This window comes from Gavia stellata, chromosome 2 (genome assembly GCF_030936135.1).
Source record: "Gavia stellata isolate bGavSte3 chromosome 2, bGavSte3.hap2, whole genome shotgun sequence".
NCBI lineage: Eukaryota > Metazoa > Chordata > Aves > Gaviiformes > Gaviidae > Gavia > Gavia stellata.
The window spans coordinates 24,902,887-24,964,444 of record NC_082595.1 but is presented as its reverse complement, the minus strand read 5'-3'; the positions used below and the strand labels follow the sequence as shown (position 1 = coordinate 24,964,444).

General features: G+C 41.7%; 1 protein-coding gene across 1 annotated transcript; it reads left to right on the top strand.

Moving 5' to 3' along the window:
• Window positions 1-9,607: 9,607 nt before the first annotated feature.
• Window positions 9,608-47,703, top strand: EFCAB2 (EF-hand calcium binding domain 2). Its single transcript, XM_059835635.1, has 5 exons — window positions 9,608-9,665; window positions 40,630-40,702; window positions 45,494-45,573; window positions 47,434-47,476; window positions 47,577-47,703. Exons 1-5 carry the CDS (start codon window positions 9,613-9,615, stop codon window positions 47,676-47,678), a joined length of 351 nt encoding a protein of 116 aa, XP_059691618.1. The 5' UTR covers window positions 9,608-9,612; the 3' UTR covers window positions 47,679-47,703.
• Window positions 47,704-61,558: the final 13,855 nt, after the last annotated feature.

Below are 61,558 nucleotides of genomic sequence, written 5' to 3'. Positions count from 1 at the left end.
GAACATCTTTTCAAAAGGCTCAGTACTTGGATATGCCATCTGCCCTAGGTCCCACATTCTTCCCACATGCCTCCCTTCTTGCTACGTGCTCTACATTTTCTTATTCTACATTTTCTTATTTCTACAAATTAACTTTAGCTTTACTTCTTTAATACTAAATTTTAGTTCTCTCTTCAATCGTGTATCTTCAATGTGTCTTGAATGCTCCACACTACACCTAAGAGACAAACTAGTTGCAAAGGGGATAGGGAGTGAGGTACAAATACTATCTTAAAGATATTCTATGCTATCTTAAAGATATCCTAAAATATACAACACTAACACTCAGCCCACATGCAATAGGCATATGATACAATATCACTTTTCAGGTAAGGCATTCTGAGTTTTTGGAGGTTTGTTCTTAATCCTGTAAATAACTACAGATGGAAAATCACTTACATGTGTTAGTGTTTGAAAAATGGGGGTTAGAAGACTTATCCAGGGTCACAGCTGAGGTCTGGTAACAGAGAAACAACACTTCAATAATTTCACTGGCAGATTCTCTCTAGTTTAGCTACAGTGGTTTAAGATCTTACTGTCCCAGCAGCTGCACTGCTTGAGAAGTGACAAAATGGGATGTGTGATCACTCCGTGGCTCACGGCTTTGTTTATCAATTTAAAGTATTAAATACGCTGTGCTGTGTGGAACAGCCAGGGTGAGGTGAAAGGAGGTGGAAGGAGACGTACCGGGGGACCCATACCCATTGTTATCTGATTCTTCTTTTACAGAGGGGTAGATGCCAGCTGGCAATGGAAGGTAAGGTCACCAGGAGACAACAGTATGGCCTCAAATCACTGCAACAAGGTTTGGTCTTCAGGCTTCCAGACCTTGTGGTTGAGTTAAAAACTACCCTCCCTCTTAGACTTTGTATTTGGTTGAGTTAATCTAAACTGACAGTAACTATAGCTCTCAAGGTGGAGATGATGTATACAGCAATGCCAATAAATACTGCTGTATCATGAAAGTATATATAAAACAGATAAAAGATGTGTTCTGTTTTAATTGTATACTTCAATAAGCAATTACAAGAAAATAACTATGACACTGTAAGCGATACTAGTTTTCAGTTTATTTACATAGGTATCCAATTCCTGATGGTAAATCATGGTGCCAATGACATAGAACTGGGAAGAGGTTACCTATCTAGGGTTTACTGATCCTCACTTTCAGATCGATTATTAAACTTGTATTTCCACTTTGTAGTTCAGTTAGCAGCTTAAAACTTGTGCATATATTAGGTAGTACATTTTCATTGTCCTGCATAATCCTAGCCATGATTTCCTTAAGTGAGTAGGCAATTGATCACAGCTTTCCTAACGCTGCAAATCTTTACATGTTGGAGTAGTCTTACACACTGATCTGCGTATGATCAGTGTGTCTGGTCAGCAACTGTGGCTTAAGCAGTTGTTGCTCCCTACGTTATGCTGTGCAAGTATTTATGTGGCTATTCAGCAAATGAGGACTCATCTCACGGAGAAATAACCCATTAGTACTTTGTTGCCTATTTGTTTTTCCTGGGTTATTTTTCAGGTTGTTTGTCATTTCTCTGGTGTGGTTCATTGCACAGCTTCATAAATGCTTAAGTGATACAGCTCTGAATGTCCAACCCTAAGACAATTTAAATGGCTTTATCAGGATATTTAAGTGCCTCTTCCTGTTAAGTCTCCTTTATCTGCATCTATCTACAGTATCTATTAGAATCAGTTTAGCACATTGCAGTTTTCCCTACTCCTTAGGGCTCTGCATGTGATAACTGCTTGTCCTTCTGTCCTACAAGGCTAATGTCCTTGTCATGTCTTCCCTTGCAAACACTCACCTCTACCTTGCAGGTACCAACTAGCCATTTCACCCCAATAGTCCAAATTAACATAATAAAGGCAAACTTGTTTGAAAGTGATGGCCACTGTACCCTGTTGAAGGGATGCAACTTCTATTTCAGAGCTGAAAAAGGGATCGTATGTCCAAAACCAGTCTTTTTTTTTTTTTTTTTCACCAGCTAGTCTAATAAATGATGATGCTTCTCTTTTCAAGCCTTGCTTTTGGTTCCTTGGTGGGCCTCCACGTGAACAGAGCATGACTGAAGGTAGTTCAGGACGGCAGGCGTCTGAGTTGGGAGTAGGCAAGCCAGTGATGGACCAAAAGCCCCTTCCACCCACTGATGGAGGGTTGTGCCGAAAGTCTCAGGCTGGTGCTTGGTGGCAGTTCTGTGTTTTCTTAGCCCCAGTCAGTTGTTCTTACGCTGTCCCTTCTGCTGCACTAGCCCAGCTCACAACCTGGCAACCACAACAACAAAAAAAAGAATATTTTTTAGCTGAATCAGTTTCCTACTCAGATCCTTTCACGGCTGTGCCCTGGGGCATGGCAGAGAAGGTGATAGAAAAGCAGGTGATGCCTCTGCTTGCCCTCCTGGCACAGTGCCACTGAAAACTCTTGACCAATCCAAAGTATTTGTTACCTCTCTCAGCTTGAGTTACTGTGTCTAAATGGCTCAGTAGACAAATGCTTCCTATTTCTAGATTTATGACATATCTAAATAGTTACACTGGCAAAATTTACAAGAGGAGGAGCAGTTTTGATGGCTTATTTTTCCTGTTCCCTAGAATGAAGAATACAGCAAAATGTCAACTCTTCCTGGTAAAATTGGCTGAACTTCAGCTTTTGAAAGTGTAACAGTCTATTGTGGTATGAATATTTTACATTCATAGCCAACATGCAAAGTCTCTGAGTACAGATTAGGTTTTTATTAATACAGTTATCTTTCTTCCGGCCACAGTGCATCAAAGTCCCCTATCCCTCAAGAGAGAATAAAATCTTTTCTTATTCTAAGGGTAGAGAAAATACTCCTTGGATGCGTCTTAATTCTGTTCCTTTTTTTTCCCCTCTTATGCAACCAAGTATATTTTTATTTCAAAGTGACTTTCATTTTACAATAGTATGTCTATACAGGAAAGTTTACAAAACGTTTTCTGTACAGTATCTCTAGATCAGAGTTAACGTTATTTAAATATGGAAATGAATTTAATCTCTGCAAAGTTAAAGCCTATTTTTAAGTAATAAGAAAATGTCACAAACCTGGAAAAACAAGCTAGCCATGCAATTAGCCCTTTGAATAAAAAAACCCTGAGATGAAGGAGCACTGAAATGATGCTTATACTATAACACTAGTCTTAATCCTGTGCCATTTGTGTTAGTGGAGATGAATAAATTGTGAATCAAATTAAGATCAGTCCCACAGACTTTAACCTTATTGCCACTGAAATTCTGAAGTTAACATGAGCAGGTAGTGGGGTCAGACTTGTAAAGTGAAATCCTGAACACATTAAGTTAATGGGACTTGTTATAGAATATGATTTTCTCTCTTACTGTCCTACTGTAGATTTAAAAGGATAATGCTACATAAATTCTCCAAACATTATCTTCACAAGCAGATGGTCTAGAATTTTTTCTTAATAAATGAAAACTTGCATTTTGAAGAAAACAGAAAAATATTAAGTGCTTAAATTGATGGGTTTTCTTATACCCAGGTCCATTTTGATTTTGATTATTACTAACTTAGTGCAGCAATATCTCCGTGCCCAAATAATATTGATAGATGATCTAAAAGAATGTAGTTCTGCTACTCATACACCAGGAGGCTTTTCCGGAGTATTAAAAAGTATTACATCACGCCTCATGTAAACTGATTAAGTGCCATATATGATCATTCAGATGTGTAGCCCTAGTTCCTCCTCTCATCCCAAAGCTAACTACTCCTGTGTTGTGGCTGATGGCTTTGTAAAATGTACTTTGGGCCAATTTACACACGCTATGGCCTTTATACCCTTAAATTGCATGTTATCATACAACAATGAAATAAGAGCTTTTTTAAAAGGCTCGATTCACAATATTGGTAGCATAAACATAATTCCAGTGTTCAATACTCCCATTCAATTGTGATTGTCCAAATGTCAGTCTGAAACCTATGATTTTGTGTTTTTCTCACATACCTATTTTTACACAGCTTCTGGATAACTACATTATTAGAGGGCCTCCCTTAAATATTAAACAATGACCGAAGAGTCTTTCACTTTTTTAAGAACACCAGAACGAGCCTTCTGAGTCATATCAAAGTTCCGTCTCTTTGACCATCCTTTCTCCTAGTGAAGCCAAAAGCAGGAGCTCAGTGGAGAACTAGGCAAATGAGTATCTTGAATACTCTCTCTCTCAGCCTCCTGCAAATGGTTTGTGATTCAAGGAGTTCCTGAGCTAGGGGCGTTAAAGAGTATTTCCATGTATTCAGTACCACTCATGGGTTTTTCTTCTTTCTTCCTAAGTATGTAAATTCAGTGATTTGATAGTATGTTATTCGGGGATTTTTTGGCACGGTATTCAAACATGTGCAAAGAACTTTCTGAAAAGAAACAGAGAAGGGAAGAATGGAGTTTGCATTCATGTTGCCAACAGTTCCACTGATGATGTCTTGCTGCTCCAAGTCCTTCATTCCTGAATTTCAGGCTGCTGGCTGACACCTTCTAGACTCCAGAGGAACACAGCTGTCTTGCATATGGAAACCAAGGTCTTCATTCGAGGAAGCAAGCTTTCTTTACCAGTACAGAGCCCTTGAACTTGGCTCAGTGTTCAGTGGCGAGCCCCTGCTGCCTGTGGAGCATGGGGAGAAGTACACATGGCAACCCGTGTTGCTAGGCAGATGGATGATTGTGTTTTGTTCCTGCCACTGTGTTCTCAGGGATCCTGGCTTCACTTCTAGATATAATTAATGGTAATAAAGTCTGAAGGTTAAAATATGTGGATCTCTAGGGCCATTTCTGTGCCTGGGTGGGATGGGGAACAGCATCCTGGCACTTACATATAAAAGCGGGAGCTTTTTTCTGCTGCAGCTCTTTAGGCATAGTCCCAGAGGCTAAGCACTGCCAGTAGCTCCTTGACATTGAGGAATATTGCTGAGGGAAAAAAAATGCTTCCTTTTTCCTAGTAACTCATTTTTAATGCATGTTCAGTCACTTTTTCTCAAGTGCAGCTTTGTTGAAGCTGAACAGGAGCAGCTAAAGATCCATAGGATCAGAGCTCTATATGAGCAGCAAGAGGTATTTGCCAGGACAACTCCAATGCCAGCCTGTGGACCGAGAAGGATTTGAGATGCTGCTGTTATAAGCAGCCTTCGAAACTATTCTTTTTCCCTTCCTTCCCTCCTGAGCTTTATTTACAGACTCAGCCAGCCACTGAGCTTTCTCCCTCTAAAAGAACATCTGACCTTTCCTGCCTTCCTCCCTATTTCTCCCCCAGTTCTAATTGCATGGTCCAACTTCCTGGCTGTGCTGATTCACATGCTTGTCAGACCCTTTACCGAATTTCTTAACATGGCAGAAAACTATTCACTTTTTGATGGATTGTTTTTCTACTAGTTCAGTGACTCATATCTGCTCTCAATGAATGGCGGAGCCAGCACAAGGTAGAAGGAGGATGTGCAGCCAGCAGTAGAGAAGGAAGGACAAGACTTGAAGAAAGAGCTGGATCCTGCCCTTTTAGTGTTGGTGAACTTCCCATGTCTCGTGGAATCACACCCTCTGACATTTTATTTAAAAGATCAGATTTTGAGCTTTTAGATTTGTTACCTGTATGAAAAATAAAGGAACTCCTTTGCTGATTTATGTGCTTTTTGCTGTTCTGTAGGTCAGAGCAGGAAGACTTTTATTTTTCAAAAGAAAACAAAATTATGACAGATAAGGTTAATATGAAAATACCAGCAGTCTGGAAGAGGTCAATGGTAGAGCCAATAATGGTGGACATGCCTATTTGTCTGTTTCTACCCACTCTTAGGCTTCTTTTTATCTGGTCCAAGCATAGGATCAAAGTCTGCAGTAACAAGGAGAACAAGGCAGAAGAGAAGCTGTCTCCCCCCCCCCACATCAAGGAACGAGGTAGCTGCTCTCAGTGTAATTTACCCAAAATCTGAAGGGAAAGATACAGCATAGGCAGGGAACGATGGAGTCTTTTTCTCATTTTTATCTGGTTGCTGTGTATCATTTGGGTGAACAGATAATGTTTAGATAATACTCCGTTTTGAAGAAGCTGTTTCTGAGTCACTCAAATCAACTGCTGATCTGAGAGGAAGAGTGGAATGGAGATGCCAAATGCACTTGGGTCATTTGTGTTATATTTGTGAAAAGGAGTACTGCGACATGGAAACACCTCCTGAGTGGCAGGGCTGTACCCATTTAGTTACAGAGGAGTTATAGGTAGGCTCCTGTCACAGAATCGTAGCTATTCATTTACTTCCTCTGTGAAAGGCAAATGAGTATGCTTCGTTGTGCCTTCAGTTATATGGTCCCCAAGGACCCACAGAGGGAGTTCCATAGCGAAGGTCTTCAGCAAGCGTTTGGAGCAAAGACGTATCCAAACACTGCAACCCTGAAGTCATGGGGGACACTGCTTTGGTGGATGTTATTATACCTCCTTGAACTGCTTTATCTTTTACATCACTTCTCCCATTTTGGAGCTGTTTTTTATTGCTGAACAAAATTTCTGAACATATGCATGGAAAATATACAAAATGTGTGATAGGACCCTGATAGCTGAGAGGAATGTATGTGATGAAATTAGGTGCAGAGGCAAGGGTACCTTACGTCTATTAGACTTCAGTGGATTCAGGCTTTATATCAACAATGATGGTTTCTTCCATATTTTCCCTGAGATATTTTCTGACATTTTTTAAATGAAAAATTACAAGTTTAAAAGGGTATGTTCTCTTCAGAGGAGCTCTTTAAAGATCTTGCATGCAGCAGCTGATATTTCAAGCTGTTGAATTAGTAGTTCTGGGTTTCCTTTTGTACTTGCCTGTGCCAAAATGCGATTAGTTGTTTCAGCCCACTCACACCCTTGGTTTGAGATGTCTGTGCATTAAGTTAGAAGGGAAACAGTCATGTGGTTCAGGTCCAATATTTGATCTGCATTATAATTGTTAATATTTTTTTCCTACATAGATTTTTCAAGGTATGTTGCCAGGAAATTTTAAAGCAGCGAGTTCTCGTTTTGAAGTGCTTTCTCATTCCGTATTTTGTTCTGCTGCTGGAGACAGGCAAGACACTAAAGCCCTGTGTGTCAGGAATTGGGGGAAGAAGGGGAAACAGGTGCTGATGCTTGGCTGCAAGCTTTCTAAAGCAAAAGGAAACTCCAGGCTGGAGCAGATGACGCGAATGAAGCAATTTGATTTACAGTAATTGTCCTGAGTGGAATCTCAACAACATGGGCACGACAGTGCAAAATACTGTTTGCTGAAATTAGTATTAGCTGTAAGTCACAAAAGATTCTGCAGCTAGGCTAAAGGTATCAAACTTAACAAGTACAAACATCAGGATTTGGCCAATCTTTTATATACTCAGAACAACGCTCTCCCCAAGGAGCTACTGTAGCAGCTCACGAGGGCCAGAGTCAGCTGCTACAATGGGATGTAGACATTGTGGCATACACAACATGTCATAGCTGTTCCCCTTTCTTGATTGGCTTTTGCATACTGCTTTCGTTACCATCCCTCTTGGAGGAAACAAAGACAAGTGTGTGTCAAATAGGAAAGGCTGGTGAGAAAAGCCAAGCACAAGCCCTGGTGAAATAGCTGGGAAGATGTTAGAGGTAGTGGCCTGAGTGGAGTTACTGTTTTACCATGTCACATTTGCAGTGACTCACTTCAATTCAAAGTCTACTGTAAAAACACAAGAATCTCAATAAATTCGCACAATAGGCAATATTTGTATCTATTTGAAAGCTGAATGTCGTTCATATTTTGGGTATGGATTTGGCATGAAAACCTGAATGACTAGAACAGGATTTTTTAGAGCTTTTATTAGGGAAATGTGGTAAACACTTTGAATTAGCATAGCTTTTGTAGAAAAGCTCTAAATGTCCTATGACGATTTCCAGGTGACCTGGAAAATGATGTAAGAAATCTAATGCTGGGCACAATATTCAAGAACATGAAATTCCACATTTGGGGTAGGGGAGGGAAGAGATAAGAAAGCTCTGTCCTTGCCAAAACAACGTATTTCGTACTTTTCTTCAGTTTCAAACATGTGACTGATTCACCACTACAGATCTACCACCAGGAAAGACAAAGGTTTTTTGTGTGGAGGGGTTGAGGGAATAAGAAATGGGTCCCCCTGTAAGACTGAAAGATAAGGGCCTTTCCTTCTGCTGCTGCTGCATCCTCTAACTTTGGCTGCCATGCTGTTCTCACCAAAACTTCTGTTTTCAATTTGAGAGGAGACAAATCTGGGCTGCTCTTGTAGTCAAACACATAATTTGAAATATTTAGTTACTGTAATAAACTGTTCAGGTCTGTAGATAATCTTTCAGAGGGATCAGCTTTGTTAGCGAGCATAATCAGCTGTTTTCCCAACAGAGTAATGGTGTGTTCTCTTGGGCTTCTATTATACCCTCTTTACTCTGAGTCACGTTCAATAAAAATGCAGAAATAAGTGGCTGAAAGACAAATAGTAAATGTTATAAAAGTTATAAAAAAAGTAAGCAATTTTTTTTTAAAGCAAAGAAGCCCCATTTACCTTCAATGTGTTTTTTGAAATTTCAGGCTTCCATGAATACTGAGCACATCATAACTGTTTGTTTGAGAGGTGTAGATGAGTGTGTGAGGAGGAGTCATCCACAGAGGCTTTGCAAAAATTTAACATCTGACAAACAAGCACCTGCTGTGTCGAGGACAAGATTTTAGTTCTAGGAATTTCATAAATATTTATTTTCTATGAATATAGGGTTGCATCTTGCTGAAGTATTAATATTTATATTTTCTCTACTTTCACAGTTGTTTTAGAGTCAGAAGAACCAGGCATCGCAAGTGTGTCTGCTAAAACACACAGCTAAATTTAAACTGCACAGTTTTATTTAATATCGCTAAGACAGAATATTTTAGCTGTTTCGGAGCGATGGTATTTAGAATAAAATGTTCTTTCACTTTCTAAAGCTCAGATACACGGAATTCTCTGCAATTGCTGGGAAGACTCTATTTTTAAGAGAAATGGAGTAGTGTGAAGTGGCAGGTTTAAGGGGCCCACTCGGAGCCTGGCTGCAAAGACAGCGGTGCACAGGCCGTGCAGCACCGGCCCCACCTCACAGGCTCCATGTGGGTTTCAGTCATGTTTTTCCTCTCTTTAGCACAAGTGGGAAAAACATCCTAAACCCCTGTGTGGCGTGGCGCTGGGCCCCGGGACCTGGGGACCAGGCCGGGGCTGGGCCTCTGCACTGAGATCCAAATTTTGGGCTTCATCGACGTTTAGGGGCGACTGTGGCCGTGGCTGCCCGCCCGGTGCAGTACTCGAGGCCGACACGCAGAGCCTCCACCAGACGACTTCCACCGTCGTTCACTTGCTTTGTACGTTAGCAGGCCGCGAAGGCCGCAAGTGAATTGCTTTCCAGGACGGAGGGAAGGAGGCTGCGTCTGTCAGCCCGGCTCGGCCCGCCGGGCAGACCGCTGGCAGCCGGCCTCGCCGCGCCCGGTCGCGGGGAGCGGCGGCGGCTGCGAGGAGCGGCGGCGGCTGAAGGAGAGGGCCGGCCGGGCCCGCGTCGCCATGGCGACGGCGGGGGGCTGCTGTCATGGCGGACAAGGAGGGGCGCGGCGAGGGTAAGGCCGGGCCGGGGCCGGGGTCTACAGCCCCACGGCGTGTATGGGAGGTGTGGCGGGGTGGACGGGCCGCTGCCGGGCGCCGGCCGAGCGGGGCCCGCCCCGCCGCGGCTTCCGGGGTCAGTCCTTCCCGGGGCTGGTGCCAGGATGGCACACGGGCACGCACTGGGAGACGCGGACATACATTCATGTTTGTGCGTGTGTGCGTGCGCATGTATGCATATACGTGTATATGTATGAATGCATGCACACTTACATGCTTACACACACAGATAAACACACTCCCTGCCCCCGCTTCCCATTCCAGGTGGCCACACCGCTGCCTCCACCTCAGGGCGAAGGGCTTTTCCCCAGCACTCCCTGTCACGGGGGATGCCACCAGCCGCCCGCTGCGGTGCCGCCCGCCGTCAATGCCACCCGCGGGCGATGGCCACGGGCGCCGGCAGCCTTACGGTTGCGTTACTGCCGCGCAAGGTGCACCGGAGTGGATGGCAGCGAGGCCGACCGCCTCACCTCGGCGGGGGGCGGCTTCCCGGGCAGCCGGGACAGCTGAGGCAGCTGAGGGAGCCGGTGGGTCATCGCCCCTTGCAGTCATTTCTGCGTGCATCGGGCTCGCTCTGCCAGGAAAAAGTAATCTGTGCTGCTGATAGCACCATGGCTTATTTTTAGAGGCAAGCGTGTTCTACTTTAGGGAGCGTTGCCAGAAATTACATTTTACAGGCTAAAGGTAATTCTTCCTGCAAGGATATTCAAGTATCGTTTCAAGGAAAACGTGCTTTCTGTAAAACTCATCATATTGTGACTTCTAAAATCCATCCTTTTCATAAGGAAACTTGTGTGTGTTGTAACAGTTTGCAAATTCTGAACACTGTATTTGAAATAATCTAAATAATGGATTATTTTGTATTATTTAGGAAAAAAACCAGTATATTGCATAGGAAAGTCCTGTATAAATAGTTGCCGTGGATGGTGCTGAATGAGTAATTTGATTTTGGTAGAAGTATTTCTAGCATGCACTTTGCAGCATAGATATCTTGCAGAAATTAAGAAATAAGACTGTTGTAGCTTCAGTGAGGACTGTTCTAAAAGTAGTATTTCTTTTGTATTGTTTTTAATTTTTTTTTTAGTCTTGTGAAAGCATATTTTTTGCATCTTTCCAGTGTTGCAAATAAAGCTGAGGCACAGTGCTGGCAGAGGTGGATAGAGATGATAGGATAACAGCCTAGAAGGCTGCCGAACCATCTGAGAAGAGAGAATCTGGTGTTCTGGCAGGATAACAGTAATACTGGGAAGTACTGGCTCCATATATTTTGGGCACCCATATGTATGATACTGAGATTTTGCACCATTTTGTCAATCCACAGGCAGAACCTCTTGGAGAAGGAAGGTCATGGGTTTTTGATTGCTTGATTAATGGCTTTTAATGCTGGTTTTGTAGTTTAAAAAGTGAGAATACTTTGCAAGTTTAATTACTGTGTTACTGAAGACAGACTCTCTTGTTGTGGGTTTTTTTTTAACACTTAGTGTTTTTTTTCATCCTGTAAAACACTATTCCCAATAGAGTAGCAGATGTCATCTTCTAGAGGAAAATTGTGCTGTCGTCCTAAATGACCTTGACCCATAAACTCCAAACCTGACCCTACCAGACTTCTGGATGGATCATGGAAAGTGACATACTGGGCTTTGGTTTCCTATTTGTAGAATGAGGAAAATAACCTGTATCACACAGACAAGGCATCTGACTTACCTTCCATCATTCATGAGAATCATAATCTGTTGTTAAGCAGACCAGTTGCTTATTGCCTTATAAATGTCTCTCATTATTATAAACGTGGTTGAGGTAAGCTAACAGTCAGTGTCTAATTAAACTGCAGAAGCAATCCCATAAGAATAAGTCACTTACACCCATTTCAGAATTGCTCTTAGACTCCTTGCAGATAGCAGTTAGAGGGTTAATTAGGATTCCCTGATTCCAGACTCATGCATTGATCATGCTTTCTTCTGACAAGCATCCCACATCTATGCAAACTACAACTTTTACTTTATTATGCTTCAAACAGAACAATAACATTAGTTGTATTGTCAAATAATTAGTCCTTAGGGTATTCCTCTCGGTTCTTTGCAGAACTGCAGTTCCACCAGCTTTCATGGTAAAGGTTTCCCTTAGGTCCTATTATTTTCAGGTTTTGTCTTCTTCAAAGTTAAAATGCCTGCTTAAATGTTTTACAGATGTAGATGATGTACACAAGGAAAAATGGTGAAAGGCCAAATCCTGCAACCTCTTGTATATCATGTTACTCACATGAGTATTACCCTCTAACTTATGCAATTCTTGTGAATAAAATTGTGTATGTGCATACGTGTTAATAGGATCATGCCCATATTATCTGTAGCTGCATGTTTTATGTATGAATTTATATCCTTACATTTGTGCTTTCAACATTGTTTAATGTTTTTTCTTCATACCCATCTGATTATGCTAGACTGTTTGCTTCATCTTCTCTTCTGTATATTTGTCTGTATCTTCCCTCCTATCATTCTGTTTCTTTCCCTTTTTCTGCTACTTAATTCAGTCTGTCTGTTCTTCCATTTGCTCTCAGGTACTTTCTTTGTAATTTGACATAACATGTCAGATTTTCTAAGTTTTGATATCTCTGATCTCAATACTGATGTTACTAGAAACTGAAAGCAAAATGTCAGACCGGTAGTGCCTGAAGTAGAACTAGACAGAAGACAAGACATATTTTTCTCCAGCTGGGATTTAAAAAATCACATGAAAGTACATAACGGAGAGAACGCTTAGTGTTCCTATATCATTATGGTAATGTTATGTAATTGATCAGTATTAGAGTTTTTCTAAGACTGTATTCTTTGTGCCAGTTAAAGCGTATTTAAAATGCAATTAATAAGTCATGAATTTTAATCCAAAAGGAAGTATATTAAATAGTCTGAGCTCAGGTTTCACCCACTTATGCCCATATGAAGCCGAATAACTAGTTCTGGATAACAGATGTCTTCCAGAAAGATACCTGATTCTGATGTGAAGACCTACAGAGATGGGGAATAACTATTCTGCGATGATGGTTTTCTCTGATAAATAATTAGTAGTTGTTCTGGGTAGTTTGAGTTACAGCTGCAATATGTAATCAGGCCTCACAGATCCTCTTCCTCACTTATGAAACAGTCATGTGGAGGTTGTTAGTAGAGATGGGGAAGAGTTTTCACCCCAATTTTAGTGCCTTATGTAAATACAGTAACAGTGTGTTCAATCATACATATATATCTTCTCTTTAACTGCCCTGGTGTGCTGTCTGGCATGCTGGTGAAATCAGAGATTTACTGGAGTTTACATTTGGTAAGAACTAGCTACATACCCCATGCAACTACTACCTTCTTGCAAAGAAGCAGAGTTGCCCCTGCTTCACCTGCCCTGCCGAATCCTCTCATGTCTGGAGGTGGGATCTAATTGAATATATGGATATTGAAAATGTGCTACCACTGTTCATTCTGTTTTAATAAAGTTCCAAGTCCAAGCTTAGAGAGACTAGTAGCTGCCACAAGCACTTGTAGGCAGTTGTAACCATTAATTCTGCTCGGAGCACACTTACTTAACATGAGAGTTTCAAACCTGACACAGAAAAGCGCTTAAGCTGTGTACGGCTTTAGGGAATCCTGCTGAATGGAATAATATGATGCATGCGACACTTAAGCATATGAGCACACTTAAAGATCTTGCTATATTGAGGATTTTAAAATGTATTTTTGAGGGTTTCACAAATAAGCGCCAGCATTTGAAAAGTACAAAATCTATGGATTAAACACTCACAATAAACCTGCAGGCTAAGTAGTCCATCAAACAAATTATCTCTTAATTTAAAAAGTGTCAGTGTTTCATTTATGGAAAAAAATACAAAATTAGTATGAGTTGTTAAAAATAAGTAGCTTTCACAGGGCTCAAGCAAGCAATATTTCAGCTCTAGAAGAAAATCTGAATATATGAGATCACTTAGGAAATCAGTGTGCAGTTTTATCACAGTGGAATTTACAGATGAACACTATGAATATTTTTATATTCTCTTGTTGACAGTGCTGTGAGAAATGACATGAAGAGAAAAGTTTATAGCTTTTATTAGACTGTAATGCAGTTTAACATGCACCTTGACATCAATCTGAGTTATGTTTTAATATTTGTACTTATTTGAGAGTGAAACAAAAAATAAATTATGTCCATCTCCCATGGACAAACACAGGCTGTAGATCCGATCCTCTTGGCTATACTCCTGCAGTAAAAGTGGATCTCAAATGGATGTAGAATAGGTAATTGCAGATTGACAGGTTTCTTGTTTCCATGGTGCATAAAATGGCAGAAGTTTTTCAGTTTGGCTCTACTTCTAGCTGACTTATTGAATAAAAAATTGGCTGGTGTGTAGAAAGGCTTTAAACTTTTTTGTCTTTTAGACAATGCCAACCAGCAGATATTCAGCACTGACAGGGAGCTCGAGAACTCCCACAAATTATCTTTCCAACAATAGTTAACATGTTATTAAGAATTTCCATGTCTACATACTAATTATTCTGAGATCTGAGGGGTTGGGGTTTTTTTTGCAATTTAGGAGTACCTTTATTTTGTGCGAACAGATACCGCTTTATGGCTATTGGCAATAAAATGTGGCGGGCTAAAGGTTGTGGAGGGGAAATGGTCTTTCGGGTAACAGAGGTCTGACATGAACCTGTTGTCAAATGTGCTCAACGTTTAGCCCCCAGGTGGGAGGTGGCTGTGCAGACAGGGGTGCTGGTCACACCACTGCTCAGCCCTGGCCAAATCCTGCCATGGGATTTGGCTGCTGTTGCTGCTGTTGCTGCCATGGGGGTCTGGTTGGGCTAGAGGGCAGAAGCTGAAAATAGCTTCTACACATCCTGCAAGGTATCCTGAGGGAAGAAGTGGCTGCAGCAGCGATGTCCCAGTCCAGCCTGTCCAGTGGTGTGCCTCATACCTGGCGCAGTAGCAACATTGGGAAGGGCATAGGACAGTCAGAGATGGGGCTGGGGATGCTGCAGAAGGTGGCCAGAGAAGCCGGGAGCTCCCTCCACGGAGCTTGCAGGTACCCAGTGCGGGGCTAAAAGCTATTGGCATGGTAAGGGGCAGGAGGTCCCAAAACCTTTCTCTGGTCCAAATGGCTTTTGAGGTTGGATTATGTGCTACCTGACAGATCTTAGGAGATATTTTTATAAATGGTCTTTACCTGTAAATGTCCATCTTTAAGAAAATATAGACTCCCAGCTTTTTGGAAATGTTACATCCTTACTGTTCAATGTTACACAGGTGCGGGTAGTATGTGAAAGCCCCATGAACGTAAGATTGGAAGGGATTTCCTTGAGTCCAGCCTGGGGCTGTATACAACCATAACTTTCAAAAGCTTACCAAGCTCCATCTTAAAAATGGTAAGGATTATTGTGTCGCTGGTGTAAGGTCACAGGAGGTTCTGGACCATTACTGCTGCTGGTCAGGTTGAAAATTAGACATGAATTCTGAAATTTATCCGTGAACAGCTTGTATCCTTTTTTTCCCTGTTTGCCAACTTTCTCCTTTAGCTTAGCCTGCCTCAGATGGTAACAGAAATAAGTCTTATTCCCCATTGATGATAAACGTAAATGTCTTAAATTTGTCAGCTGAAATGCTGTTCAAATTCAGAATATTACTCTTAGGCAAACAAAAAGAAAATTGGAGGTTCGTATTCATTCACAATATGAAAAGAAAGTGGTTTAGCACTGTAAGTGATACTTTCAAGACAGCTCCTTAAAAAACAAGCAGCTGCAGCAAACCCCTGTAATCCCTTGGCATTTTGTTTCACTGCAAGTGTCTTCCTTTTCTTGGTCAAAACCCTCACTCCAGAGTAGTGCAGATGATAGAATTGCAGCCAGTCTAGAAACTGTATTTTTTTCAACCCCTTTGAGACCCTGTCAGGCAAATTGAAGAGCTTGTGATATGTTACATAAAACTGACTGTTCATGGCTTGGATGGGTGCATTCTTCGCTGGGTAAAAAACTGGCTGGATGGCTGGGCCCAAAGGGTTGTGGTGAATGGAATTAAGTCCAGTTGGTGGCCCCTCACTACAAGAAGGACATTGAGGTGCTGGAGCGTGTCCAGAGAAGGGCAACAAAGCTGGTGAGGGGTCTGGAACACAAGTCTTATGAGGAGCGGCTGAGGGAACTGGGGTTGTTCAGTCTGGAGAAGAGGAGGCTGAGGAGAGACCTTATCGCTCTCTACAACTACCTGAAAGGGGGTTGCAGAGAGGTGGGTGTTGGTCTCTTCTCCCAAGTGATGAGTGACAGGACAAGAGGAAATGGCCTCAAGTTGCGCCAGGGGAGGTTTACACTGGATATTAAGAAAAATTTCTTCACTGGAAGGGTTGTCAGACACTGGAAGAGGCTGCCCAGGGAGGTGGTTGAGTCATCATCCCTGGAGGTATTTAAAAGACTTGTGAATGAGGCACTTAGGGCCATGGTTTAGTGGTGGACTTGACAATGTTAGGTTTACGGTTGGACTTGATGATCTTGAAGGTCTTATCCAACCTAAATGATTCTATGATTCTATGATTCTATAACAACAGCATGTATTAAAAAAACATACTTAAAAACCTTCATTCTCCCATTATATTGTAAACAATTACAGTTCTTTCAAAAGAAGAAAGTTTACAAACGGCTGTATTCTAGCAGTGCTGCTGTGGCGCTGTAGTTAAACTTTATAATGGCTTATGTTTAAAATAAATTCATTCTCAGAGCACTAATAATCCACTTAATTCTGGTCCCTGCTTCCTGACCACTTGAACAATCAGTGTGCAGAGGCAGTTTAGTAGGCATGTTCAATTTATGAGATGTTTGGTGCTGTCACGCATGCAACCAGATGTAGATGCACGCTGTTGGTGAGAAGTTGCAGAGTGCCCTGTTGGGGCCATCCCAGCCATTGGCAGAGTGAGCTGCTGTTGTGGGGCAGACAGCAGCATGTGCATTACTGCATTTTGGTGGAGCTTGGTGTGGTGCATAGGTGTTTTAGGCTGTGGGTGTCAGAGATGTCCTTTGTGGCTCTGCCATCTGTTTCTGGGGCCAGCACTGTGGAGAGTCCAGGAAAAACGGAGACAAATGCCTTCTGTGACCACACAGAATAGCAGCATGGGTTGTGTTCTGCCAGTGTCGCAGCCTGTGTAAGCTCTTCCTTTTCAGCAGCAGCTGGAGGTATAGCAAGACTCTCAGCATCACCAGGAGAGCTATACATCCTCGCAGGGCAGTTTGCTGGTGATGATGAAACAGAATGTAAGTATGGGCTAGACATAACTCTTTCATTATATCCCAGCTGTGGCTGAGATTAAAGATATGGAACAAAGTGCAACAGTGGAGATTACTGTTTTTGCCAGCTCCGAGATGCAATAGGAGTGCTGACTGATACAACTGCCAGAGTTGGGATTTCAGGGATGTGCAAGACATCCCTAATGGAGATTTATGCTGAGCTTATCTCTGCCTTATGAAAAGGGAGACTGCATGCAGCCGGTATTGACTTTAAAAAAAGTTTCACAATTATTTTTTGCAGGCTAACAAATGTCAAGTGCTGGCATTTCTTTCACTTCATGGTAGGAAGGATAACATCATGACTTTCCTCAAGAGAAGTATAAGATAGTAATTGTATATTACCTGTGCATCACAGGCATACAGGAGGCAATCCAGATCTATGCATAGATGGGAATTCCTTGCCATCTTTGGATGACTGGAGGCATATCTCCACATCCTCTGCTCAGAAGAGAAAATCTTTATATCAAAAGGAAAGGATTTCCCCCCATAGTACTGCAAGTTAGTGTGACAAAGCATGTTGTTTCACTGCCCTCAGTGTCGGTTGCATGCAATGGCAATCCGTGTACACCAGCTAGCAGAAGGAGAGCTTTGCTGTCAGAGCTGGACCTGTGGAAATGATTAGGGTGAGTGATATTACTCAGAGCTTGCTGCTTTGGCTCCTGAAACTCCAGGCTTCGTGAAGTCAGACTCAGCCACCACTTGAGTTGCTGCAAAATGATGATGTGCTTGTCTGACTGAAGTCTAGGTCATAATTGAGACCTGTTAGGTCCAATTTGGATACATGTTTCTTCCTGAGAGTCCTTATTACATGCTGCTTCCAAAGTAATAATCTGCAACAGTTGTGAGGCCTGTGGAACTAAAGCAGCATGGCTATGGCCAGCTGCTTGGGAAGACAGTCAGGGCCAAATCCTGAGAGCTGTAGTTGAGCATTTCATGCTGTGTCCTAATTGTTGCTCTAAAAATGTTACAGCTACGCCTGACATAAAATGTTTGACAGCTTATCAAATGAAAATGCGTGTCATTATGATCCAGGACTCAACAGCTTTTTCTGTCCTATAAGGTCACTGTAACTGTCCCATCCTGGAGTCTTGAGGCCCATCTCATCCAACCCTGCCCTCGAAGAAGTGCAAAAAGGCAAAACAGGTCTGAGGAAAAAAAAAAGTTTCAACACATGACCAAATATTAGGAAAGAAAAAAAAAAAAAGAACCTGGCTTTTCTGCAAGGACTCTGCAACAACAAATGCATGAAGTGTGGGCAAACAGACCTGTGTGAAAGCTGGGAAGAGAGAAACCGCTGTGGTCAGGGTAGGTGCTGTTGTATTTTGAAAGATGCTCAGGAGGACTGCCAAGCATTCCTGCTGTAAGTAATGATGACTACAGATTCTTTCAAGCTCTGAGACATTATCCCTACTTTTTATCTGAAGTTTGGGCATACACAGGGCATACCCTGCATGCATTCCTTCTGGTTCCCAGCACTATGTAATCTCCAGAGGATATAGGGAATAAGCTGTGTGTTCACAGCATGACCCTGCACTATTTAATACTGGGGTGACAGTGGGTAAGGATAGAAGGAGTAAGGCGCTTAAGAAGGTCAGGTCAGAGCGTTAGCTCTCACTATTGACTGTTTCAGAGCTCAGAGAGACATTGTACTCAGGTGATAAAAATCTGTAAGCTGTAGCTATAGGGAAAGGTGCAAGACAGAGCTGTGACCTCGCACAGCAAGGTGCTTGTCACTGGGCTCTAACTGCAGTATCCCCACCAGCCAGGGGGACAGTGAGAGATGGCGGGAGGAGCTCAGGGCTGTGGCTAGGTGGACCTGCACACAGTCCTTAGAGCAGCAGGAGAAGAACAGTAAGTTGGAGCTGGAGGAGGGCTGGGTGCCAAGTATTTGCTTGTGCACTTCCCTTCCACTCACAGGTAGTAATCCTCGTGCACAGTATCATCCTGGCTGGTCAAAACAGAGAGCTGAAAACCTGCCTGTGATGCTGTGTATGTGGGAATCCAACTTGCATTGCCATTTCCTGATGGAAGGGCTTCTGCCTACTACTACCAGCGAGGCAGGGGATGATCGCCTCCACTGGACCATTTTCCTTGAAGATGTAAAAGGAATGCTGTAGCATGGTTTACAAATTAATCACCAGAACATGTCAGAATGTCTTGCAATTTTAACCTGAATTAGGCCAACTTAGGGTTTTCTTTTCTGACTTTTTTTTTCTAGGCGTGCTGCTAGGTCCTGAACAATTCATCAGCAGGAGAATGTAGTACCGTATCCAAGTCCTGGCCCCAGCCTCCACACCTGCATTTCCAAGGGCTGGAGTAGCCCACAAAAGCACACAGGGCCAAACATACATAATGCTTTGGGATGCATCCAAGTAGAAAAAGGTCTGCTTGAGGTTAGCAAAATTATTCCAATGATATCTGAATGCAGGGAAGCAGCAACCTGTGCAACTAAAAAACTATGTCTGTTTTGTTCTGAGCTGCTATGGGCCACTGCCTGGGCTTGCAACGGCTCAGGAATCCCTGCCAGAGTCTGTCTTGTCTTAATTGCTTTGACCTGGAACATGATGCATGCTACATCCCAGATGCATGGTCATACCAACCGGCTGGCCACTGCACCTCCATTTCTCCTCTTTGGCGGATGCAGACCAAATCACAAATCCATTTTGTGCAGTGAAAGTGGGAAGGACTCCTTCCATACCATCCCACCAACAAAAATTGAAAAATTGATCACTCATCAAATCTCAGCTAGTGCAGAGGTTTGAAAAAATGGAATTCTAGCGGAGTATGGCTAGATAGTATTCCTTGATCATTTCCCAGGTTTGTAGGCTTCTCTGCTGATGCTTATGAAGATTGGTGCTTCAGTATATGTAGATAGATATGTAGATATAGCGTATCTGCACAGATTGTGTACAGTAAAAACATCAGGGCATATTTTGTTGAGCCTTTCCTGAGATGCATGACATGGATTGATATGTACCTGTGTTGCATCACTCAGACTAACTGCCTGCAAGGGAATGGAGTTTTCCCTAGCAAACCATACGATTGTAGCATCATTCCCCCATGTGTCCCAGGATTGTGTAGACTTAGCTTGCCCTCACCAACAGGCTGCTCAGGAACTCTTTGACCAGCAAGGAGGAAGGATTTTCTTGCCTGTAGGGGCAGGGGAGAGACTAATCGCCCCCTTCCTTTTCCTGAAAAGTAAGTCTTATTACCTGGAGCTGGATCTAGACTGCCAAGGACACAGACACATTTGGCACCTGAAGATATGCAAAGATTATGATGATGAAAGCGCAAAGCTAGGAAAGGAGGTTCATCAGAGCAGAGGGGTGCTATCCCGGAGGGAACAGTGCTCCAGGGCAAAGCGAGCAGAGTTAGCCAGTGGTGTCAGCCACCTCTGCCTGTGTGCATTTCTGTGTAAGGAGCTCAGCCAGGCAGACTCATATTCCTTACCATGTCCTCAGCATGTGCTGCTGCTTTTTTGCCAGTGGCACCAAACTTGCAGTCTGTCTTCCATATGCCTTCCCACCAGCAAATCCACCACGTGTCCAGCCCTGAAGAATACTTAGTGGAGTTTTACAGATTGTAAGAAGCACTGTACAACATTAGCAGGATTCTTGCTAATTCAGTCACTCCTAACATTCAACATTCCCTGCCCTTCTTCCCTTCACTTGCAAGTTTTGCTTCATTATAAATAGTTTCAGTAAGTTTAGAGTAAGTTTGCTTTGCATTTTATATGCAGGAAGTCCTTATGCCTTTTATTTCTTTGACAAACAAATTGCAGTCCTCCTTTCTGGGGATCTCCAGAAAGAATTGGGTGGAACCAGAGAAATTAATGTCTCTTTTCCAGAAGCCTGGGTACCAGGAGGTTGTCAGGGTCATGGACAATTTTGTGTTACAGCAAGCATCTGTCAAGTAATTTGCAGAGGTAGCGAGGGTATCCCTTGTAATTTGCCCTTCTCCGTTCCCATAGGCAAATGCATTATCTGCAGCAAGCCCAGACAGTGGTTGTAGTTCCACTGGGCCTTCATGCTGACATACTTTGCCGTCTGCATCCCCTGGCTGTAAGAAATACAGTGCAAACTCTGGCCAGAGCGAGCAAACAGGATCCTGGTAAGGATGTGGGAGTCCGGTTTAATACAGCAGCTGTTCAGGCTGTTATATATGACATGTGTTATATATTATGAATCAGGGCAGATAGGTATGAGTTACCAAGTACTGAGGATACAGAGTGATCTCTGTGGACTGGTGTGGGGGCTGTTTGCCCAGCACAGACCAGGCAAAATAATGACATCTTGCAAGAGCAACCAGAAGTGACAGCATTAAAATGGATTTGATGACCTACAGGGATGTGTACCACGAGGGAAAGAAATATTTTTTCCATTGGTGAAAAACCATATTTGATCCAGAAGGGAGGGCAGTAGACAAGATTGACCATGACTTCAACACCTCTGGGGAGAGATAACTGGGACAAGAACTTTGTGAATGGTGGATATTCCCTTTCAAATCAATGACATTTTAATATGAACTGTGTTTTGGAGGCAGTGTGAACTATCGATTTAAGCATTTTTGGATATACTAGGTGATGAAAGGCATTGACTATTTATGGCTTCTTTTCTGACTTGACGTGGCATCCTCCATGGCCTGTTTTGTTCTACGTTATAGTGTCAGTTAGATTAAGAATTTTATGAGCAGCTGGAAGCTTGACTGCTTATCAAGGCAGCAATAGTTTCTATACTTAGTTTCTCAACAGTTGAATTAGTTTGTTAATTGCCCCATTAGTTTTGTTAGTTTTGGTTCCCACATGTATTAAAACATCTGAATCTATGGTAGTTTAGAATGCCATGGCATTTAAAATACCATCTACTGAACAATCAAAACCTAGGATAATATTCAGGATATCTTGTTTTATCAGGTAAAGTTACTGGCAACTTGTAGCTCCATTAGTTGCCACCAACTGACTATCACAAACTGGATATATTTTGCATATTGGTATATTGTTGCATTTTTCAACTTTGAGGTTGAAATGCACAGTTGTTATATAATTTTTAAAAAGTCTTTGATGGATTTATCAACTTCTAACTGAAATAACCAAAATATTTCCATTGTGGTTGATCTGAACTATTTTTATTTTTTTATTACTAGCATCATTCTATACAATAATCTCATTTCCATAGCCAAAGCTGGAGTCAAGATAGTGCTTAATTTTTAACATCACTTTGTTATATATTTTGCCCATGTTACAATTGTCTTATGTAAAGAAGACAAAAAGGAAAAACAGTGTTTAATATTTTTGTGTCAGAATTTGAAGTAGCTTTTGTAGTTAACTTTGCCACAGCCTTCTTTGAACTGACAGCCTGTATTTTATTATCAGACATCAAATAAATTACCTGATTTTTCTAAAACCCTATTTGCTGCTGGTGGTTTTGTTCTCATGGTTATTCGCACCACGTGCCATGGGGCTGTGCAGATTGTTCTGATTGCTCCACTCTGAGAGCTTCATTCTGTGTATCTATTTTTAAATATAGTCCCTTTATTTTTATTCCTTATTAGTAAGGTAGTTACTGTGGTGGAAACAACCAGGTAATTTTTCAGCTCTCACATGTACTACCATTAGGAAAAGAGGTATGACAATAGGGTGAGGTCATGCTCTTAGCCCAAGGTTGCTTGCACACATGATGATGAGTGTAGGGCTTTGGTTTTGTTGATTCACATTGATGATGAGGCTTGCTTGTTTATCTAGATACCACATGGTGTATACTGTGACAAACATAAACAATAGGGAGCAATGATATGACTAGTTCTCAACAGTTCTGAAAAACATGAAAGAAAAAGCTTTTACTGCTCTTGAGACTTCATTTTTGCTTCTTTGAGAATGCTTGAAAGTGACCTGTGCAGAAATCAGTTAAACTTGTTTATTCTTCTGTAGAATATAGACTAAAATTCAGATTGCCTAAGTATCATCTGTGATTGATAGCATGGGATGCTTCTCATCCAGGAGAGAAAGCATTATCCCTTTCCTGAGTCTGCAGGCCATAGCTTGGAACCCCAAATTGGAGTAGGTACCCCTGTCAGTGAAGACCTCAGCCTGGTCATTTCTTGGGAACCGGCGTATACCAAATTTAATGAAGCTGCATCTTTTATCCCTTCATTCAATCTGAATGGCTAAACTCAGGTGACATATTTCCCATTGGTGCCATCAATACTTTGCGTGAACCTGTTTTCTTCAGATTGCAGTTCAGGAATGACTTTATCTCTTCTTTGGAGGAATCAAGCTTCTTTATAAAACTTGTTTTTCTTCAAAATCTGCTTGATTTGTCTTTCCAGAATGAAGACTTTTCAATGAGCACATATCCTAAATTATTTCATTATATGTCACAAGACACAAAGAAATAACATTGCATATTCTGCAAGCTTGCAGCTTAATCATACTGTTGCTTTCTTTTCTGGTATCTAATATATTAATATCTTACATGCTATAGGAGGTACAGAGCAGAGAAGAAAATATTTCTCTTGCCTCAATATTTTTAGAGCACGGCATACAATTACTGTTTCAGCATATTAGGCTGACTGTACATTAAGCTTCCTCTGGAATTAAGAATGTCACTAGAAAAAAATCTAATGTATACCTTTTCTTCTACGGAGCAGAAAGTTCTTGCCAATAAGTCAGATTCAAATGGCCTCAAGATTGTTTCCTCCCTGTGTTTCTTTTCCTCAGTAATTTCCTTAAAACAGAATTAGTTAAATGCTGTTTTCTTCTTTAGGGTGGGACAATGACTGCTTTTTAATATCTTGACCTAGGTGATGGTCCAGTTAACACTTCCTTAAAAGCCTGATTAGATCTCATAAGAGCTAATTGATAACCTCCTCAGAGTTGCAGTTGTGAAGTCTCTTACTGTTTTTTTGCTTCATATTTAAGCAAATATACATTGTAGTCAGTTTGGGTTTTTTGTTTTTTTTTCCCCAATTCTTACGCCCCTATTTCCATTAGTGGTTTTGTGAAGGATTTTGGAAGAGGTCAGATGAAACAGTGCCTGCAAACATCAAAGATAAATCTCTTTTGCTTTTTAGTTCGTCTCTTTCATCCTTTTGCCCTGTACACCTAGATAATAAATTGGGAATTGCCCTTAAAGGGAACATGGTATTCTTCAGGAATAGCTCCAGTCTCCCTTCTTACTGGGGAACGGTTCTTGCATCTTGACTCATTTCTAGGATTTTAATTCCACACTAAAGCTGTAAGGAGTAAGATCTGTTTAGCTATTTCTGCTTGGTGGCCAAACCTTTTTTTTGACCATGCAGTGGGCTCAGTTTTTAAGCAGGGACTTCACACTTTTTGTACCTTTTCTACCTCCATCTGGCTTGGATATTCCCCTTAGCTCAACTGCCTTCTCACCTCTCCTTTTTGATTGGCATTGTATGGCAAGACAGAGAGTGTTACTTGTCATTTTGGGGATGATAGGAAGAGCTAGGATTTGCAAAGGATGGTCATAGGGGTCTTATGGAAGTGTTGGAGCAATGTGGGGAGGGTTGTTAAAGACCGTAGCTTGGATCTGTGAGCAAAAAGAGAAGGTTCACTGAAGTGGAGTGGAGATTGCAGGGGGCTTTAAGACTCACATTTTCTTATCATGTGGCTGCCTGCACAGTCACGTCCCCTCTCGTGTCCATTGCCTTCTTAAAAATGTTCCTTTTCCTTCATTGCAGTCTTTGCATCCCATTCCCAGTTTTTCAACCGACAGGACCAAGGTTGCTGCCTACTTTTTTGGTTGAAATAATGGCTAGTGGGAAAGGGAAGAAATGTAGCCACTGGTACAATTCTGTACTTCCTGCTGATAAGCCCCCCAGTTAGTGGATGGGGAGATCTGCAAAAGAGCTGTTGATAACAACACTTTTAAATAAAACCAGAACAACAACATGTAAACGACTCTATAACTGTCTGTCACTGAGTTGGGATTACCCACTTGTGGCCCTTTTCTTTTCAGACTGACTAGTTCAGCAAGGCAGCCCCATGTGAGAAAGGGTTCCTGTCAGTGGAGACCTCAGGGGTTTCCTCACACCTGCTTGTGACCATAACATAGTACCATGAAGAGAGGATGGAGTAATTAATGAGGTGTCCACATGCATATAGAAGTTTAAATATAAAATTGACTATTTTTATTGAAATATACCTAGATTAATGTTTATAAAGATTAATGTTTTAGGTGTGTTGAGCAGTAACACTAAGCAATAAAATCAAGTCCACTGGTGCTTCTACAAATCAGCCTTTAATTTTACTTTTTACGTATCACGAAAAGTTTCAGAGTATTGCATTGTGTAAGTAGGTTCATCAGGCTGCATTGGGACTAAATCTTTTCCTGCGAGCAGCAGACAGATGCTGCTCCCCAGCATTTTTGGTGGTTGTTTAATGTTGGCCTTCCTGTTCTTTTGATACTGCTTTTTTCTGCACACAGTTTCTCTTCAGTGAAAGGAAGGGTTGGCTTTTTGAACCATCAGAGCAACTGGCCCCGAGGAAGAAAAGAAAGCAAGCTCATACAGTTAAATGAATGGTAGAATCTATCAATTGTATCAACTAGAAATCAACTTTTTAAAATGCTCATTACTCAAGAGTCTGGCAGAGCCACATCTATTTAATTGCTTCTGTTCCCTACAAAGACTGAAGCTGTGGTCTTTGAAGAAGAAATGTCACAACTGAGGCAGGTGTGCTGCTTAAGGACTGGCTTCAAATGGGTCTCGGAGTGCTGGGGAACAGTCTGGACAAGCTGAAGAGGAACAATTCAGTCTGAAAGAACCAGCAGAATTAATTTGGGAGTCCCAGCTCCCTGCTAGTCTTACTTAACTGACAGTGTCTAGAGCTTTATCTAGCTCATGCTAAACAAACTAGGAAAATAATAGCAAAGGATAGTACAGAAAAGGAAACTGATGGTGAATACACTTTTCAGTTAACGTATCTGAGGAATGGATTTTAAGACATTTTGTCTTCTTATTGCATATGTGGTAGGAAAATAAAAGAGAATGAGAAAATGAGAAAAAAACAAGTATCTGAAGCATTTTAGCAGCATAAAAATGGAAATAGTGTATCATCCATACAGGATGCATTTGTGGGAATAAGTAGTTGTAGGTATTGGAATCTTTTTTTGGCATGATATGCTTCAATATTTATTTATTTAAGCCATTAGAAGTAATCAGATAACTTTAGCTTTGATATTATGTTGTTTTTCTAGTTAGTAGAATAAGTGAGTGAAATCTTTTATGTGATCAGAGCATAGGTATATCTGTCCTGAAAACTGCTAAAAAATTGCTCCATAGTGAAACACGGAACTTTCATTGATCTACTCATGGAGCAGAGTCTCCTTGTACAGAAAGATTTCAGTACATTAGAGCATCACATCTGCTGAGTTAGCTGCATGTCTGATCTTTTGATGCCCTTCTTGAAGGTATAATTTTAAACCTTTATCCATTACTTAACCTAGAGCTGGAATCCATCTGTTTCTCCCTCCCGAAGAGAGGTTTAGAGTGCATCATAGAAGTCTTCAGATAACTAGCTTTGCCATCCTGAACTATGTTGAACATTTTTGTCTTTTATTCCTAGAGGGAGGAGAAGATATTTAGGCAATAGCTTATTAGGTGTTCCCTCATCTCACAGAGTCTTTGAGAGGACTACAGTATATTATGTTTTCTTCCATGGATATGGCTCTTACTCACAACTTTCTCTCAGTTTTTGGAAGAAATATAGATTATTTGGTACCTAGCTTAAATCATCAAGTTCATTTCATTTCAAAACTTGAAACAGGTAAGATTAATGTATACTGTTTTCACGGAAGGCAAAGCTTGAAAAGACTGGATGGCTACATAGTTCCAGTACTGGAAATCTCTCCCTGCCTGCCCCTTGTTAATTTTTATTTCTACAGAAGGCTCACTCATCAAGCCAAGAATATACAGCTATAAATATTCCTTCAGCATTTCTCTACTGCAAGACATAGTGTACAATTGAAGTGCCTGATCTCAAGAACTAAACTTCAACGATCTACATTGGAGACTGGATCCATGACTTTTTGAAGTCACCGTAAAAACTCCCATCAAATTTAATAGTTTGAGAGTCTTTAGGGCCTCTTCTATGAGGAAGCAAGTCCATTTAGATTTAACTGTGTTTTTTTGGAAAGGAGTTAAATGTGGATTTTACTCCTTAGGCACATGAAAGGTAGGCATTATTGTCAAGCTATGAAAAGAATACAGCTTGTCGTGTATCTGGGGACTGAACAGGGCTCCAACCTCCAATCCATCATACATGTACCTGCCCATGCTTCCATCAGGGGAGTAAAGTCAGAGAGAGAAATACAGAATATATTCCTACCTCTCTTCTCTTCATGTGTTGTCTGGGGGAGTTCAGTACCAAACACAAATGGAAAGCAGCAGGCACCTGTACCTTTATAAGGGGGTGCACCTCTCTTCTATATGAAAAGAGCTTCCTTGTACCTGGGTCAATCCACTACTATATTGAAGTGCCTGCAGCCTGTGGTGGGTTGACCTTGGCCAGCTGCCAGGCACCCACCCAGTCACTCTCTGCCCTCAACAGCAGCGGCAGAGAAAATATGATGAAAAACCTCATGGGTCAAGATAAAGACAGGGAGATCATAAAGCCAATGTATCATTTAGCTTTGTTCAGTTCTGATACCCTTTGCCAGAAAACAGACATTTCTGTCATGGGGGTAAAAGCAAATGAAGAAAATAGTTGTAGTCTGCAGCCCCAGAGATTCCCAAACTATTGGGGTTGTAGAAAACCAGGTATGAAATTGTTATGCCTGTGGAAACAAGGTCAAGTGGTTTAGTGCTGGTCAGAGCAGCTCAACAACACTTAACACCAGATGAGCCTAAAGAAGAAAATAAATCAGTTCTAAAAGAGAGCTATGTTTTAATTATTATGTTGAAAATACAGAAGAGAAGTGTGCAAATGAGGAAACAAGTGTACTTGATACCAATTTCATGTTCTGTCTGTCACTCAAATTTTCCCTGTGACATCTCTGTGGAGGCTATGGGGCTAGCTCACAAAATGCTGCCTTGTGAGAGTTGGTTTGCCAGCTGGAGTTTGGGGCTGTATTTAGCCACAGGAACCAAAAGGTCAAGTCCATATCACTTTGCTTCCTATATTCTGTGTTTTGGAGTCGAACTACGACATTATTAAATTGCCTAACCAGTTCACTCTCTATTTACCCTGGCTTCCTTGCCAGGGAGCTTTTTTTTGAGATGGACCCCTTCCTCTCTCTACATTTTTCTTTTCAGAATTTATTTCCTGGTACTTCCCTTACCCCCAGAATGCAATTTCTGGCTTTAGACGAGATATAACTGTGATAACTTGTGGTTCTTCTTTCCCCATTCTTTGAGATTGAGGTATAAAAAGGAAATGCAGCAAATTACTCCTTCCCCTTCACTGAGATCGTCTTCCTTCCCAGATTGTGACAATAAATTATTTACCGTGAGACATATTGACTGTGCACATATCTTAGCCATTTCTTTATTCCTGGTTTTCAGCTTTTCATACGTTATGCCTAACTTAGCAGACATGAGAGCACTTATGTTTCCTTGGATGCAGGGTGAAGAGACTCAGCCCCATCTCAGAGCAAGCTTGGGCCCACCTTACTCATACCACTGGCACCACGGTCGTGGTCCAGAAGGAGCTGTGGCACACTCTGGGCAGGGTCCATGCCTGGACAACTGGGTGATTGTGCAGCTGAGACACACCATTACCACCAGACTTTATGCAGCTGCAGAGCCATAGAAAAGCCATATTACTAATATAAATGATGGATCCTGCATTTACAGTGGTTTGTTTTTCAGAATAACTTCTACCTTTTCGAAGTATCTTTCCTGTCTGCCTCGTTATCAGTTTTGGTACTTCTGCTGTCACAATTCTCAAATTGGAAATAAATCAGTTGCAACAGCTCAGTGAATCTTTTTTCTTATTTTCTTATGTTTCTTTTTGCAGATCACACAGTAGCTGAAATTGAGAAAAAGATTATAGAAGCTTTTGAGGTGTTTGACCATGAATGCAATGAAACTGTGGATGTCAGGTTTGTAAATCTCTTCACACAGAAATATTGCAGGATCTAGTGTAAAGATAAATAACTCCCTAAACCTGCATCTGCTTTATCAGAAAATGTAATTGAAACAGTCCTTTTGGCCCTGATTGGACAAATATGTCTTTGCTTGTTTAATAGACGTTTTGCATTGTTCAGTGGCTGAAGACTGAGACTGGCTTGAGAGAGGGATGTTGGGACTGGTGGAGTCAAGAGGCAAGAGGAAACTGCAGCTAGACAAGAAGTCTAAGGCTACAATTAGTACTAGCAAATCTCTGCTCTGATAGCTCATTCGGCACTATAGGTCCTGGATCCTGTACGGATCCCCTTGCTTTCAGGTTAGTCCCAGCACATCAAGGACTGTCCCTGCCCATGTGTGTTACAGTCACCTGCTCTCAGTAGGTGTCCCCAGCTGCAATGCATCCTGCACATCTCTGTTCCTCTGGGGTAATGTGGGAGATGGATGTTGCTCTGACAGCAAGGTGTTTTTAGGAGACTTGGGAGAAAATTGCATATAATTTGTTTATATAACATAACAATAGTAATAATAAACATAAAAATTATCATACTCGATTGCACCAAAAGTCCATTTAGCCCAGTACTCTCATCTGAGCTACTAGTAGTTTCTTGGGGGAGGAATATAAGGAATTGAGCAAATACACAGTATTTCTTGGTTTTTGTACATCTGCCACATTATGATTAGAGTGGCATCTGGGATTTTTTTGTCTTATGATAAATAGTGAGCAATTGTTCTCTATTAATATTCTTGACACCATTAATGATTTCATAGCTGTCTGTCACATCCCTCCTCCTAGTTTAAGGCTGAAGAGTCCGGATGTGTTTAATCCCTTAGGAGATGCCATTCCATAGCTCTGGCCATTCTTTTTTGTGCTCCTTCTTGTTCAGCTATCTCCTTTTTGAAATGGGATGGCCAGAACTGGGCAAATGGGATGCACAGATGGGAGTCAGGAGGGAGAGCTGCATGTTCTATACCTTTAGCATGCAATGTTGTGGAAATAAAATGTATGTCTGAGGGAGTAAGAAAAAGTTCAGTGAAAGAGAAAACTGGACTGTTAGACTGATCGGGGCATAACTGGCTAGAAGATACAGAGCTAAAGGAAGTAAAATTTTAAAATTCTCAATCTTAATTCTGGTGCTTTTTAATTCTGGTATTTTTTTAACTTTGACTATTTGACAGTGTTATTTTAACTTCATTTTAACATAAACGACCATACATATAACAATATGGCTTTTGTTATGCAGAAAACATGTTTATGTCTCACTGAGCAGGTTCTGAAGCTGCTACAGGCTGTTGTCATTAAAGTTTACTGAAGTAATTTTTCATATTTCAAATTACTATTTTCACAAGAATATCACCAGAGCTTTTAATTAGAAATCAATTATTGAGTGTAAACACTATAAAGGAGTGTGAGAACTGGTGAAATTGTTGTCATTAGACATTCCTCACAAAGCCAAATTAGAAAACATCTTTAAATGTTCCAAACATCTTTTCTACATTAAAAAGCAGAGGCTGGAGAGGTGCAAAATATTTATGTGATGGTTTTAGCAGTGCATGCTTACTAGTGCCTCTAAATTTAAGAAATTATGGGTACTTCATGAAAGTAAAATGATTTTTCAGTTATACTAGATAGGGAGAATTTCAGGGTACCTCTCCACACTCGGTACAATTGCTGTTCCCTTGCCCATAGGTCTCTTTGGGAAGAGTGCTCACTTAAATCTCTTGGCCCATCCCCAGGGAGGTGCCTGATGCCCGGGGCTGGGGCTGCCCCAGTCCCCCCCAGCTGCTCTGCACCTGGATGGGCAGTGGGACGGGCCCTGCCACCTGCCATGGGGAGCCCCTGCCACTACCACCCCCCAGCCCTCGGGAGCCCCTAGCCCTCACTGCACCATGGCATACTAGTTGCTTATTTGTTTGTCATTTACATCTGCAGCTGTAAATAGCTGTAAAATTTGCTACACTCCTCACTCTATTATGTAATGGATATAGAGCTTGATAAAATGTTACAACAATGAAATGACAGATAGATACACTTTTTTAAAAATTTGTCGATTCAGACAGTAAGTCATAACACGTGAGAGGGAACATTCAAAAATCTATTTAACATAGTAAATGCACAATTTCACATTATATTTTTATCATAGTACATTTACTGACAATGAAAAATAATTTATTGTCTAATTATTCCTAGGTTCATATTGCAGGGCTGTATCACAATAATGGGATTATAAATGGCTGATTATCTTGTATCAGAAGGTGGCAGTACAGCACAATTCTTAACCACAAATGTAGACATATGGATATTATTGCCTGAAATATCAGATACCTGTGAAGAATATGGAAAATTACCCTGGCCTGACAGGCCAACACCATTATTGCATGACTCCTAATGCAAATGCAAGTTACGAAGAAATTAAGTGTCAGGAAGACGGTATTGTTTCATGCTGCTCACAACACACCCTGAGTCAAGGGCTTTCATGATTTTGCAAACCTTGTCATTGAAAGTGTTACATCTAGGATGAAAACCATGACCCAAAATTCTATTGCGTCTGTGTTACAAAACCTGTATGAACATAAACTCATTTTAACCATCATTTTTGTATGCTAGAAACTACACAGCAGAAATTGTGGCTGCTGAACTAAGTGAGAGGAAGCGGCTGGGAGGAAAATACAGTTTGTTATCTGGGTTCTTTAAACTTCACGTTACTACCAAATGTGACATGACTTTTTTGACCACAGACCCTTCAAACTATATCCTCATGCTGGCACATGCACAGACTGCCAGAAACAGCAGCCAGCGATGCCAGATTTTGCAAACTCTTTCAGGGCCTGGCTTACCTTAGTCACATTGCAGTTTTGCTGATGTGAGAGGTGAGGCAGGAGGTTGATGGCAGCCTTCCCATCTCTGGCAGTCTCTGAGAGTAGAAATAATGTGGGACAGCAGGGAGGCATGATTTGGTTTGGGTGTTTTACTGGGGGAGGCAGAGAATATTGACAAGTATCTTTTAGCTGGAAAAGACAAGGGAGTGCAGGAGTGAGAGCATCAAATACAGATCCAAACTAGAAATAGGATGCATGGACAAGGATTATAAGAATAGGACTAAATGTCTGACCTCATTGAGGCCAATGGCCAAACTTCTATTCATGTCCGCAGGGTGCAAGGTTTCACTGAGTCATTTGAGCAGATGGCTTCATTTCATAACAGCTGTATGTGTGGGATTGGGTTTTGTTTTGTAACTATTTTTGTGCAGCCAGCCTTTTCCTCTCTTTTGTCTATTGTAGTGCTTCTCACATGTTTTCAATCAGGATGGGACCTCCTTGGGACCTGTCTGAGGAGGCCAAAGACTAATGCATATAATTTTACATGTGCTTGGTGTGCCACATTGGGGGCCTTACTGTTATTAAGAGGATTTTACAAAGGTTATTGCTTCTTGTATCTACCATTTTTATTAGGCAATCTAATTTTTCCACCAAACGTACTGGTGAAGATGAAGAAACCACAGAACTTTGAATCACGGGAACCACAAGCACTGTGGATACTTATTCAAATGTGCTTGAATTTCTGTGTTGTAGAATTGGACTGAAAATCACAAGCAGTATTGATGCTTCTGTTATTTCATTTTCAATCATACCATAACTCTCATTAGTACTCTTTACAGCTTTACAGTTGTCGTGGTTTAGTCCCAGCTGGCAACTAAGCACCACACAGCCGCTCACTCACTCCCCCCAGGTGGGCTGGGGGAGAGAATAGGAAAAGTAAAAGCGAGAAAGCTCGTGGGTTGAGATAAGAATAGTTTAATAAGTGAAATGAAATAAAATAGTAATGATAATAAAAACTGTAATGAAAAGGAAAATAACAACAACAAACAAGAAAGGCAAGTGATGCAAATGAAAACAATTGCTCACCACCCTCCAACCGATGCTCAGCCCAAGCAGTGGTCTCCCAGCCAGCTTTTCCCCTGGTTTATATACTGAGCATGACATCATATGGTATGGAATATCCCTTTGGTCAGTTTGGGTCAGCTGTCCCGGCTGTGTCCCCTCCCAACTTCTTGTGCACCCCCAGCCTACTCGCTGGTGGGGTGGTGTGAGGAGCAGAAAAGGCCTTGACTCTGTGTAAGCACTGCTCAGCAATAACTCAAACATCCCTGGGTCATCAACACTGTTTTCAGCACAAATCCAAAACACAGCCCCATACTAGCTACTATGAAGAAAATTAACTCTATCCCAGCCAAAACCAGCACATTCTCCACCCCTTATTCCATATCATTTATGTCATACTCAGGTAGCACACCATCCAATACATTCTCTACCTATCATCACCCTTCCCATCCTTTGATATAGTACACAGATATCATTCCTTTAGTCTATGGATCACCCCTGTGAAATGTCTGTAAAGGGTCCATAAATATCCACAAATGTCCACAAAATGTCCATTGAGTTAATTTAGTCCATGACGTTGGGCTCCATCTGTTATGGTGGTCACTCAGGACAGAAGAGGTGTTGTATTGCATGGAGTTATTGGCCCCACAGCCAGCTCAGGTCAGGTCACTGCTGCACTTACACTGCTGCTTGTAAGGCTTGTCCTCCATTGGTTCAGGTGGTTCCTGCTATAGTAATTCCTGTAACATGTAACTCAAATCATGGATTAGTTTCACCCAGAATTAAATCACCTTGAGGTACGCACTGGACTCCCCCATCCTTCTGCATTACCCACCGAGTGCACCCAGGTCCTTGAGCAAAAACAACCCCGCAAATAGGTTTACTTTTTCCTGAGGAAAGAATAACCCAGACTGTTTTTCCCAGCAAGTTCTTTATATGTACTATGGGGATCTTATCTCCTTCCACAATGCACAGGGGATTTGACTGGGCAGGGCCAGGTCGACTGGCAGAGCCTCTGGTGTTAACTAGCCAAGTGGCTTCTGCTAAATGTGTATCCCAATACTTGAATGTCCCAGCACTCATTGCTTTCAGTGTAGTTTTTAACAGTGCGTTGTATCGTTCAGTTTTCCCAGAGGCTGGTGCATGGTAGGGGATGTGATACACCCAGTCAATGCCATGCTCCTTGGCCCAGGTGTTAATGAGATTGTTTCGGAAATGAGTCCCGTTATCTGATTCAATTCTTTCACGGGTGCTGTGTTGCCATAAAACTTGCTTTTCAAGGCCCAAGATAGTGTTCCGGGCAGTGGCATGGGTCACGGGGTATGTTTCCAACCATCCAGTAGTTGCTTCCACCATTGTAAGCACATGCTGCTTCCCATGGCAGGTTCGTGGTAGTGTGATATAATCAACCTGCCAGGCTTCCCCATATTGATATTTCAGCCATCTTCCCCTATACCAAAAGGGCTTGAGCCGCTTAGCTTGTTTGATTATGGCACATGTTTCACATTCATGGATAACCTGTGCAATGGCATCAATAGTCAAGTCCACCCCTCGGTCACGAGCCCATTTGTATGTTGCATCCCTTCCTAAATGTCCTGATGTGTCATGGGCCCATCGAGCTATAAATAGCTCACCCTTATGTTCCCAATCCAGATCCACCTGAGCCACTTCAATTCTAGCAGCTTGGTCCACCCGCTCATTGTTTCGATGTTCTTCAGTGGCACGACTCTTGGGTATGTGAGCATCAATGTGACGTACTTTTACAACCAGGTTCTCTACCCGAGCAGCAATATCTTGCCATAATTCAGCAGCCCAAATGGGCTTACCTCTGCGCTGCCAGTTGCTCTGCTTCCATTGCTGTAGCCACCCCCACAGAGCATTTGCCACCATCCATGAGTCAGTGTAGAGATAAAGTACTGGCCATTTCCCTCGTTCAGCAATATCTAAAGCGAGCTGAACGGCTTTCACCTCTGCAAACTGACTCGATTCACCTTGTCCTTCAGCAGTTTCTGCAACTTGTTGCGTAGGACTCCACACAGCAGCTTTCCACCTTTGATGTTTTCCCACAATACGACAGGATCCATCTGTAAACAGGGCATATTGCTTCTCAGCCTCTGATAATTTATTATACAGAGTGGCCTCTTCAGCACGAGTCACGTCGTCTGGCAACACTCCGAAGTTTCGGCCCTCTGGCCAGTCCGTGATCACTTCCAGAATTCCCGGGCGGTCAGGGTTTCCCATCCGAGCCCGTTGCGTTATCAGTGCGACCCACTTACTCCATGTAGCATCAGTTGCGTGATGTGTAGAGGGGACCTTCCCTTTGAACATCCAGCCCAGCACAGGCAATCGAGGGGCCAAAAGGAGCTGTGCGTCAGTACCAGCTACTTCTGAAGCAGCTCGAATTCCTTCATATGCTGCTAATATTTCTTTTTCATTTGGAGTGTAATGGGCTTCAGATCCCCTATATCCCTGGCTCCAAAACCCTAGAGGTCGACCTCGAGTCTCTCCAGGTGCTTTCTGCCAGAGGCTCCAGGTGGGCCCGTTATCCCCGGCTGAGGTGTAAAGCACATTTTTCACATCTTGTCCTGCCCGGACTGGCCCAAGCGCTACTGCACAAACTATCTCCCGTTTAATTTGTTCAAAGGCTTGCTGCTGCTCGGGGCCCCATTCAAAGTCGTTCTTCTTTCAGGTCACTCGATAGAGAGGGCTTACGATCAGACTATAACCTGGAATGTGCATTCTCCAGAAACCCACAACACCTAAGAAAGCTTGTGTTTCCTTTTTGTTAGTTGGTGGAGACATGGCTGTTATTTTATTGATCACATCCATTGGGATATGACGACGCCCATCCTGCCATTTTATTCCTAAAACTGAATTTCCTGTGCAGGCCCTTTGACCTTACTTTGTTTTATAGCAAAACCAGGTTTCAGGAGAATCTGGATTATTCTTCTCCCCTTCTCAAACACTTCCTCCGCTGTGTTGCCCCACACAATGATGTCATCAATATACTGCAGGTGTTCGGGAGCTCCACCTTGTTCCAGTGCACTGTGTATCAATCCATGACAAATGGTGGGACTATGTTTCCACCCCTGGGGCAGTCGATTCCAGGTATACTGGATACCCCTCCACATGAAAGCAAATTGTGGCCTGCGCTCTGCTGCCAGAGGGATCAAAAAAAACGCATTGGCGATATCTATTGTTGCATACCATTTGGCAGCCTTTGACTCCAGTTCATACTGAAGTTCTAGCATGTCTGGTACGGCAGCACTCAGCGGCGGTGTGACTTCGTTCAGGCCTCGATAGTCCACTGTTAACCGCCACTCTCTGTTAGATTTTTGCACAGGCCATATGGGACTGTTAAAGGGTGAATGAGTCTTACTGATCACTCCTTGACTTTCCAGTTGACGGATCAATTGCTGGATGGGAACCAGGGAGTCTCGATTGGTGCGATATTGTCGCCGGTGCACTGTCATGGTAGCAATTGGCACCTGCTGTTCTTTAACTTGCAGCAACCCCACCACAGAAGGATCCTCTGAGAGACCAGGCAAGCTAGACAGCTGTTTAATTTCCTCCGTACTCAAAGCAGCTATACCAAAAGCCCACCAGTACCCTTCTGGGTCTTTGAAGTACCCTCTCCTGAGATAGTCTATGCCAAGGATGCATGGAGCCTCTGGACCAGTCACAATAGGGTGCTTTTGCCACTCATGCCCAGTTAGGCTTACTTCAGCCTCCAACACAGACAGTTCTTGGGATCCCCCTGTCACTCCAGAAATACAGATGGATTCTGCTCCTGTGTAATCTGATGGAATTAGAGTACACTGTGCACCGGTGTCCACTAGAGCTTTATACTCCCGTGGGGCTGATGTGCCAGGCCATCGAATCCACACAGTCCAGTAAACCCGATTGTCCCTTTCCTCCACCTGACCGAAGGCAGGGCCCCTCTACTCCTGGTCTGAGTCTTCATTACTTGGTTTTTGTAAGTGCAAAATGGAAGTCCCTTCATCAGGATCAAAAGTACAGTCAGCCCTTCTACTCTGCCCAACAGACACTGGAGCAGTAATTTTCCTGGATGGATGCTTTTTGGCTGTTGTTTTTCCTGGCAGTTCCTGCACCCGAGCTTCTAATCTCCAGGTGGGTTCACCATCCCACTTCCTCATGTCCTCCCCCTGGTCACGCAGGAAGAACCACAGGGTTGCACGTGGTGTGCGCCACCAGTACCCTTTCCCTTGGACAGGAAAAGGCTGACTCTTAATAGCTGAGGCCTTGGTTGGAGTGCATGAGGAAAACCTACCCTTCTCAGCTTGCTCAAACATGTTTTGGGTCAGTCTGTGTCTGTCCACAGCCGAGACACAAGCACACATGGAGGGAGCAAGATTATCTTCGTATTCTCGGAGTTGTCTGGCCAGTCAATCTATGGTGCCTCAATGTCTGTCTAGTTCATTATCGCCAGGGTGTGGGTGTATGACGTCGCTGCATTTTGTACAAACTTTCACCACATGGATCGTGTGCACGGGCTTTCATCCGGGTCTTTGCATGCCTGGTCATTATAGATCACCTCCAACACGGCTAATTCCCTCAGATACTGGATGCCCCCCTCAATGTTGGTCCATTTCCTTCAAGAATTTGCGAGTTCTTCCTTGAAGGGATACCTGTCCTTCACACTTGACAGGAGTCGCCGCTAAAGACTGAGGATTCCTGCCTTTTTTTCAATCCCTTTGTCAATGGCCTTATCCTTGGCAAGGGATCCCAGCTTCTGGGCTTCCTTACCCTCTAATTCCTGACTACTGGCCCCAATATCCCAGCATCGAAGCAACCAGCTGAGAATTAGCTCACCTGGTTGACAGCTAAAATCTTTTCACATATCTCGCAGCTCACGTAGGGATAGGGAGCGGGTGGTTTCTGTCTCATTGATTATCTCAGTCTCTTCCTCCTCCTGTTCTTGTGGCTGCTCTGCCGCAGAACAGGCTGCCTCTTCTGATTCTTTCTCCTGCTCCCTCTTAGGAGAAGCTTCTTCATCCCTTACTAAACGAGCTGACTTCCACTTCCACTGTTTCTTTTTAGTTATAGGGGTGACTGATACAGTGCCTGGTTTGTTTCCCCTCTCTTCTCCCTGAGGGTGCTGCATAGTATCGAGCAGTGTTTGGTAGATGCTGGCCAGGGCCCAGCACAGCGCGGTAAGTTGTGCCTCTTTGGAGTAGCCGCGGCATTTTTTTTTTTCAAACATTCTATCACTTCATCAGGATCCTGTAGTTGTTCGTGAGTGAAGTTCCAGACCATTGGAGGTGAGAAGTTCTCTAGATACCTGCCCGTATTCTCCCACATGCCGTGCCACCCATGATCACACTCTCGCGGAGCCCGGGTCATATTCCTAAATTGCTTGTTAACCTTAGGCAAAACTGAAGCAATATTTCTAAGAAATACCAATAGAAGTATTGTAACTAAGCAAGGATGTTCAAGATACTGAGAAGTCGTTGTAATGAGGGAGAAAGCATCACAGAAGAAGGTAGCAAGGGTGCCGTTCTGTATTTCCTCCACAAAAAAATTCTCAGAGGAAAAAGTATAATTGTTAAATGTCTCCATGAGATGGTACCCAAAGTACAGTAATGGCTTCAGTCCAGAGACCAAATACCAGATTAAGCTCAAGGTCAGTGTTTTAATAACGAATCTCCCAGGCGAAACATCACTAATCACTACAGAGCACAGCAAACCAAAAAAGCCATCATCAATCTTTAACAGGTACAGCAAAATAAAGAGCATGGTGCAGATCAAATAAACGAATGTCAAGAACAGATGAATCAATATTGTGACCTGTAACTTTTAACAGATAGAAACCCTTTCTAAAGTTCTGTTGAATCTGTTATTATCTCAAACCCTTCGAGCCCCACATTGGGCGCCAAAAAGGACAGTCGTGGTTTAGTCCCAGCCGGCAACTAAGCACCACACAGCCGCTCACTCACTCCCCCCGGGTGGGATGGAGGAGAGAATAGGAAAAGTAAAAGCGAGAAAGCTCGTGGGTTGAGATAAGAATAGTTTAATAAGTGAAGTGAAATGAAATAAAATAATAATGATAATAATAATAAAAATTGTAATGAAAAGGAAAATAACAACAACAACAAACGAGAAAGGCAAGTGATGCAAATGAAAACAATTGCTCACCACCCTCCGACCGATGCCCAGCCCAAGCAGCGGTCCCCTGGACAGCTTTTCCCCTGGTTTATATACTGAGCATGACATCATATGGTATGGAATATCCCTTTGGTCAGTTGGGGTCAGCTGTCCCGGCTGTGTCCCCTCCCAACTTCTCGTGCACCCCCAGCCCACTCACCGGTGGGGTGGTGTGAGAAGCAGAAAAGGCCTTGACTCTGTAAGCACTGCTCAGCAATAACTAAAACATCCCTGGGTCATCAACACTGTTTTCAGCACAAATCCAAAACACAGCCCCATACTAGCTACTATGAAGAAAATTAACTCTATCCCAGCCAAAACCAGCACAACAGTACTTTTGTTTCTGGTCTGTGATGTTGTCAATCTTAAACTTTTTTGAGGCATTGCCAGTTTGGTCAGAATTTTAAAGCCTCAGAACAACTGCACCAGGTTCAGCAGTGAATGCAAGCTATGAATGTATTTTGCAGCATATACAGGGTGGTGATAAGCCACTGTGTTGGTCTGTTTGACTCTTTCAGAACACAGCAGGGGCACAACAGGGCTGCCTCCTTCCTGACCTTTTGTAATTGTTCTTTACTGCAGTTAGAATTTGTATCTTTACAGCATTTAATGTAAACATATATTTTATTTGTTACGTTTCATCTCAGTAGGTGTCCAAGTGTTTTATTAACTATATAAACGTAGACTTTACTGAAATTAAGCTTAAGAATTAGAGGACAGCAGTTGAAAAGAAACCTGCACACAGTATACTGCAACACAATGGTAAAGAAGAATTTTTGGGGAAAGTCACAAGAACAATTATACTCTTCCAAAAAGCTCCGGAATATTTGAAGTCTGTAAAAATAGACATTGCTTACTGAGATGTCATCTTAAAAGTCCATATAGATATGCTTGAATGTGCTTGTGTGCTTGTACATGCACACTCCTATACGCAAGCTCTGAATTGGTATCTAGATTCTCCACAGATACTCTTGTATTGCAGATTTAATGACAAAGATGTTCTTTCTTTCTTTCTTTCTTTCTTTCTTTCTTTCTTTCTTTCTTTCTTTCTTTCTTTCTTTCTTTCTTTCTTTCTTTCTTTCTTTCTTTCTTTCTTTCTTTCTTTCTTTCTTTCTTTCTTTCTTTTTCTTTCTTTCTTTTCTTCCTTCCTTCCTTCCTTCCTTTCTTCCTTTCTTCCTTCCTTTCTTCCTTCCTTTCTTCCTTCCTTCCTTTCTTCCTTTCCTTCCTTCCCTCCCTCCCTCCCTCCCTTCCTCCCTTCCTCCCTCCCTTCCTTCCTTCCTTCCTTCCTTCCTTCCTTCCTTCCTTCCTTCCTTCCTTCCTCCCTTCCTTCCTTCCTTCCTTCCTTCCTTCCTTCCTCCCTTCCTCCCTTCCTCCCTTCCTTCCTTCCTCCCTCCCTTCCTCCCTCCCTCCCTTCCTTCCTTCCTTCCTCCCTTTCTTTCTTTCTTCCTTTCTTCCTTTCTTCCTTTCTTCCTTTCTTCCTTTCTTTCAGAGAGATTGGTTCAATTGTCAGGTCACTGGGTTGCTTCCCAACCGAGGCAGAACTACATGAACTGCTTACAAAGGTAAATGTATTTTGATTTTTTGTAATTTTTTTGTATTTTTGTAAATTTTTTTGTTTTTTTGTATTTTTTGCAATCTTAAACTTGCACAGTTAGGCCCTTCTGCCTTGCTGTGTGGGAAACCTAAGCTCTTTTCCCAGGGGCTGGAAGTGTCATGGAAGTGATTCAGGCAGGCAGGCAGTCTCTCAGGTTGCCCTGAAGCAAGCCTTTAGGCTGATGACCTAACGATGTTGATGAGTTAAAATGAGGAGTCTTTGACTGTCTTTTACCCCAGAAGGTCGCTGTGCCACTGTGCCAAGGTGGAGGGCCATTTATAGAAAATGGAGGAAAAACTGGTTTTGGCTAATGAAAAAGAATGTCCTAAACCTCAGTCAGATTAGGATATGGAAACCCTAACCATCTCACTCTTCTGGACATGCCATGGACACACACTGGATGCTTAAGTAATAAAAACTAGTTCTTGAGCAGGTGTTAAAATTATGCATCAAATTTCAAAAGTACACAGAGGGAAGACCTGCTATTTTTTTCACTGGGTCCTATGATTCCTATCTTATAGCCAGACCTCACAACCTTCTGTCCTTCGTGAGGTCTCTCCCAGTGTTGAGATTTCTCAGTTACAGGTAAGTAATCTTTTCTTACTTGATTACTTAAGCCTGTAAGTCAGAATTCAGACATAAAACCTTGCAAGACCTAGCGGTCCTCCCATTTTCCCAGTGATATGCAGGTGTAAGGAACTTCAGTCACATTTCTCCACGTTTTTTCCTACACTAATTTTTGTCTCCTTACCTCATGCTCGTCATAGAAAGGACGGTGTGCTGGTGCCTTGACAGGGTATGGTTAATAAATGGGACAAAGAAGTGGGAAAAAGACTTCACACTCTTTTTGCAAATTGATATGCTGCCTTAAGGAATGAAAGAGGCTGGGGCTGAGAGGTGGGGGAAGGAATTTTCTTTTTTTCCTGTATAGGTCAGGATACTGGGAATTGATTTCTCTTACTCTTTTCTTCCTGACCCCAACAAAAATTTGGATGGTTGCAGTAGTAGTCTCTCCTCAGTAGGCTTGTCTGGTCTTTTGTAGATCAGAATTTAGTGTGAGAAATCTTGTGCTAAGTCTTGTGAAAATGATGCAGCTGCTTCAGATGAGTAAGTGCAAAGAACCATCAGAGGAGAAATATCTTTTAACATGATACTGCAATCTGTCTGCTCTGGTTCTGTACTCTCAGTAGCAGATTGTCCCAGCTCCCACTGACAAACAAGACAAAATGGAAAGAGAAATTATGGTGCTTAATATAGATGATATTTTTAGTGGCCTGCAGAGATTTTTGTTTGCAGCAAATGAACAGTGCAACTGATTCAAGATACAGAATTGAGAAAAGGAGGGGGATGCTTTGACCCACCCCCACCAGTCCAGGGGAACGAGGAGAGTCTAAGGCTTGTCTCCCCCTCTCAAAGAGATTTGACTTCCTTTTTTTTTTTCTTTTTTTTTTTTAATTTTCAGCATTACTGAAAATTTGAGATAAGTAATACATAACAAAGTACAATGCAATGCAGCTATGAGGCAGAAGATTCTTGAGATACAGCAGTATCACATGTATGCAATTGTTAATTATAAGAATATTAAATTAAAGTACAAATACTGCAAGAAGAAAGAATACATTAAAGAGTAATGGTTAATCTTAAAGAACACTGAACTGGAAGTTAAATCTCAAAGAAGGTTTCCTGGTGCCTGTAAATGAAACCTTGGCAGAGGTTTAGTACCGGAAGAACACTGTCTTCTTGTAGAACCCTTAATATACTATGTTAATCACAATTATATCTTAATTTATGTAAGATACCATTATCATTGACTGTGGTAATACCATTTTATCTTAATCTAGATAAAATAAAAATTGTCTCTGTTGGCTGGTTTGTAACCAAGCTATCTCTCCAGTATTTTTGCCCATTGTAAGCTGTGATTCATTTTTGTTTCTCACTACTTGTGTCTCTCAGTCATCTCATCTTCCTATTAGCCTTATTGTAGCTAAATTAGCATATGTTGCCTTCAAATTACTCATATCTGCCAGATCAGCATTCATCTAATTTTATCGCTATAAATTATCATATACTGTTTCCTATATTGCCCTATGCTAAATGCTATACTTAGTATCATATCTTTAGGCCTATGTACAAAGTTAAGATTAAATGATAAGCCTAGAGATGGTGAAAGCTAATGCGAGGGTTACTACAATGCCTGGAGTTTGAAATCCCAAGTTCAGTGCACTGCTCTGCCACAGATCTCCCGGATAACTCTGGAACATGTTTTTGTTTCTTGGTGACTCAAGGTCCCAAATGTTATGTGGGTAATAATACTATGGCTGTGAGAACAGAGATACGAAACATAACAGGTGCTACAATACAGTTGTTATGGGAGCTGTGGATGTACCCAAAGGAAAGAAATTCAGCAAAACTCATAGAGTTTGAACAAGCAAATACTGTTATTGTCACAGTCACTGTGAAAGAGGAGGAATATACAGAAAAAGGAAAACATCAGTGGGAAATGAGGTGTAGAACAGGAGTGAGCATGAGGAAGAGGAAGAGGATACATATATCTGCAAATCTGAATATTTACTGACTTAGGCATGGTTAATATACTCAATTTATTCACATATCTATACAGTGTTAGAAACAGGGTTAATTTTAACAGTTCAAGATATTGCTGGCCCTGTAGAGCTACTGAAATGGAAGCTGTTCTTTCCAGGTCAGAGGAAACTGAAGTTGCTCATCACCCTCCCCGGACTAGGTCCATTGTCAGAAAGGACATGTTTCTTCCACAGATTGCTTTCTGAAGGCAAAATACAAATAGCACACCAACAAAAAGAGACAAATCTGGATGATATTTGTCAGTGAGGGCTGACACTTTCACAGGTATTTGTTATGTTGAGCTCTGAAATGGTCATTGCCAGTGAGTTTTTCTGGTATGAAAATTAGGATGACCTTCAACTGTTTGGATGAGCAGATCTAACGTTTTTTGGCTTTTAAACATGGTTTATGTAACTTATCATCTTCATGGATGTTTTGGGTCCTTGCTTTTGGTTGTTCTGCTTAATATAAGACACATTTGTCTATTTCCAATAAATAGCTACCATATTTCTTTTTCTGTCTCTGTAGACTTCTGACCTAGTACTAGTTGAAGCACAGATGTTCCCTAAAACATCCTGTGTACTTTTACATCTCAGTATTTGTGATGCATGGAATAGTTCAGTGTATTGACTAAGTGTTATGTCACTGGAAAGAAGTTAAATTTTGCCAGGTATTTTGTTACATCTTTTCAATCAATCAATCAATCAATCAGTAAACCAAATGATTCTGTAATAGTAAAAGCTACCATTTGATTGAGCATGAAGCATGCAACAGTTTCATTTCCTTGCTAAAGATCCCTTCCGCTAGGCTCACCAAACAGAGAGGAAAAAGTGCTTTTTCAAGCCAATTTCCACTCTAAAGCAGCAAGAGGTGGTGGCTGCCTTCTTTCAGCAACTAAAACCCTTCAAGAGCACTGGAAAAGAGCATGAAGCAGCAGTTGCAGCTCTCCACTTAAGCAACTGGATGCATCAGGCATCACCCCCAGCTCTGACCCAGCTCTCAAGAGGAAGATTTCTTACTTCATCTTTTCCTGGCTCAGTTAGGAGATTTCACATCAGTGCTTATTTGAGTCTTCTTTCAGTCTGAGCTGTGGAGGGCCTAAGAAGGTGTCGCTGCTGCCATGTGAGACCACAAGGCACGCATCCAGTTTCAACACAGACAGGAACAGGCTAGCTCCATTAAGAGGGCTCCTTTTGGGACTAAAACTTGAAATTTTCAAGGAAGGGCTGCACTGGGATGATAGGGAGCAGTTTTTACGATGTTGCTTATGTCCTGTGGAAGTATAGGAATGCAGTGAGAATGCTGCTAGAAGTCCCCTATGTTTTGCGACTAATCTGATAATTTATTTGGGAGGCAAAGGGAAGCTTTTCTTTGTGTAGCATTTTACGGGCTGCCTTATGACTGTTTCAGACTGCCCTGACTCAGTCTGCCTGCCTCTTTGGTCCTTCCCGTGATGACTGTCTCTGGCTATGAAACGTGTGGAGGCAACAAGTTCCATCCTTGAGGTGTACTAGATTGGGGCTATGTCCAAACTAGCACATTAAATGTGCCCAGAAACATCCTTGGGTGTTGAAGCCAGCTGGCACAGAGCAGCTCATGTCTACCCTGGTAAATGTTTTATGCGGAATGGCTGCAAAAAGCAGCCTGCTGGGGAAAAGTCCCTAAGGTCCTAGCCAGGCCTGGTGACTGCTGGGGGGAGTGTTGGGTGGCACAGGCCAAAATCATGCCAGGGAATGTGCTAATGGTTTGCTGTTATGTGTGATCACATTACACTGCTTGGGAATGTTCCAGGTCCTGCTAGACTTTGCTAGTATGAATGCAGTCTGAATGTTTGAACTTCTGCTGAGTTACTGTGGGAGATAAGATCAGTTACTAAGCATCCAATTCCTTTGCATGAATGCTTTCTAAGCACAAGAGGGCAATATTGAGTTGTTGAAAGTCTCTATAATAGCAGGCTTGTATTTTGCCTGGGATATTACTTCTTCCTCAAATTTCTTTCTATTTGATCACAAGCATTTCACTCAGATGTTATGGTGCCATGTGATATTAAAAACCTGATATAAATATTCAAAGTCTAACTCTCTAATTTTAATGCAGGAACCACCCCAATTTTCTGGTTTTCATATTAGTTTGCTAATGAGTCATATAACCTGCCATACTTAAGTTCTATTTTTAGGTAGAAGAAGAAGAACCGACCGGATACATTCATCTGGAAAAATTTCTTCCAGTGATGACAAAAGTACTACTCGACAGAAGGTAATGGAAAGTGGATTTTCAGTGTCTGTAGTTTATTCCAGATTGACAGGGTTGATTCTGAATAAATGTATCTACAGTAATTTTATGTAACTGGAAGGAGTACAGATTCTTTTTGTTATTTAAACTCAATTTACATTAGCTTGATAGATTTTGTTTCAAAGTTACTTCATCTTCATAAAATTATGTTGTAACGATGATATAAATAATAACAGCTTATAATCATGAATTGTCATAATGTGTAGCTTTTGTTTTTTTAATGTGAATCAGAATTAACTTGCTATTCAACATGTTTTTTGCATCTCTGAAATATTTTATATGCAAATTAAGGTCATAACCATTACTTTCTCTGAACATATGAGTTACAGTTACTGAGAAGCACAGTCTGTTACAATGTATTTTTAATAAGTTGTATAAATCAGTTTCATATTCATGTCTCAAAATGACTGCCAGGTATAGTTGAATGTACACAACTAGCACTCTAAAAGACTGCTTATCTGAAAGTCTAGAACAAAACCACTGTTCATTATTCAAAGATACATAGAAATCTTTGCATGTACACAGGAACTTGTGCTATTTTGATATTTTGCGCTAAAAGCATGATTACTTATAGGGAATTTATCTTTCTTTTTAAAGATGGTAGCCAAGGGTTTCGGGAGACTCAGTCTTGTCCAAAACTGAGAAGTTACTTTGCACATAGAGGGCCTTTGGTAGGAGGGTGTTCTACACATGAAATAGCTATAGGATTTCCCTAAACTGTCTTGCAGCATCCAGAGGCAGTGTGGTCCACCTCAGGGCTGTGTTGGAGAGTCTTTGCACCCGTGCCTGGACACAGACCAGCCAGCAATGTTCGGGTCTTGGTGTGCTGGCACAGGTGCATTGCCTTCCCAGGTTCCTGCACCTTTGCCTTCTCTGGCCTGCATGGCACATTTCTGGCTCCATACTGATGTTCACCCTTTCACAAAATGATACCTTGCTGCTCTGGGCTTTCTTCTCCTCCTCCACACAAACATGCACACACACACACAAAAAAACCCTAAGCCCCCCACAGTTTCCTCAGGCTAGTGCAGGCTTGTCAAGACCCACTTTATCTTTTGGGGCACTATGTCCATAGTTCACTTATCCAAGGGCACATGAGATTTGGATCACAAAAAACAAGGCCTCTTCTTAGCACATTTGATTTTTAGATAGTAAAAGAGTGAGGCGGGTCTGGATGAAACAATCAAGCAGTTAGAACCTCCCTGACTTCAACGTCTTCTCTTTAATATTTTTGGGGGTTGGTGAGAGTCTGCTGGGATATGGAAGGTCTCCATTGCTGCAAAGGGCTTCCTTTCCAGCTCTGAAATCAGGCACACATATGCATGCACACACGCGCCCAGTTCTCCTGTCTCTCTGAAATTGTTAGTGACAAACCTTTTATAGCCACCAGCCTCCTTTGCTCATCATCAGCTCATTAGACTGTCAAGGTCCCACTAAGTGATCTGTTGCCTAGCTACCAGTGTAACTGGACAAAACTTTGTTTTCTTGGTTCGGCCATCTTCTGTTCAGTGCATTGGCTACATGGAATGATTCAGCTATTATTGATTCCCAGTAACCCACTCAGCCAGCCCAGACATGCAGAAGCCATTCATGTGGCTCCTCAGCACAAGGAAAATTAAACAGGAGTACAATAAAAGACATAAGAGGTAAAGATATGGACAGTTCCAAAAAGTCAAGCTAGAATTGAATGTTTGGTAGACAAACTTAGTAAATTCTCGTAGAAAATAAGTTTTCCCCTTCCTTTAGTACTCATATTTTATTCATTCAGAACAGTACAGCAGCCTGGCAAACAGTGACTTAACTTTTCTGATTCAATGGTTTCAGCTGCCGGCCAATTCCAGAAGATGTTCTTCTACATGCATTTGAGGTCTGTAACTAAATATTCAAGTACCTAATTGCTGGAAAGAAGTTCCTGATTCTTGATTCAATATGGTTAAAACCACAAGTTTTATTCTTTTTCTTTAAAGGCTTTGGATGAGAATAAATGTGGATATATTACTAAAGAGGAGCTGGTCAAATATTTGACTGAAGAAGGTAACATGACTTTTGTAATATCAGTATTTAAGTAAATAAACATTTCATGTGTATATGGCACCTTGAGGTCCTCATTCTGCATGCCAAAACTTGCGGGAGTAGATACACTGTCTTCAAACAATACTGTTGCTGTGATGAGTGACTGCAGACTAGAACATTTCACTGGTAATAATGCAGGGAAAGAACATTTATCTGCCTGCTTGCAGACATTATAAGATAGAGATTATTATTATTAAGAGTCATAATTCGATCTTGTGTGGATATTTTATGATTCTGTGCACCTCTGCTTCGTAAGGATGTGACTCTTTTTCTGTCCTCCTGTAAAACTGTAGTTTAGATTTCCAGATGTTTCAGGTAGTTTCAGTGCTCATTCTTTCCTACATGATCTTGATCTTAATTCTAGTGCTGTACGCAAACAAAGAGAGTCAAAGACCAGATTTAAGTTGTATATCTTATAATCCTCAATATCCCTTGAAGAGCCTGCTTTTCTTGCATGGCTGACTCATGCCTGCCTGCCTCAAGTCCAAAACAATGTGCAGGCTTTGCATAAGACCTATCCTCAGATGGGGACCTTGTCCTGCCATCAGCAGCTTTGAACCTCCTAAGAGAGAAAAACCAGAAGCCTTTCGTGATGTAAATACAACTGAAAGGATAGCCAAATGAGAGATAATAGTTCTAACGTACACAATTAGAAGAATTCGCTCTGACAAAACCAGTTGTTTCAAAATCCCTGTGGCAGTGGGGAACAGGCTATTTTGGAGTCTGTGAACTAGAAGGAGGTCAGAAGATCCAGGCCCTCTGTCTCCTTTCTCTTAGACCAGCTCACTTGCTGTGTAGGACTTACATTGGCAAAAGTGAAGGAATTGGATCCTTAGTATTGCTCCTTTTCTCCTCTGTGTGAGGACCAAAAGGAGATCCTTGCAATGGAAAAGCGGTGTAATTTGCCAGCCCTGAAAAGAATACTTATCAAGACAAAGTGTTACTCTCTGCTGTCTTTCAGGTGAGACATTTACTCAGGAAGAAATGGAGGACATGCTCTCTACTGCTCTAGATCCAGAAACAAATACTGTTCGTTACAGGGAGTACATTTCAATGATGATAGTAGATGAAACTTAAGATCTTCCCCTTCAGTGTTTGAGAAGCCTTTTGGTAACAGCAGTACAGCTTGGCAGTTAGCTGAAATATGTATTTTAAAGTGTAACAAAGCTCAGCTTGTGACCTTGTGCTTATAATTAAAATAAAATCTGTGTAGCTATATTTCCTTGAGTTCTGTATACATATTGAAATATATTCGCACCTGGAAAAAGAGCTCTTGACAGAAATACTGTATAAGGTCTGGAAAAGAAATCATGGAATTTGGTTTGAAAAATAACAGGAAAAATAATGTTAATGGAGTCAAGAAATTATTTTACAATTGCTTCTGAAAAACTAATGGAAAATGAGACCTGTGAAAGTGGGTAGTAAGTAGGTAAGTGAGTACCTTAAGATGACTAAAATTGCGAAGGCATGCTACTAAGATAAAGCTTTTATATTTAAATGTAATCCCTGTTTGTGTGTAACAAATAAGGCACCAGGTAGTTTACTCATTTTGAAATAATATAATAGATCAAATAAACTTTCTACAATTTTTAGTTTTTGTGAAATATTGTGTTTTGTTTACCATAGGCAATTAAACTGGACGAGTTAGTTCCATTTTACGTTACTCATCCACTGGCACATGGATGGTATTTTGCTTCCATTTGAAACATGCAGGTAACACTCAAAACGTTGCCATAGTCAAATTTACAAAGAAAGTAATCCTTGAGAACATTTGTGTTACTGTAGGCAATAAACAGTTCCCCTTTTATAACTAGTTTGAAAGTCAGGAGCTTAAACTGTTCAAAACTTAAGGACATAGGACTGGAATTTGATTTTCATAAACTGATGAAGCACCATTTTTTGAAAGACATTAGTGTAGAATATATGTCTCAACTATCCTTGACCACCACAGACCTCACTGCTCTTCTCATTTCTAGCTTAATCATTTTCTTGACTGTTACTCTACTGTTGTCCTTTAATTTGAGTTCAAGTTCTTTCCCCTTGAGTTCTTGCCTTGTACATCATCTTCTAACAAGTGACCAGCGGTTGCCCTCAGCTGATGAGGTCTCAGCTTGTAGGAGAATATTCTGTGGTCTGGTCCCCAAGGGCACCATCTTGCACTTAGTGCTCCACACCTTCAACCCCATTTCTGTTTTTCTACTCTCTGTCAAGTTTGGTTTCCTCCTGTACAGTGTCCTGCCACTCCTCTGTCTTAACTGCATATCACAGCTCTGTGCCATCAACATGACTTCATCAGCTGATGAAATCCTGGGCAGACTGACACACAGAGGTATTGAATGCCTTATCCCCTGTCATGCTTTTCTGGTGGCAGAACTGAGAATGGAGCACAGGGCTCCTCATGTCAGGTCTTTTGCTCTACCCATTTGTTTCACTGGAGCTGGAAGCTCAGAGGAGCTGTTTTCATACATAGCTGCAAGGGAGCTGCTATGCTTCACAAAGAAGAGATTAGCACGATCTAAATGTGGTGACGGAAGCAATCTGAAAGAGACCATTTTTTAATTCTCTTTTTACTTCTCTAACCCAAGTTGTGTGCTACTGATATTTTCTTTAACAGTGAGGCAACAAAGAGTTAATGCAGGTAAACAACATTTGCCTAGTTCTGAGCTGGGTTTCCACCCGGGAACCACTGGTCCTAAGACTCTGCAATGCACTCTTGTCAACACAGTTACTGTGTATTTAATTTCTTTGTCAGTAAGAATGAAAAGCGAAGGTAATCATTAGTGGTATAATGTGTGAAGATACAGGTTTTTGAAGATGAAAGCAAGAGCAACAAAGGCCCATTAAGAAAATATGTTTTTTATTAGCCTTCTTTAGTTTCCCTTCGGAAGCTGAAATTTTCCCTAGATGAATCCTTCTTCCGTTTGATATACAGTGTGTTGTACTGGATCTCTAACACAGCTGGCATGAATACAAGTTTCATTCATATTCTACAGTCTGGGAGCCGCTGTCAGCCTCATCTTGGATGTCAGCAGGAAGGTGCTTATTTCAGGAAATCATTTCATAGCTCGCAGTGCTCCAGAGAGAGCACAATTTATTTCTAGTGGTGCTACCCCAGAGGCTGCCTCAGCTACTGCTGTATCAAATCAGGATGCCCATGTACAACACAGTTACAATTCATAGTGCAGATAGGATCTTAACATATATCCTTTGATGATATATATAATTTTTTGTCCTACTGTCCTCAAAAGCAAGGGAAGGGGGTATTCTGGCAAGTAGAAAGTGGGATTGTGTCTGAATTTATCACACAGCAACTCCTCCAGCCCCGTCTTCTTATACCTGTCCCCAAGAAAGATACATGCAAACAGGACAGATAAAAGCAAGTTGCAGTCTTCACTTTGGGCATAAGAAACCAAATTCCATTGCCTAGAGAGTTTCCAAACGGGGGGTGAAGGAAGTGTCAAGAACCAATCTCAGACTCCATAGGATTCTAAAAGCTGAGTGCTCCCTGCTGGCTAGGATCACGTAGCAGGGATCTGAGTGGCTTATGAAGGAGCTGCCCCATGGGCCCCGTCAGAAGTGTCCGAGCAGTGCTGCACATGACTGTTCCCTTCCCCTTGTCTTTCATGACTTGCCAGCCCATGCCGTGCCCACCTGTCCCCCCGTGGTGGTGGTGGGCTGCATAAAGGGACTCCTTAAAGCTCCTCAGGATGCGCTCTCTGAGCACCCTGTATCTCTGTGTTCCCTGGGGAGCAGGGTCCCATACCCTAGGGGGACGAGAGGAGACTTAGGGAATCATTTTGCTGTAACTAAAAAAACCCTCTTTTTTTTCTAAATTTGAAGGGAAAAATACATTACTTTGTCCTCATCTTTGAGGTGGACACATTGAACTTCAGCTGTGCTGCTGAGTGGTCTTGAGCTGTCTCTTGCTACATGCCTCTCCTTGCTGGCTGTTTTGCCTCTTTCCTCAAGATCAGGAACCAAGATAAGGGAGCGGATTGCACGGGAAGCCTCTAGGGAGGAACCAGCCTAGCACCTGGACTAAATCCACATAGGGAAGCAGAGCCAAGGCTTTGAAGAAACTGGGGAAGTCAGAGGGTTTTAGACCTAGTTGAAGGAGGAATAGGGAAGGGAACTCGTTACCCAAGCATGAAAAAGAAAAGAAAAAGAAAAAGAAGAAATCAAAGAAGCAAGCCCTGGAAACCACCTACAAATACCACTGAATCAGCAAGCTGTTTACCTCACTGCTGCAAGTTGTAGGCTGGACAAGACTTGACTTGTTTAACACTTCAGGTAGGTTCAGCTGTATCAGGGCATATCTGGTATATAGTGGAGATCTTCTTCTTGGTCTTAGTGATACTGTTTGGGAGTCCAGTTGCTTGTATTCCAGGTAATAACGTTGCTTCTTGTGTTTCCCTCATCAGCCTTGGAGCTGCTTCTCCAAAACACTCTTCTCTCTGCTAGTGACAGTCCCATATATATTCACACCTGAAGGCTTCAACATTTTCCCGTTGCAATGTGTGCCAACACCGTATTTACAGTTCTTTTAGACTCTCCACTGACTGTGGGCAGAAACAGAAGTTGCAGGACTTCCTCCACCAAAATACTAAAGCGCCAGCATCAGACTTGGGACTCCAGAAAAGGAACAGGGCTGTTCACCTGTGCACCTCTACCCATGTTTTCACAGAGGTAAGAGCCTGCAAAATGTTCAGGCTCTTACCTCTCTGTTCAGACAACAAGAATTTGCAGTATTTTTCCTTCTTTCTCTTGTTTCAGCCTATCTTTTCTCTTGGTTCTCTTATACTTTGCTACATTAATCCAGTTGCATGATAACCTGTGAGGGTTGAAAACGCAAGAGAGTTTTACTCTGCCTCACACTGCTGATGCCCTCCTGCTTGCTCTGATGGCAATTACTAAGACAGTATCAGCTGCCCATGTCAGGGTGTCATTTATCACCAGATCTAGACTTGCTGCCACTGAAGTCAGCACTGGCAAAACTCTCATCACAGGTAATGGAAAAACCCTAGGTCTTCGGTTTCAGGGGGAAGGTGGCTGGGATGGTGGAGTTCAGCCAAGGCTGGGACAGGGTCGGGAAGTTACGATTTTTTAAGTCCTGTAATATACTGTTATCATTGTGTAAAAAGAGGAGCATAGTCTCGACAGTAAGGCACCAGGCTGGCAGTCAGGTTTCATTCTAGACTTTGTGAGAAGTATTGGGTAAGTCATATCATCTCTCCCTAGCTGAACTTTCTATCTATGAAGTCAGAGTAATTATAAGGAATAGGAGACAGGGAGTATCTGTCTTGCCTGCCCGGACTGTCGACTTTTTGTATCACTAACTCTGATACTTGCACAGTGTCTGGTACTATGATGTTCTGGTCAAAATCAATGCCTACAGACCTCCTGATCACATAATTAATAAAATTCTCAGCCTTCAAGTCTTTTGTTCCAGACTGCAGGTTCAAGTCGCAACTTCTAAACAGTTCACTCTACAGCAAGTATGTTTGTTTTTCATTGAACACAACTCTGTTTCATAGTGTCTTATGCCATGATAGGTTTGATTGTAAAACTAACTATTGAAACATCTGGTCTTATTGTTGGAGGGTTTCTTCAGGCAGGTCAGTACTAGGCATGGGGACTATGCTGATTTAAAAGCTAAATAAAAATGTAGGTTGAAACAAAGCAGATTCTCCTGTTTAACCCATTTTGAATCCCTGGGGCTACTATTTGGCTTAGTATAGTTCTGAAAGCCAAGAAAATGTTATTCATTATGTTCAAAAGATTGATCACAGCATTTATATCCTGAGGCCCAAATCCTAAAGTCCTTATTCAGACAGAGCTCCCATTGACTTCAAAGGGAGTTCTGTCTGCAGAAGAGCTTCAGAAATAGTGAAGTACTGGCTCACAAGGCACTGTAAAAACCTTTTAGTCTCTTTAAACGAAGCCTCATCTGTGGAAGATCTAACAGAGATGTACAAGCAGCATGCAAGTTGTGTCATTGAAATTACCAAAACTGTAAAACCATGGGAATAGGTAGTCAGTTCTTGTCTGCAGTAATGCATGCAAGCAAGATTCAACGAGAGTCAGCAGACAGAACTTTTCCATATTGTTCAGAGTACAGAAAGTAAAATCTAGGGATGCTGCTGCATGGAGGCTTACAATTACCTCTTCCTGCCATTATCCTGCAAACACTGCACCTTAAAAACACACTCATGTTGCTTCTGTGATTTCATATACTAAATCAATTCCTTTTAGCCTGGACTCTAACTATTCCTTTTAGAAGCCCTTCTAGAACAGGCTTCCATGTTGCAAATACCTGCCTAGATGATAGCATAAAAGGAAACAGTTTGAAATAAGATGTTTCAGGTAGAGGAAAGCCTTTGAATATTTGCTGACAACAGTAGTCTCTTTCCTGCCAAGAAAACAGCCTCCTTCAGTGCAGAACAGGTCCTAAGCTTTGCTTTATGGTATGCAGCCATGTCTTCCCCTAGACACCAGCCTAGTGATTAAAAAAAACAGAGTGGAGTTCTCAGGTTTTCTAGAGGTGTGATTCTGGAGCTGATAATACAAGAATTTGAAGCTATCTGAGGTCTTCCACATGTGCAAGTTATCCAAGTTTTATGCATTATGATAGTTTAGGTTTTATAGTGATGGAATACTAAGGATGTGGTATAGTCCAGATGGAAACTAGTAGCAAAGACTGAAATTTAGCTGCATTTTAATTCATAGTAACATGCCCAAGAAAAACTCAGTAGTTCAACTCTAAGGACGACTTTGTTGAAATACCTATTTGCACAGTGAAGTTGCACTCAATGTTGCAGAGGCAAAACTAAAAAAAAAAAAACCCACCATAGCCAGTTTTCATATGGTGGTGTCGCCTTGAGAAGGAATGCCATTCTTCAGAGCTCCCCCAAACACAGTGGTGCATTCAAATTCAACTCAAATTTGATGGAAAAATGAGAACGTGTCTCTAGTTCTTTGGGCTTCATCAAAGTTGCAGGGATAGTTTGTTAAGCTAAATACGATGTTTTACCATCAACTGTTGAGATCAGTAGGGGAGAACTTCCTGAAGAAGTTGTATAGCTAGGAGTGGGAAGAAGACCACTCTAAATAGAGGGCCCTTAACTCAATCCACTCCTAGAAAGAAAGAAGGAAAGAAAGAAAAAGAAAGAAAAAGAAAAAGAAAGAAGAGCTCCATTGCTCCACCAGAGGCACAGTTTGTTGTGTTTCAGGATACATTATAAGACATGTCCATTTGCTCAAGATGATAGCTATTATTCAGTTTACAGAGGCTGGCTTGAGTCTGAGGTTCAGCTGTTTGAATGTGGTTTGTTTTCACTGATAGTTTCCTCTGGTGTGTCCTCATCTGGAGGCACAATGCAGTGCTGCTGTCATTCACCTTTTTGTTACGGTAGCCCCACAAAGCTCAAATTGGGAATAGTGTGTGCTCTAAAAAAACCCCAACTGTCTAATCTAAGGACACCTATGATGAAAAGCAGGGGATGCACACAATAAAACCAGTTACATACTCTTTTTATAGTTATTTTATTTAATTACAGTGTTTTACAATTTATATAAATAAGCTATGAGTTTCCTCTGTTGCTCCTTTGCCAAGACAGGTTTCTTTCTGATGTCACACCAAAGTACATATCCTGAAAGCATCTGTAAAAATGCACTGGAAACAGAGGTAAAAGGAACTGTTGAAAGCATGTAAGCATTGTTTTTACACCGATGTGAAGAAAGAGGTTCTTCCTCTTCATTTCCTATTGGCAATGTGCTGTTGGGCTTTCAAGATGTTCTCACAGAAATCTTGTGGCTCCATGGGGTAGAACTGAGTGGCCATGAAGAAAGGGGGCACGTGGAAATGTGTCCTTTGCATTTTCTCATATAAATGACTGAAACATTTTTTTCCATCTTCCAAACGACAAAGGGATGCGATGTCTTTTGACAAAGTAGTATAATACCTGATGCACTTGTTGGTGAGATCTCTGCTTTCCTCTTCAAAAATGTACCACCTCTTCAGCATACCACAGTGGATTAGTTGGGGTAAGGGATCTTTCCCAGGAAATTACTCTTTAAAACAGGTAAATGAACACCAGGGACAGTAGCAGACACTGCAAAGCGAAAAAAAAAAAAAAAGAAAAAGTAAGAGATAAATCTCTTCATATGGACTTTTCTAATTGCCAAGGGCATGTTCCATCTGGCAGAGATGATTTAGCAATACCCACTGAAAGGATGAGCTCCAGCAGGCAGAGAGGAATAATGTTAACTCTTCTTTTGGATGGGACAGTAGTATTTTAACAACGGATTCCCACAAGCCCCATAAGCTCTCTCTGTAGCATCCTTATTTCAGAACCTGACCACTTGGTGTTGAGGGGAAAGGACCATTTAAATATCCTGAGAATTGTCTATACCCACAGACATTAGTGCCTAATTGTGGAATAACATAGCCACTTTGTAAGCTTTTGATAGCCAGAAACCATTGCTCCCATAGGAGGCAATGTCAGCTGGAAGCATACAGCTATAAAATGAAGAAAAAGACTGTTCTGTTTTCTCAGGATAACACAGAAGTTGAACATCATTGCTACTCCCTGCCCATTCTGGGAAGCGAAGTCTTTACAGTGATATAGTCACAAGGGGAAATGATGAATGATAAACTGCAGACATCTGGGACAAACATAGAATTAGAAAAAATTACCTACAAGTAGACGTGTTGAACCCATACACCTTTTACATGCAAAGTTCACACCCAAGATAGCTAATGTCAATCATGCTGTGTACTATTATATGCTTACAAAAAGGTAAGCTCAGGAAAAACATTTAAATTCAGAGAACAAATTCTTCATACACAAATCAAGATGGGAAGTAAAGTCCAATTCAGTGACCAGGACTTGCCGAATAGCATCCCTACAAAATGGGAAGAACCAACACCTGCATTCAAAGGCTGAGACACAGAGAAACAGTGGCTGCCTGGGCTAATATGACATCTTCAAGAGATCAATAACCATGGAAGCCTCAATAAAAGAATGCATCTTCAAGGAAATTCAGAAGAGAGAGAAAGAAAAGATAACTGGGGAATGCCTCAGAGGCAAAAAAAAAGTATTCCCCTCTCCAGAGATGCTTGTGGTACAAACAGTTTTTATTTTTAAACAAAATACGTTCTCACCAACATCTATGAGAAACTATTTGGCGCAAAGGTTTTGTAATGTCTCTTTTATAGGGTTGTCACATTTCTGCATTTTTGACGGCCTTGGTTTTAGAAGCTTACGGTCAAACTCACTCTCATTTTTCATTCAAACAAGAAATAGGAAATAATCTGCCTTCCTCACTTCCGGCAATAGCTTCAAAAAGAATAAAAACAATCTCAAGGTAAGCAGCTGTGGAAGACTACAGCATGCCTTTCTAACTTCCATTTAATGTGTGTTGTACTGTACTTTGTTGGAAGCCAAATTCTGATTAATGCTGTTCAAATATGATTCTTATTTCTATAATCAGTGAGGTCTATGAGGTACACCATCAGAAACTACAGGTAAATAGTGGTGGGAAAAAGACAAGAGCCTTCTCACACACTCACAGAAAGCTTGCCTGGCCTTTCAAACAGCTGGCTGAGAACCAGATCTATGCATCAGCTAATGAATGTATCTCAAGAAGCAAGAGAAGAAACAATGCATTCATCACTGCTAAAATTTAACTTTGTAACTTACCTTTCGGCAATGAAAATTGATAACAAGGATAATAAAAAGAGCTACAGAGGAACATTCTTCCCTGTTCTCTATTGGAATTGCATGCTGTTTGTCCAGCACTCATGTGCACCCAGCCGAGACCAAGTTCACTTTCCTTTTGTTATGCTCTGAACCTGATATAAACCGTAACGTAAAACTCTTGCACTAAACTTCTCTGCCGATGAAATCTTTAAGCCTTACAATATTTGTTTAAGACGAACAGATAAGATTCTGTTTGCAGGGTATTTTTCAGATAGTAGGAGGATTAAATAAATTTGTTCAGAAACAGCTGTCTTCAGTCCCTGCTGATCAATGAGTGTTCCTCTGAACAGCGACATTTACAGACCATCACTGTTCCCCACCTGGGGAGAAAGCCTTGCTCTGTCCCCCTTACAGCCCCACTACAGGTGCCCCAGCAGGCTCCCATTGGTAAAAGCAGCCCCCAACTTTCATACTGCCCCTGTTGCTTCACTGACAATAGAAACATAAACTGTATCAAAGAAAGGACATTAATGAGAGCACAAGTTGCAGAAAGTCACACTCCTCTCACTCAGGACTGTAAAAATAAGATAAACTCTCCACATTCATTACTACCTTCATGTTACCAATGATGTCGTTAATCTACTACAATACTGTCCATTAAGTGTCCATCTCACAGAGACGGTACAGTGTTTTTCATCATCTGTGACCCTCATACTGAGGGTATGTATCTCACAGATTTTCAGAGGTACCTCTGGAGATGCCAGGAAGGGGTCTCAAAATTTCCATCTCCCAGGTCTTTGTCAGAGGGGCTCACAATTAACATGGTTATATTCACCAAGTTCTGTTATCTTCTGTGTTCACATCATAGACTCTATTTTCATATAAATCTGAAGTCAACTGGTTATGTCTCCATATAGTGGCCTACTCAGCAATCATGCTGAAAAGAAATTGGTCTCACTGAAAACTGTGTATAGCTGAGCTGTATATACAGAGTATGATTTGTTTAATTAAGTAAGTACTTTCTGGCCCATTAATACCTGTACTGTTAAATGCAGAATTAGGCTGTTGCTGAAGGAACCTGTATCTTATGGAATAGAGGAAGATTACCTATACCATTTTGATTGTTGTATCTCTAACCAACGTCAGTGTGCACAGGTGCAAAGTACAGGAACCACAAGACGTTTAGCCTGGAGCCTAATCTAATGGGTTGTTGTAAATTCTGTGCCCTGCTAGAGCAGTTTACTGGAAACAAAAGTTGTACCAGAGGCAAACTAGGAGAACATGGTTAACCTACCCAATGTCATGGTATTGTGTAGATCTCTCTCTTTCTCATTGCTCTGAAAACTGCAATCCTTAGTACTTCCTCTGAGTTGTCTTTGCCTATCTTGATTCCTGGAGTGTTCTCTAACATGCCGTTAGAGGACACTGCTGCATCCAAGGGACATAATTATTTCCTACACTGAAAGTTCAGGGTGCAAGCTGTGCCTTCTTCAGCAGTACTTGGACAGGTCAAAAGTTCATATGCAAGAATATACTTCAAATGCCATCTTCCTCCTCCTGGAGAGAATGCCCCATTCTGCAGGGGTTCTGGTGGCATCAACAGCATATTTTGGATGCCTGCTAATTACAGAAATCTGTAGATCCGCCACGCACCACTACATTCACAGATTAGAAAAGGTTTCCATTTTTGCAGAACAGTCCTTCAATTACTCATTAATTGGGGCTCCGTGTTCCACTTTCCTGCATGGTCTGTGCTTGCCAATCTAGTCCATGGGTCAAAGGAATTTATTTCCTTGTAAGCAGAGTTCGTTAAGACAGATTCTTCATATTTATTCCCCTTACTGACATCTTCAAGACCCTAAAAAGAAGTTGGGCCTGAGAAGGAAGAGAGGTAGCCTGGGCCCTTTCTTGCGACAGATGTGATGTCAAAGTGCACCAGCAAACAAATCTCAATAAGATGCCACATCCTGCCACCAACCACTTGGCAGGTATCATGAATAAGAAAATGCAGACCTTGTTTAAAAGTAAGGAACTTCTTACCTACCTGAAGAAGGCATGCAGAAGAATTTCAGGATTAGTCTTGTGCTCCATGAAAAAAAAAAAAAAGCCTTTGTGGTTGTGACATATGCAAGTCATCCTCATTTATGAAGACAAGAGCTGTAAGGTTCTTGAGTTTTAAGGATTGCTGTTATCAGTATTTCATGTGGCTAAAGCTTCAAGAGCAATCTGGAATATACAGGATGTTGGGTTTAGTTAGAAAACTAACTTCATTTATGTAATCCATTAAAAAACACCTCCTTGGCCTGTTTGCTCAAAGGAATGTGAATTGACCATTTTTCAAGACTGGTTTACCGAACCATTACTGGTAATGCTTGTAATTAAGAGGCATGTAAAATAACTGCTGTAAGTATCTATAATGATTTCTTGTTTCACTTCTTAAAGTTTTAATATCTCCTTAGTAAGTCTGAATACAACTCTAATGCCTAATTAACCCCAGTTTTGTTTCATTAGTATGCTATAAACAAAAAGAACAACTGGTGTCTAGGCAGGTAGGTAGCCTTTATGGTAAACAGTTCGTCTTAGGAGAAGACATACGTGTTTTTCTTTCAACACAGAAAGTGGTAAACACAGAGATGCACAAAGAAACACACACCCCCATCCTTGCCAGTCTCCTGAATGTCAGCTTGTAGCCTTAATTTTATTGTAATTATTTGTACATTGTTATTTGCATGACAATTAGTAATTCGGAAGTTGCCATATGGCCCTAGCTGCCCATTCCTTTCCAGATTGACTTGAATTATATGCAGTAATTTTTTCTTCCTGGTTTGTCAGAGACTCATTCAACAAAGCCTCTTCAACTCACATGGACCCCCCACTGATTAGTTAGCATCTGAGCAGCTTCCTAGAACACTTCCTTAAAAGGTTACAACCTTCCTTTAGAAGTCTAAGAAAATTTGTTCCAGTCAAGCATGTGAAAGAATGTGAACAACTGAACAAACCTGATATACGCAGGAAAAAAAGGTAAGTCAGTCATCTATATTTGTCAGCTAAAGATGGTTGCTTTCTAGGTAATTCTGAGAACCATCTTCCTGAGACATCAACCTTTGCAAGTGGGAATGAGGTGGCTGTCTGACAGGATAGGCTGAATCTCCGTACAGGTTTTCTGAATGCAACTTCACAGCTATGTGCCATGTAATAGGACCATTTCAACTTCAGAAATTTTGGCAATACTCTTTCTGGACCCTCTGGAGTTTTCTCCATACTTTTTAGCAACAAAAATATTTTCTCTGTGATAAATACATCAGCTTGAAGCCCAAATAAGATGAAGATTCTCTGAATGATAAACCTCACATACATTCCTCTCTAGAGGGTGATCCTTACCTCAACTCTCATCATCACCCTGAGGCAGAGTGCAGCTTTTCCTAGAAAAAAAAGTCAGAATCACTACATTCTTCCTTTTCTGTTTTAAGCAGGCCTAGCATGCTACAGAAACACTCCATTTCACTTAAGATCTTCCACTCACTGGTACTGGTTTGTTTATTTATTTGTGTGTAAAGAACCTTAAAAGAACATGCCTCCCAGGCTTGCAGTGTCTCCTTCACCTAGCAAAGACACCATCATCATACAGACTAAAGTGTAAGTAACATGGGAGAAAACACCAGCCTCCCACCGCCAACAAGAACACGGATCAATATAGAATCACCCGAGCCTTTGGGATCCGAAAGGCATCCTGTCCTCAGACTGCCTCTCCAGCCCCGCTCTGTTCCTGTTAGTGAGTAATGAAGCCCTGGCTGCTCTCAGCACGTTCACAAACACAGAGATTTGCCAGCTCCAGGGCATAGATTCCAGCTCTTTTGGACCAAAGGCCTGTTTCAGTTTGCAGTCCCATTAGAGAAGTAACTGTGTGAATGCACTGGCACTCAAGGCTTCTCAGTAACCATTACAATTATTAAAGACTGCCCTCACCTAGCAATGTTCATCCCAGAATATTGGTCCATACTTTCAGACAGGACCAGCCTCAGCTGTCACTGTAGCATACCACATTTTCATAGCGAATACCTGACTGCTGTCCGAAACTCCTTGGTCAGAGAATGGCTGTGTGACTCTCCTACAGCATCAGCCACTTGCTAGACTCTCACCCTGCCTGTCCTAGGAGATTTGGACCAAATTAATTA

Bases quoted from the DNA above. Each gene is read 5' to 3' on its own strand.
- EFCAB2 (XM_059835635.1), top strand. From the start codon at position 9,613: ATGGCGACGGCGGGGGGCTGCTGTCATGGCGGACAAGGAGGGGCGCGG. The intron at 45,574-47,433 runs GTAATGGAAAGT...CAATGGTTTCAG, and splicing joins AAAGTACTACTCGACAGAAG to CTGCCGGCCAATTCCAGAAG. The intron at 47,477-47,576 runs GTCTGTAACTAA...TTTTCTTTAAAG, and splicing joins TTCTTCTACATGCATTTGAG to GCTTTGGATGAGAATAAATG.